General features: G+C 37.3%; 1 long non-coding RNA gene across 1 annotated transcript; it reads right to left on the bottom strand.

Moving 5' to 3' along the window:
- Positions 1-25,125: 25,125 nt before the first annotated feature.
- On the bottom strand, positions 25,126-33,938 carry LOC120248467. The gene is made up of 4 exons (XR_005532579.1): positions 33,859-33,938; positions 28,647-28,743; positions 26,050-26,151; positions 25,126-25,198 (listed from the first exon to the last, which is right to left on the bottom strand). It is a non-coding gene; the product is annotated as an uncharacterized LOC120248467 (long non-coding RNA).
- Positions 33,939-72,089: the final 38,151 nt, after the last annotated feature.

Here is a 72,089-nt window from a genome sequence, read left to right on the forward strand (position 1 = left end):
AACATTGACTCTCTGAGCATCTGTCCCCACAAAACAGATCATTCAGAGTCAATATTTAGAATATCTGCATATTCAAATTCATATTAAAGGAAATTCTAGACAAAGAAGAAACACAAAATATTACCAGATGACCCATCTAGAACTACAAACTTGACTCAAACTCAGTATCTTCTCCAAGCTTGCTCTTGCTCTTGTTTTCTCTACCGAAATGCTCCACCATCCACCCGCTTCCCCACCCCAGAGCTGGTAATATCCTTGGTTAGGTTCCTGCACTGGTCTCCCGCCCATTCCATATGACCACCACAAATTTGTCCACATAAGCAATCAAGTTAATTAACAAATCTGACTCTTTCATGACTGAAGCCCCTTATTCTGGTTGAAAAGATCCACCTCTTCCGCTTGTTACCAATCTCTTTATTCTCAGCTCTTGGACACTCCACACACACCCTACCCCATCTAACATTTATCATTACAGAACTACTTGTAGTTACACAAACTCACATTGTAGTGCCTGTGTTTCCATATACTCTTCCCTTAGCCATGAATGGCCATTCCCACTTTGCCTACTTAGAAAGCTTCTCTTTATCCGCAACACCTTCCTAAATGTTACTGCCCCTGTAAGCTCCTTCTACAAGACCACTCCACAGAGAATATTAACAGTCCTCTTTTTATAGTAGCCCTGCTTTTTGTGCATAGTTCTTTGATTGCATTTACCCTACCATATTAAAATCTTATGTTTCCTGTTCTCTACTAGATGGTGAGCTATTCAAGTGCTTCTCCTGAAGTAAAACAGTAATGAGTGACACGGGCTCTGAAAATCCTTGATTTCAAACAGTGGTACCACTTCTTAATGTATGACTTTGGGCACTCAGTGTCCTCAACTGTAAAATGAGGATTATGACAATACATACTTTAGAGAGCTACTGTGAGAATTAGGAAATCTGATTCCTATAAAGCACACTAAATGTTTAATGAACGTCATTTTTCAGATTGAAACGTCAGTGGCATTCATATTTAATCTTCACTGGACACATGGTAAAGACTTGGACATGATAGTTGAATTGGATCGTGTAATCTAAGGGAAAAAATAATGGTAGAGTTCTTTTCAATAGAAACACTCTGACAGTGGTTGATGCAAAATTTTGTAGGCCCTTTTTGCAGTAAGCATTCTTCTCAGAGCCCTAAAACCTAAATGTCTTCATTAACTCCTTCCAGTAATTCTACCCTATATCTTTTCAAATTTTGATTCTCAAACACACTCATCCATTTTAAGGTTTTAGGTCTGTACCAGCACTGTCATTTGTGTCCTGAACAGAACTTTCCCATGTAATTCAGAATGAGCTAACGAGCTTTCTTATCAGGAAACAACTTCCCAATCTCAGTTTCACTGCTCACCTTGGAAAGAAGACAATTTCACCAGTCCTTAACTTTACCTAATTTTTATATCATTACAACAGAGGAATGATACAAGACCTTCTGAAAAAATACATAATATATAAGTCAACACATATAGGGTTTATCTTTTTTGTGCACACTATAAACATATTAAACTTCAAACTTATATACAAAGATTTTTTTCAAGAGTTTTGAATATTAATACAATATTAATATATGAACTCATTCATTTGAGAAACTTAAAAAATATTCAATCTGCTATTTGTCTGCTTTCATAATAACTTCTTAAGAATTGACAACACATTGTAAAATTGAACCACAAATGGGTACATGGCCCATTAAAGTGGTCATGAAGGATTGTCTTTGTTCAATGCTCTTTCCAGTAGCATATGAGGGTTTAAAATTCAAAAGAAAAACAGCCCCAAATAAAACACATAATACAAGAAAACTAAGCTCAGCTTAAATATACTCAGAACACTGTGGAATTTGTAGAAGTGACTTACACCTTTACAAATTGTTGGAAGTTACACTATTAGAAACTGAATTTCATCAAACACCTTCCAAACAAATGCCTAGCAGATTCAGTCAATTTCACATGCCAGATTAGCCATTTATAGCCCGTTTATATTACTTATTTATGAAATTACTATGTGAAGTGTATATGTAGTCCAAATATATACATCTAAATATATATATGTCTAAATTTTAGACAATTTCACCAAATTATTTCCAAATGGTCATCATTTTTCAGCTTCTCAACATGTGGTAAATATGACTTTAACATCCATTTTTTCCCCCTTAGGTCAAAAGTAAATTATTAATTGTAAATCGTATCACATTTTAAACGTTCTAAAATTTGGTTCATGCCTCCTTTAAATACATATTTGTTGTCTTCATGTTTTCTTACATTGGGGTTGTTCAAATGATATAAGACTAAAAGTCTTAGAATCAAATGCTATTTATTTATTTATTTCATTTATACATAGAAAACTTATTAAAACTTTTAAAACTACAGACAAAAATGTGTTTCCAAAGAAGATTTTTATGATGCTGTGATTAAAAATTTGAGGCCAAATAATTCACCAAAGTTTCCACTTACTGGTGTAGAAGTTCTAAGTTTGTTTTTGTCAACCTATGTAGTTTTTAGTCAGGTTCAAGAACTCTTGAGTCTTACCTAGGCTGGCTTATCTTTTTGGCTTCTTTGCTTCCTGCCTTGCTAATTAATGGAAATACATACTCAGCCTGCAGCAAATACAGGAAGTTTATTCCCAATGAAAACCTAATGAAAAAGTTATGCCTCCACAAGGCGATAATTTGTTTAAATTTGAAAGTGCCAATTGGAAGCAGCATTGATTCTTTTGGGACCCCAGGGCTCTCTTAAGTACACTCTTCCTCCACTAAACCACAGTAAAGTTAAGTTGACTTCCAAAGAAATATAACTTGCTACCAACCCTCCCTTGAGAAAACTCCACTGAAGCCAAAAACTTCATTTCTCCTCCCCTAAGGCCTTGCTACCATTTTGTGGCAATCAGCTGCTGAGGTGAGAAGCTAGTTACTTGATTTATTTTCATTTTCGAAGCCTTGTCCCTCATATAAGCAAAGGGAACATATTTTTTAGCACGAATGGCTGTTGTATAGGCACATGGACTACGCATCATGCTGCTGAGGTTCACTGTAGTTAAGAAAATGTGCTTTCTCTGTTTCCAGACTTCTAAATAGTATAAAGTTAACTCCCTTCTCCAGCTGTTCAAGGCAGTTATATTCTCCAGCTGTTTACCATTTTCAACAATGACATACTTCTGCATGTCTGAAATATATGAAACTTTAAAACAGCCCTTTCATGTTCCTATCTAGAACAAACATCAAAACATTTCTTCTTCCTGCAAATACTAGAAAGTGAGAGGCTTATTGAAAAACTACGGTAGCTTGTATGCACATCATTTTCTCTATATCCTATCATGCTTACATTTACCATGAAGCCAGAGTAGGGTGGAGAGGGGTGGTCAAGTAAAAGATGTGCCTCTAAAGGCAGATGATCATTAGGTATCTTATAGAAGTCCAGCTTTCATAAAAAGCACTTTAAAACTAATTCCCTAAATCCAAGGTCTTCAAAATTTGTTGCTATCACACCCTCCAGAAGAATTTCGAAACACTATACCCACCCACACATTTTTAAGTTAAGATCTTAAAATTTTATTATGTTTATAAAAGATATGTAGTCTGGTACATGATAGTGTAAATCGGCTTGAAATATACTTCTACCAAAACCGTGGTCCGATATATTTTAGGTCTTCCAATTTATAGAAAATATCTGCCACAACCAGAACCCTAAATAGCAAAGCCAGTTCTCATTGTTAAAACAATCAGCAATTTTCTAAATGTTAATACATCCCTGGGATAGCTTGATCACATATAAATTTTAATTTTAAGTTAACAAGGGCGAGAGATGAAAAGAGACAGCAAGACAGTAAGACACTGTTTATCCAGGTACTATTAATGATTATGGGTCTTTTCAAGCATTTTCCACTTATATACACATTTTCTTTTAGTTTTAAAAGTGCTAACATTTACCTTTAAATCACTCCACAATTTCAAACTAAAAAACTAAAAATTCCCCATGGTTTAGAGAACTAGAAGACAATTAATTCCATGAAGGAAGAGAAATCAACTTTTTTTGTGTGTTTTATGAGAGTTGCATGTGAAAACGGGTAAATGACACTAATTCTACAAATGCGACATGAGAGTTGCACCTATAATTTTTATCATATTTCTAATCAATCTTCATGGTCATGGGAGATAAAACTATACAGAAAATAGAAATATGATTGCTATGTATTCCCCAAATCCTCATAATTCCAAGTCACTTTCAGAGAGATTGTTTGAAGGAAAGATAAGCCTTCAATCTTTTGAATGCCTCCTGCAAGTCTGTCATTGTTGTGGAGGAAAATAACACACACAGAAGAAAGTCAGCCTCTTCTGCTGAGCAATGCGCAATCTAGTTGGGGACTAGGATTTATACACAAAAACAGTTAGGAAGCTATTCCATGAACCCAAAAGAATTGTTATTGCTGTGAGGCATTTGAGTTAAAGACAGGAACGTTGGAATCTATAAGTTTGGGTTCAATTCTGGCTATAAATTACTTTACACTGAACTCAGCTTCCTTGTCAATTAAATGGAGACAATGAGGAAGGCAGGGATAGGCAAGCTATAGACAATAGGCCAGATCCTGTCCAGTGCCTATTTTTGTATATCCTGTGAGCTAAGATTAGTTTTTATGTTTGTAAAGAGTAAACCAGTTTTTTAAGTATATTTCATAATATTTGAAATTATATAAAATTTAAATTTCGGTTTCCAGAAATATAGTTTTATCAGAATGAAGCCACACCCATTTATTTACATATTATATATAGCTGGTTTTGTGTTAAAACAGCAAAGTTGAATAGTGACAACAGAGGCCATTTGGCCTGCAAAGCCTAGAATATTTACTGTCTTACCCTTTACAGAAAAAATTGCAGAGAATTAGAAGAAATAATAAAAATATAATGGTTAACATATAAGTTGGCATATAAGCACTCAGTAAATGGTAAATATCATGATTGTCTTGTCAGATATTATAATCTGAACCAAGTACACAACTTCAAAGGTAAACAAAGCTACAAAAGGCATGACTTTACCGATTAAGTAACTGGCCATTAAGGCTCCTAAAATAATCAAAATATTGGTATGGTCTAATCTATAACCATACAATTCATTTAGAGCTTGTCATGCATGCAGGATGGAGAACTGACCACCAGAAAGTAACTGTTGCTGTATTATCTATTCCATGACATTTGAGTCTGAGCCATGACAATATGACTCAATTTTTCAAGCTCTTTCCCACCTCAGGATTCTCACCCATGATATCCCATCTGCTAAGGACATTCTTCCCTCTGCTTATCCCAGAGCTCTTTCCTTTCCCACCCATCAAGTCTTCACTTAAATATCATTTCCTCAACTACCCCATTCTAGAATCCTCTGTTTCCTCCACAGTACATTTATAATTGTAGACTTCAGTGGCACCTCCTTATTATTATTCGTCTTCCCATTAGATCCTAAACTCCAAGAGAAAAGTGATACAATCTGTCTCTGTCGCCACTATATTCCCTGCTCCTAGAAGACTGGAAGCGGACAGTAAGTATCAGGTGAATCAATGCCTGTAACTCTGTAGGTAGCTCTTGGACAACTTGTCCTCAACCATAACCAGGTACAAGGAAGACACTCAAAAAAGAAAATAGCCTTTTCACTCTTCCTTTCAACCCAGAATTTACAAAATGCAATGGTCATTAAGTTGTTAGTGAGTTTTCAAAACCATCAGCAATGAAAATATTTTGAGTACCTACTATTCTAGGCACCAGGGGAAAAATTAACTTGCATGAGCTAAAGTGCTGACTCTCCAGCAGTTCACAGGATAGGTGCAAATTGCTAATCCCAAATTGCTAATCAGAGGCAAACTTTGAAAACAATAATGGAAACAAAGTGTTACAGGATTAAGAAGAGAGAAGAATGTTGCTTTTGGCTGGAGAGATGTGGAAAGTCTTCTTGGAGGAGATGAGATAAAATCTGGATCTTAAAGCATGGTAGAACTTCAAAAGGCAACTAGGAGCGGAGGGTTTCCAGCACCACTAGTACAAAACGTGTTCAGTACCATTTCAGTCAATTTAGGAAAACTGGTGGTTAAAAACATGGTTTCTAGAATCAGACAATTTGAGTGCAAATCCTAAGTCCACTTATTAGCTCTGTGTCATTGAGTAAATAATTGTCTCTCCGAGCCTCAGTTTCTTCATCAGCAAAATGAGAATACTGTTACCAACCTCAAATCATTCTTGTGAAGGTCAAATAAAATAAAACACAATGTTTATTTCATGGTAACAGATCAAGAAATCTTAGCTTTCTTATTTTGTTTTTATTTTCTTTCATTAGTACCCACAGGTGTAAGAAATAGTATGCTGCTTTCTTCTTTCTGCTTTCCTCATGCTATTCTGAACTAAGCTATTCCCTGGTAGCAAATTAAACATTTCTGAAACTGTATGAGCACTTGAAAGCTCTTGGGGTGCCATTGTGTACACAGAAGCAATACCTAATTGAATAGTAGCCTAATAGCCTCAGAAAGCTGCTGCAATTTAAAGAAAAAAATGTTGAGTTAAAAATAGGAACAGTTCAGGAAGTGGGAGAATGAGCTTCTGTAAATTGTCTTGACATTCCTCCTTAACACCCTTTTAAAAAGGGTGAAATCTAGCAAAAAATAAATAAATACACAAATCCAAACAACTCACCAATTCAACAAAATTGGAGTCAATTACTATGAAAAGAGGTTTGTATCCCTAGGAAAAAAAATCATTGATGAGGGCAAGGAAGACCTAAATTAAAGTAAATATGCCAAATCAATGAATTAATGTTTCCAAATGGTAAAAGGTGGATTCCATTTTTTCACATCTTTTTTTAAATTATTAACAGATTAGGTTTTTATCAAGAAAGTATACTGCTTTAGCCTCAGATTCTGGAACTACTACATTCTTGGAATAGGGCAGGAACTGTCTACATTAAAAAAAACACTTGGAAAAGTATCTACAAGGCGTAGATGAAGGATCAGATTTTACCATTAAATCCCAGAAATAGGAAGGATTTCCTTTGAGAAGTGAGGCAACATCTTTCTTTAATGGCTGCCAGCCAACATCACCTTCATATTTGGTTCAAGCTTTAATATTTATTCACCAAATGGTTTTCAGGTTATGTTTTTTTTCTTTTCCTGATGCACTAATCTGGCATGTTTGTGTGGTCCCATGCTGCCATTTCCTGTTGTTGGAGTACAGTGTCCAAACTGATCTTGTCTGGGTATGGACTGATCCTAGTACTCTGTCTGGTGCACATGCTCTCAGAAACCTCTCTTCCACTATCTCTTGTCTTTAGCAAGCTACCACCCACATAGTCCTCAGCTTTCTCTTCCTAGTGAGCACAGCTATTTTCTCCCTCTGGATAGTAACACTTTAAGAACGAATATTGTACCCACACAAAAAATTATAATTTCTGGAAGTTCTGCTCTTAAACCTTACACCCTGTGGCTTAATATAATAGAGGTGGTCAGGCCTGACAAACAAAGATAGTTCAGCTCCACCTCTAATTCTCTGATTCCCAGATCCTATTTTAGGCATCTTATACTTTAAGATTAGTCTCCCTTTTTTATTATTCATCCCTAGTCTGCTTTCCACAGCCCGGAGCAGAGGAAAAACATTTTAGAAGTTAAATTTTCTTTTTCTAAAGGTCAGTTATCCAGGTGTGAAAGCGGGCAAACTTTATTTCACCAGAAACTCATTTTTAATCTTTTTTCTGCACTGATAACAACACACTGTTTTATTCTTAAATTATAAAGAGTCAAGATAGTTTCCCATGAATTTCTCTATAATGCTATTATGTACAGGGATAAAAAGAAAGATGATGGCATGCATGTAAATAAATTGTACATTTATCAAACATTATTCCTATAATTGTAAACAATGAAGAGACTGAGTGCTCTGAACTTTTATAATTTACAATAGCATTTTAACTGCACCTCCTCCCCTCTTTCTATTTTAAACCAAGTATAGTTTATAAATACATTTGACACAAATTAGGGGAGGGTAGTTACTGAGCTCTTCCACCAAAACATACCAGGTATACGGGAGCAGACCCCTCAGTGCCATGATTATGCCAGGGGGCTCCATTCAAAATTGACTGGGCACCTGACCCAAGCCAAATCAATCAGACTTTCCTCAAAATCTTTCAATTTAGAACTAAGGGAAGAGAATCTGTCCTTCTCCGGAGGGATGTGGGATACCAGGCCTGGTAGCTTTGAGCAACCACGTTCCCAGCCATGTGGATATATGGTCTACTATGCAAGGAGACGCAAACACACAGTGAGAAGCAAAAACGTTTTATTTCCTCTGTTCTGGAGCCCACTGTCCCTATCTTTACTGTTTTTCATTAGAGGTCCCAATCCTGTTCCAGTAATTTCCCTTTTCTAAGTTAGTTCAAGTTATGTTTTTGCTATTTGAATCCAAGAGTGTTAATTAATGCAGTATTTTTAACACTTCAAAAAATCAACCCCTAAATAAATGCAGCATTGTGGATATGAATTGAAATTATATACACAAACCCAGAAAATTAAAAATGAAGGATTTCACAACTGTGCTCAAATGTCACATATATATTGTAGTTAATAAAAAACATGATATTTGAGATATTATTAGGCAATGAAATGTCATATTGAACTAGATGATATGTAAATGTTTAATTGTATTTTGAAATCATTTGTTACTAAAATAATAACAAATAGACTTTTAAAACATGTATAGTATGATCCTATTATTTACAAAACTATATATGATTGGGGCGCCTGGGTGGCTTAGTCGGTTGAGCGTCCGACTTTCGCTTAGGTCATGATCTAGCGGTTCGTGGGTTCGAGCCCCGTGTCGGGCTCTGGGCTGACTGCCAGCTCAGAGCCTGGAGCCTGTTTCGGTCTGTGACTCCCTCTCTCTCTGACCCTCCCCTGCTCATGCTGTCTCTCTCTCTCTCCTAGAAATAAATAAAACATAAAAAAAATTTTTTTTAAACTATATATGATTAACTATCAATTCTATTTACCAATCTTCATATATTCATACAGAATTGCCTGAATATTCACCTAATGTCAACAATAGTCTTTTTGTAAGGGCTGTATAATTATATGGTGTTTTATTTTATTCCTTCATCTTCTTATGAATTAAAATTCTTAAATCAATTGAAATGCCTTACTCCAAACATATCAAACATGGCTTCTTTGTGAATACATAAAAGCAAGCAAGAAAAATCAACCCAAAAGACCTTAGTGTTGCTTCAACAGAAATAAAAAGGTTTAAAAAAAAAGATTTGAAAATCATTATTTTTATTCTAAGACAAATCTCTGATTTACTTTATAGTATATAAAGCTTTGCTCAATGTATATATACTCATTATTCTCTTAATATGTCATTCTTACCCCTGGAATTTGGGATCATGCTCTCCCTTGACTCGCTCTCCACCTTTCTAACTTGTATCTACCTTTCAAGAATAAACAAAACGTATATCTTCCTTAGACTCTCTTCTGACCATCTCAATACTCAGGGATCTCACTTCGCCATAGAACCCATAGTCCTTATTTATATTCCTGCAATACAATTGGGTCCTGAGCATAGGATGTGGGATTCTGTTAATTAAGTTTCTATGAATTAATCCTAAATTCCAAACTAAATCATCTACACTTTGAGGTGTTCACAGATACAGAAAAAAGATTGGTGGTGTCCAGAGGCTAGAAGTGAGGGGGTTGGGGACAGGGAGGAGAAATGGGTGGAGGAGGTCAAAAGATAAAAAGGAAAATAAAGGCAAAGCCAAAACTCAGTTCTTCAACCCATTTGTAACACCGTCTCACTCCATGGTTTCCTCTCTTCCTCTCTCACCCTCCAGGGCTCTGGTATAGTTTCAGAGTGTTTTTAAATTAGAATTTTCAGTATTTCAGGTTCCTCGGTGTTTGGGGATTGAAATTTTCATTTGCTTTTAGCCAAATAGTTCCTTTCTTACTTATTTAATTAACTAAGACAGGATGTGTCCATTCAGACTTTCTATGTCAGTATTTCTTCATCTCTGTAGCCAAATGTTATCCAAATCCCTCCATGATAACCAGTAATGAAATAATGTCTCTCCTACACTGAGATTCCTGAATTGTTATCTCAAACATCTCCTTGGAAAAATATTTGAAAAAGAATCAGTTTTATGGCTCCAGCCAAGCATCTACCCAGTCAGGTCAAGAAGTAGTCATTTCTAAAGCTCACTAAAAGTCTCCTGATAAAAACATGGCACTGTCACAAATTGCAAATTGGCATGAATAAGAATCTGAAAAGATTGCCAAGGCTGGCAGTTTGCCTTCCAGGCCCAATCACTTAAGAGAGAAACACCGACTAATTGCAAATGCTCCAACATATGTGAAGCATACTTATCCTTTTATTTTTAAAATACAAAAGGAGCTTCTGGAAATAAAACAGTCCAGCCAAAGTGTATTCCATTGCCAGACTGAAGGTAAAAATGAAAACAGATTCATAAAACTGACTTAAGGTTTAAAGCTTCTTACATATGAAACACTTTCATGTAACAGTGGCAAGACTGGAGCATAATCTCCCAGTTCTTAAGACTCTCTCTGAAACCTGTGTCATCAATAACCCTTGTTTTCATTTACCCATGGAAAGCATCTTAAGTTTTACTGAAAGAACTGAGTTAATTATATGAAAGCCTCAGTTAAAGATCCCTAATGAAGGACTGCTTGTAGCAGATAACACAAAACCCCACACCACCAGGCAGAGCAAACATGCTTCGTCTGGACATCACAGGTAGGGATGGGCCCCCTGTCCACAGTTTGGATTTCTTATAGAAAGGTACCAATAAAACAGAAATGGCATGCATCTCTTTATAAAAACACATAAGAGGGGTGTTCGGGTGGCTCAGTCAGTTAAGCATCTGACTTTTTTTCTTTTTTTTCCCAATATATTTATTTATTTTGACAGAGAGACAGAGACAGAGAGAGACAGAGAAGAGACAGAGAAGAGAGAGAGAAGGGGAGGAGCAGAGAGAGAATCCCATGCTCCACATTGTAAGCATGGAGCCCAACTCAGGGGCTGGATCCCACAAACCATGAAATTATGACCTGAGCCAAAATCAAGAATTGGATGTTCAACCAACTGAGCTATCCAGGCATCCCAAGTGTGTGACTCCTAATTTGATCTCAGGTCATGATTTCACAGTCGTGAGATCAAGTCCCACACTGGGCTCTGCACTGAGCATGGAGCCTGCTTAAGATTCTCTCCTGCTCTCTCCTGGCTCTTCTTCACTTGCACCTCCCTCTCTCTCACTCTTTCTCTCTCTTTCAAAATAAAAATAAATAATTTTTTAATTAAAAATACTTGAAAACAAACAACACATAAGAAAGAGGCTTGTAGAAGTATAAGCAATCCAGATGAAGTATCTCATGTTACCATTTGTTGCAGAAATAGAATGTTTTTAGGAGAGCCCCATAAATTATTATTTCCCAACAAAAATGGATATATAAAAACATTGTGTAGACCTATTCTTCAGACTTTGAATACTACTGATATTTCTAATACAGAAAGGCAGTAAGAATAAAAAAATGGTAACATTTCTTGTGCTGTAGAATGTAGCCTTAAGTCATTTAAAAAAAAAAAAAAACAGAGAGAAACATTAGATTGTACTGGCAAATGTCTGTGAACCAATGTTACTGTACTTGTTGCTCTGGATCTCTCTGGAATTTACTCTCCTTCTCCCACATTCAATGTTTATTCCCTCTTCTAGAAAACAGAAGTACAACATCCTTCACCAGAGTAATGCAAACCCCGATTCCATCACTAAGTCCTGGGCTCTGCACAACTGAAATCTTTTACGGCCCAGCCTCTTCAACTATAAAATGGGGATAATAATAACAATAATGATTTCAAATATGTTTTGAATACTTACAATCTATTGGGCACTGACCAAAGCAAAGCCACATGGCTAGTAAATAGGAGGGCCAGGATTCAAACTCAGATGCTGATACCACTACACAGTACTTGGCAATATAATAGGTGCTGTCTAAATGCCAGGTCTCTGTACCCCTCTCTAAAGTCATAATGAATCTGGGTACTGGTAGACCCTGTAGAAGTCTATCCAGGTGTCCTCTTGAACAGATTCCTAAATATGACTTTCACATTCTTCATGGACTAGCCCTGCTTATATCTCCAGTGCCATTTCTCACCATCTCTAACCCCACTCTTAGTGATACTCTCTCCTGACACGGTGACCACCAAACTTCACCCCATTCACATGAACCTCTCCCAAAGCCTTAAATGCATCACAATCCCAACATCTCTGTTCTGGACCTTTCAATCTGCTGCTCTTTCTGCTTAGAATACTCTGTCTAGCTCCATTTCACCTGACTCACCATTATTTAATTTAAAAGTCATTTCTATGTGGAATCTTCTTGGCCCCCTCTCACCTTCCTCCCAAGTAAATTAAGTGTCACTGCTTTGTTCTCCAACTCCTGACAATTTCCTACTATGGCTCATAACACACTGTGCTGTAGTGGTATGTTTCCTATGCATGCTTCCCTCTACATTCTAGGCTCTTGGAGGACTTTGACATGTTGTTTGTTCTCCCCCAATGTTTGATACATACATGCCTTTAGTAAATATCTACTTATTAGATAGAAATAAAGGATGTGAGACAAGAAAAATGTAAAATATTTTTTCTTCTCTTCTTCCATTCTAACCCCTTTGTAGAGAAAACTTCAATAAATCTGGAGCATTCCGGAATTTTAGACCAGCAATTTCTATGATTGCACAGGTGGAAGGGAAATGTAATGAATTTTCATTTGGTTCTTGAGCTCAAGTACTTTTCCTGTTCAGGGGTTTGGCATTTCTCAGGGGTAAATATATATTCAGAAACCCCAGACCACTGGATATTGATGGTTAGGTGAAACAATTAAACAAACAAAAAACAACCTTCAAATATAAAGATAAATGTTAAGAAAATAAGAATAATTCCATATGCTAAGAACCCAAATACAAAATACTTCACTGATAGAAGGGCTGAAGCATGAAGGAAGAAGGTGCCCTAAATGGTCCAGAAGGAATTTAATTTCTTGAGAAGTCAAACAGGGCCCACCATCATGTACGGGTACTTTTCTCCCTCCCCACAGGAGAGGGGAAAAAATGGCCAGCACAAGTCAGTCTGCATGAATAGAGCAGATTTAGCTTGTATGTCAGGGAACTTCACTCAAATGCCAATCACCAGAATTCTAAGCTATCCAGAGGTTTGGCTGGATCATTGCCAGTCAGTTCTATGACTGATATCTTTTTCTTCAGACATCTCAACATTCAAAAATAAAAGGAAAATATGTTCAGCCGCTGCCTCTTCAGCAGCTTTGCAATTTTCCGATGATCGGCCCCTTTCCTCTCTCAGTCCCCTAATCTCCAAGCAAAGTAATAGCTTCTCCTTGCCTAGAGAAGGAATCTGTGGTTAATAATTCAAGAATCCTTGGTCTCCTAATCTGTATCTGCCACGAATAAACGTGCAGGTCAGTTAAATACAAGACCCCAGGTAAAACCCTGTTTTCTCTCCTTCTCTGTCCCTTCCATCTTTCAAGATATCATAGAGAGTGAAAATATAAGCTCTTAATAACAGCAGCCTGTGACTCTCTCCTCTAAATTTCATATTCAGTCAGTTCCATATTTCATCCACATCCATTCTCTAGCAGTGTCCTGGCACCCTTATGCACTTTCCTTCTGTTCTTTTATGTGGAATGTCAAAAGCCCAATCCTTATCCTATGCCCCACCTCCTCAGTGAAGCAGGGTACAAGCACTCAGCCTAATTTGTACTCCTTAACTAACAGGCACTATCCATTTTACACTTTTCAGTTCTTGGCCAAAGGAGTTGTAGTATAGCATAGACTCTTTACAACGGTCTCTGCTCACTGCTCCTGATGACAAATACATAAATTATGTTTTATATAAAGACTCCGTTACCACTCCCTGTAGGTAGTGAAGTAGGGGCATTCGAAGCTGATAAATAACCAATTCCATCCTAGGTGGCCCCTAGAAAACCTAAGGGGGTTGACAGGGCAGCTGTAACCAGACAAGCCTTCAGATTTTCTGATAGCCACCCAGTGATCTATCCTCTGCAACAAATACTAAAGATGCATCTCACAGTCAGGTGGAACAATCATGTGAATCAGATGAAACCAAGTGGATAAAATGAATTACATACCAGATCTTGAGTCATAAAACTTGAAATCCATAAGCATCAAGCCAACATCCAAGTCCCCAGCTCTACTACAGATGAGTTATAGTTTTAGGTAAGTCTCTCCTTGCCTGCACTGAGTCTTGTTTCCTTCCTCCCTTTTAAAGTAGGTATTTGGTGGGGGGGGGGGGGGCACCAGGGTGGCTCAGTTGTTTCGGGATCCAACTCGATTTCGGCTCAGGTCATGATTTCATGGTTTGTGGGTTTGAACCCCGCATTGGGCTCTGCACTGACAGCATGGAGCCCACTTGGAATTCTGTCTCTCCCTTTCTTGCTGCCCCTCCCTTGCGTGCATGCTCTTTTTCTCAAAAATAAATAAATATTAAAAAAATAAATTAGCTATTTGGTTACCTGCAGTTTATCTGTTAAGGAAATTGTAATAAAGAAATAGTAAATGCTATAAAAGAAGATACAAAAAGGTAGAAAGAAAACCCAAGTTCTAGTTCAGTTACATAAAACCTTACACTTCATTTCAAGTGACTCCCCTTAACTCTATAGGCACGTGGTACTACAGGGTCTAAGGTAATGAATAGCTGGTCCTGTCTAGTCCTTTTGCATCACCTACCACCATCTGTCCTTTCCCTTGTCCTACTCCATCCATACATGACTACTTTCAGTTTTTCCAACAGAGCACAGTATTCTGACTCAGGACTTAAGATACCTAAAATATTTAGCCTCACCTTCATCTACCATATTTTTCCCTTGGATAACTCCCTTTATCTTCTAAGACTCAAATAAATGATGGCATTTTCATAAAAGCTCTCCCTTACTTACCCTTACTATGTTGGCTTCCCTCTTTTTTTTAATGTTTTCATAGCAAATTATACTTAAACCTTGGCAGCAAGCACAACTCTTATAATCATTTAAGCATTTTTGCCCTCTTCAGTGAAAACAGAGAAACTCTGTCTGCCTTGAACTCTGGTATGACCCCAGTAACTAGCTCACAGGCTGGCATATAGTACGTGCTCAGTACAGATGTAATAACTAGTCCTCTTCTGAAATCCTCATTACTTTCAGAGAGCTACAGTTATTTATATACATTATGTGAAAGCACTTCATAAACTGCAAAAGTGAATTGCAAATTGCTATAAAAACCCAAGTCACTACTATTATTTATGTATGTTTTGAATTCCAAAAATCTCAAATTGTAACTAAATCTCTATGTGCTGAACCTATGGTTGAGCTTTTATTTATTATTATTATGGCTAAGAAGTAAACACTTCTCAGTGAGTACTATCATCCTCTGCTATACAAGGGAGTATGATATGATGGTAGCGACCAGTATCAGAGTATTTTGCAATATAACAAATTACCCCAAAACTTAGTGGCTTAAGACAAGAAATATTTATTATCTTTCACAGTTTTTGTGAGGAAAGAATTTGGGAGTGATTTGGCTGTGTGTTTCTAGCTCAGGGTCTCTCATGAGGTTGTGCTAAGGTGTTAAGGTAACTATTCAGATGACTAACAGGTTGATACTGAACAAATAACTCAGTCTCTCCCACATGGGCCTCTCCACAAGACTGCTTAAGGTCCCTAGAACATGGCAACTAGTTCCCCTCAGTGCAAGGCATCTGGAGGGTGGGGGAATGAAAGATTCAATGTCCTTTAAAACTACGAGTTGGAAATTGCACATCCTCATCTCTGTCATACTTGGTCTGACAAAGAGATAGGCCCTGGTTTTCTGTGGCATGACACTACACAGGGCATGATACCAAAAGACAAGGAATATTGGGAGTCATCAGTTCTGTCCAAAGTCACCAGCACAGTGCTTCATGCCCAGTATGTGCTCTAAAATCAAAGTTTAATAGGATCTATGGATGGAATCACAAATGAGTTAATGCAAGGTTGGGTCAAGGAATGGATGTCACTTAAGTTCTGATGCTAGTAATGGAAAAGTCAGAAGAAATACTGAAGCAATTAATGAGGCTACACACACATTCTCCCCAAATACCACAGCAAAGACTGTTGCTATTGATTTGGGGAAGAGGTGCAAAAGAGGGTTAGTGATGGTGGAAGAGGACATGTACCCCTGGCATAATTCTCAAGCTTCTGAACCTAGTCTTACTTCCTTTTAATCCTCCAGCAGAGCCGAGAACTAAATGTATAGATAAAATTGACTTTTCTTTTACATTAAAAAAATTGATAAGAGGCTTAGAAACTGCAAAAGTTGATTTTTTTCATTATTCTTGTTACGGAAATTCATAATTCAGCTACCCTCATGAATGTTATGCAAATGCATTAAACAATACAGGGGGGATTTGAGCTTTTAGAATTCTTGGTTAATACAAGCATTACTATAATTATCATTTCAAAGTTCTAAGAATAACATTATTTGCATTTTCTTTGACACTGTTTTTTGAAAGAATTTTTAAATAGATGAGTAAATATTTGTAAATTATGATCATGAAACAGTAAAGGCCATTCAGAGTAAGAAGGGAACCTGGCAGACCAGAATTGACTACTCTAATATTCAAGCTTATTAGTTCACTCTAGAAAGAGCTCTGATCCTATAGGGGTTCATGATCTAATGAACCCAAGAGTAAGATAGTATCTCAATATAGACCAACCTCCATGCATATAGAGAGCGTGTCAGACACCTGGTAGTTATCCTGAACACTTCCCTCTCTCTTACCTCCCTTACCAAATCCATCAATGTCTCCTAAACCCACACTATACTTTATTACCACCGCCCTAGGTCATTAACATGATACACACAAGTTTCAACGCACAAATCACCATAACTCTAATCTGCACTCGCCTTTACAACCTAACTGATCTCGTTAAAAACAAAGATCTATCATGTCTCTCTCCTTCTCAAAAGTCTTCTATGGCTTTTTACTCTTGAATATGCACTGCAGATAAAAATCATTAACATATCCTATGGAGTCATGTATGACCTGGTCCAGATATAACTCTCTGCTTCACCTGACAAGATTCCCTCTTCATGCTCTGTGTCCCAGACTCTTTCAGTTCTCGAGTATGCACTCTGAACACTTTATTCTGTAGTCTACCTTGTCTAGAATGTCTGTTATCATATCCTATCTTACAAGTCATTTCTTTTTTAAGTTTATTTATTTACTTTGAGAGAGAGAGAAAAAGAGAGAGAGAGAATCCCGAGCAAGCTCCAAGCTGTCAGTATGGAGCCCAAAGCGGTGCTCTAACTCACAAACCATGAGAGATCATAACCTGAGCCGAAACTAAGAGTCAGACACTTAACTGACTGAGCCACCCAGGCACCCCATAAGTCACTTCTTCTAGGAAGGTTTCCCTCAGTTGAAAGACCTCAGTGGAAATTAGTTCTTCTTATTATCCACTTTATAGCACTATATATCTCCTTGGTAGCTCTTACCACAACTGTAACTTTCATTCTTCATGGGACAAATTGAGTAGGGTTGATCTCTCATTTCCCTCATTATTCCTACCCCCACCCCATGGGCATAGACAGTAACTACTGTGTTCATTATTATGCTTCCAGGGTCCAACACTGGGCCCAATACAGAGCTAATGTTCACTGTGTACACATGGCTTGAAGAAATAAAGATTTCCAATACATACAAGGAACGTAGCTTACATTATGTAAGAAGTTGGTACACTTATTTAAGAAAAATAAAGTAAAAGCAGAAGTATAGTCTTTCTTGATGAGTTCTGTCAATATCAATGTCAAGGATAAGAACAGATAGAAGCTATTCTGGACAATCAGGAAAGGAGGCATTCCAACCCCCAATTTAGTTGGCAGTTTTTACAAGTTTTAAAATATAAGTTTGCTGATGGCAGTTATTTCTCATTTAGAAGGCCTTCAAATGCTTAGTAGGGGAAAGAGGGAAGGGGAGACTTAAGAGGAAGGAGAAAATACGATGTGGCAACATAATGCAGAATAGATTCACCAGTATCAATAAAACATTTTCCACTATCTACATATACACCATTGCTAGCTTAACTTCACCAAATAAAAGCCAACTTCCTTAAAAATAAAAGCTGGATGACTCCCTAATGCCTCAACTTGGGGTAGAATGAAAGACAAAAATATCCAATGCTTTTCAGAAATATAGAAAAGTACTAGAGAAAATTATATTAAATATATAAGACCAACCCGGAAAACGCAATGAAATGAAATTCATATTCATATTGAAAGTATGGATGCCCAGAATTTATGTTCTTTCTATAAAAAGTTGGCAGCAGACATTCAGGAATAGTGACACCATTGACTATAGGCAGAAGTAACTTCTTGTACTTTCATTCTTTTAAAAAGGATTTCTATGCTTTCTATCCATTTTAACAAATTCTAAACATGAACTCCAAATTTCTATTAGGACAGTTACATATAAAACAAAAGAATTTTAATGAGTTTTCCTCCCCAAAATACCCAGAGGTATAAATCCACATTAAGGATTAATGACCTGTCAGCTTGTACTTAAAGGAAAGAAGAGACATTTCAGCTGTAGAAATTTAAAAATAAAAAAGTCTGAAGTAAGAAAACTTATCATTTTTCCCTTTTGTGTCATAAAAAGAACTGACCTGATGTATTTGCTTTAAATTGGCCAAAAGAAAAATGTATTAAATGGCTGGCCTTTTAAGCAAAAATTCATTCTGGGCAAAATTTTATGACAAAATTAGAAAACCTGGTCAAAAATACTCTTTTAGTCACTTAAATGATATAGCATTAATGTCAGAGTCAAGAATAGAATAAAAGGGAGATGCTATTTACATTTTAGACTTAACAAAATGTCTCCAGCGACTGCTGTAACATGGAAGGAGTGCCTCACGCTCTTAACCAAGCATGTCTGGTGGTAGGTGCCATAAAATACTTGAATAGCTATTTCAAACCATCAATGCAATTTTATCCCTATTTTTTAAAGTCTTATCTATTTCAAGTAAAAGTTAATGCTCGGTTTTCTGATTCATTTACACTTGATGCACGGCCATGCCCAAGAAGCTCTCTTTGAGGTGCTATGAATCTCTTTTTTTCCCCCTTTGAATCGAGAAGTGATGTTATGACAGCAGGAGACAGAATCCAAAGGCTGAAAAGATCAAGTTGAATTTGATACTCAGAACCTTCAGTGTTTAAATAGATTCCAAATTTAGAAGCTTGCATTCTCCCAGCCCCAGTGTATATGACACAAGACACCAAGAAAACAACCCATGGAAAAATCACGTGATTGCCAGAGTTAGACAGTGTCTCATCTTCTTTTTTGCAGGCATGCACACATATAAAAAAAAGTCAAGAGATTCCATATTCTTCCTTCAGAAAGAAACAATCTCCATTGACCAGACTGAGCAACATTATTCTAAGTCAATACTTGATCCATGAAAGTATCTGTGTGATGGGAAAAAATAAAATCACCTAGTTATCCCTACAAAATGTAAAATAAATCTGGATATTTGAGTAACTTAATTCCTTAACATTTCATATAAATATTTAGTGCATAGAGAAACAAATACACTTAGGAAAAAAGTTCACTGCACCTGATTTTGAAAAGACACTATGTACCAGAATCAACTTTTTTTTTTTTTCCCCAGAATTTTTACTCTGCCAGTCCTGCTCTGAGCCAGGAATGGTTACAGGGCACATCATTAAACAAGAAGGTCCTAGAAACATCTTAAATCCTCAATAAATCTTTATAACACTCACAATTCTATATACCACTGGAGTACACATTAAAAGGTTTCCATGACATAGAGTTGACCTAGCACTTTCTACTTTCCAGGTGCTTTATGCAGTCACTGACAGAAGTGTGTAAAAATCAATTTATGTTCAATAAGGTAAATGTCAATGATATCTTTAAACATGATGAGCCAATGGCATAGTTTATTTCCAGACATTCAAATTTTGATAGCTGATGACCTCAAATATTATTTGGGCATGATCCAAAAGTTCAGAGACATTTAATAGCCTATAATTAACTGGAAGAAAGTTCTAAAGTCATGGCATTCTCCTACTCAGAAGACTTCTGTGGCTCACAACTGCCTGCAGAAGGAAGGCTCACTGCCATATGTGGGCATTTCAGATCTTCCATAATCTGGTTTTAAATGACATTTTTAGCCTCATTTCACCATCCATCACTCATGCCTTATGCTCCAAACAAACCGGACTATTCCTTGCTGCTGACTACATACTACACTTTCTACCTCTGTCCTCCAGTGCTCCCTTTTATCCTTTCTGTTGACTCTTTGAGTCTAAACTGGGACAATCTATTCAGAAGGCTGTTTGGTAGGATATGTGTCAAGACCATTAATGTTATTTTAGACCCTTAACCCAATAATTCTACTTTTAAGTCTTAGAAATAACCAGAGCTATAGATTTTTTAAATGACCAACACTGTATTTTATACAGTGTATTTTATTTTTATTAACAAAAAATAAGACTATGGAAAGTACCTAAAAATCCAAAGTTTGGGGATTATATTAAAAAATTATTACTCAGAGCACCTGGATGGCTCAGTAGTTCTGCTTCCTACTGTTGATTTTGGCTCAGGTCATGCTCTTATGGTTGTATGATTGAGCCCCGCATAGGCCTCTACACTGGGTGTGGGGTCTGCTTAAGATTTTCTCTCTCCCTCTCCCTCTGTCCCTCCCCCCACAAAAAATAAAAATAAATAAAATTAAAATTAAAACAAATTCTTATTAATATAATGGCTTATTGGTTAGCTGTTTAAACAATGTTAACAGGGAGTTTTTAATGATAAGAGAAATATTTAAGATATGTTAAGTGAAATATCAGGATAGAAATTGCATGTACATATGCAATTTTATGCAACAAATGTCAGAAAAGACTTAAAGGAAATATATAAAAATAATATTGGTATTTCTAATTCTTGAGATTTGGGGTAATTGTTTTCTGCTGCTTTCATAGGGTTTGCAAAACTTGTGAATATATTTCCTTTATATTTATTTTTTAAAAGGCTAGATTTTTTTTAAAAATCCTATATTTTAAGATGCTTATATGCCATTACCTCTGTGAAACCTTCTCAAATGACCCTTGATGGAAGTAATTCCTTATTTCTCTGTTGTTTCATAATACATTGCACTGCCAACTAGTTCTTAATCACATTTTCTTTCTGACATACTTGTTGAATTTTTAATTGAGAAAAAAGACATAACATAAAGCCAGGTCTTAAAATTTCAAAAAAACAGATACAACTGAAGAGGTTTATATATGTATATAAAGTGTATATATATATATATATATACACACATATATATATGTGTATACATATATATACACATATACCTGTAATACAGCTTTATTTTCAACATCGTCTTGGTAAGTAGAAGCACATCTGATTAACATCAGAGTCTCCTCTACAAATCAAGCATCAAGCCCACCCTCACAGCTCTACATCTGCAGTTTGTTTGAAAACTTAAGCCTTAATTATAGACTGTTCCCACTAAATGCTGTATTAACATTATGGAACAAGGTGCTAAGATGTATATAGGGGATAAAAAAAAAAAAAGCTAGTGATTTTATCATAAACACAGGAAGAAAAATCATGGCAGAGTGTTTCCAACAAGCCTGTTCTGCTTTTTCCCTCCAAACTAGATACATGGATGCTTGTATGAATTAATGTTATAAATTTCCACATCTTGAAAAATTCTCAGCTTAGCCTTTGAACATTAAAATTTGCTATATTTGCTATATAGACATAAGTCTATCTACATATACACATATGTATGTGTGTATACACATTCTTTGTCATAACTAGGACATCTGAGAGTTGTCAGATAAAATACACGATAACTATTTATATTTTAATTTTGATAAACTATGATTCCTTTTAAAGTACATGCATATGTATCTTCCATGCAATATTTGGTCTAATATTTTTATACTAAAAAACTGTTTGTGTTTATCTGAGATTCAAATTTAGCTAGGAATCCTGTATTTTTATTTGCTAAATCTGGCAACTCTGGGTGGGAGAGTGATTGCATATTTAGAGATTCTACAATCTGGCTAAATAACCTCTCAAACCTACCCCTGGGTAGCATTTCATTTAAACTCAGCATATAGCGAACTGAGATATCTGAATTCTCCACATCCTTCTAAACCAAGTTTAAGAAAGAAAATCCACTAATACTGATGCCAAGAAATCACCAGGAGTCCCTAACCTCTCCAAATTCCAGAGCCTCAATTCTTGCCAAGTCTATATGGTAGAATTCTGTACAAATTATCAAGCTCTGTTGTGTCTTACAGTTTTATTTTTACACATTTATACTTAACAGAGGAGCCAGGAATGTTTGACTTTACAAGCTCAAAATTTTTTTTCAGAGTACTTAATGCACACTAGAGAACCTATTCTAATGTGCCCTTCTTCTTTTATAGAAGAACAGTTGAGAGGATATGTCTAGCATTTGTCATCATTGGTTTCTTACTTGATGTTAGGATAACTACTTTCTTCAGATTTTCTTCTTAATAATATACTTTCATTTTCCTCAATCCATTTTTATGGGTCTTCTATGTCCCATAGGCTGCTTAAAATCACCATGCCATAAAATGAATTATTTTTCTCACCTTTGTTCCCCAACACTTCCCCTTTCTCTGCATTCCCAGTCATCCATCCAGAAATCTTAATAAGGAAACACAGATTTATTCTCAGTGCATCCTCTTCAACTACTCCCTCTTCGACTCCCATACCTTATCAGTCAAATCTTTTTAGTTTCACTTCTTAAATACATGTGTTAGTGGTCCATATTCTCTGCTTGACATCCCTACTGTCTCTGTCTTAGCCCAGGCTCCCCTGGGCTGTCTCTAGACCACGGTTTCTCAAATTTCAGTGTGCTCATGAATCACCTGCACATTTTGTTAAAATTCAGGGTCTGAGGATGGTGCCCAAGAATTCCCATTTCCAACAGAACCATGGAATACAGATACTGCTGGTCCAAGAAGCACACTTTGAATAGCAAAGCTCTAGGTTATTTTTATAGACTGCCAGCAAGTCTTCCTTCCATTCCAACAATCACCACATTACTGTCACTATTCTGGGTAAAATTTCCCTATGACCCCTTCTGCTACTGAATTACCAAGACACAGACCACCCAGGCTACCAATCATAACTTCCTGTGTAGCCCCTCTCCATCCTCCAGACTCATGCTCTAAACTCTAATCCCCACACCACTCCTTTCTGTTTCTGAAACTCTCCTTTCCTGTTTCCAGGCCCTTTGCCTAAAATGTCTGTAGTTATCTTTGCCTGAGTGGCTCCTTCTTCCTGGTGAAGTTCAAATGTCACACTTTCTCTGTGAAACCATCATGCCCTCAGCACCAACCCCTGGCACCTGATATAATTACACGCACCAAGGAGCACCTTGGTGTGTCAGTTAACCTTGAGCTCAGGTCATGGTCTCCCAGTTTGTGGATTTGAGACCTATGTCAGGCTCTGTGCTGACAGCTCAGAGCCTGGAGCCTGCTTCGGATTCTGTGCCCCCCTCTCTCTCCCCCTCCCCTTCTCTCATTCTGTCTCTCTCTTTCTCAAAAATAAATAAACATCAAAAAATTATAAGTAATTACATGCACCTCTCATAAGTGGGTGTCTTCACACATCACTTTGGACATGCACTGATGACAATAGACAGGATTTTTTCTGTACTAAGTACTATTGACTGTATTTTATGCGCTGTCCTCAAAACAATCCAGTAAGGCAAGTATATTTTACAGGCCATGAACAAAGCCACTAAAGGTAACTTTATTCAGTTTCACACAATTCATGCAGAGCCAAGTTTCAAGCCCAGTCTGATACAAGAGTCTGTTATCTTGACCACTGCACTTCGCTACCTCTGTGATTATATCTCACTTCAGTTATCAGGTTGAACCATATGAAGTTGCTGATATTTTACACTCTTTTACACCTACAAAACACCAGTCTCCTGTGATTCAACTTTTCCAATAAATTAAGAATTGTTCATAGGCAGATTTACATCTTTTTTCTTTTTTTTTTCTTTTTTCATAAAAACTCCCTAGATCTAGCACAGGTCTGGCATATACCTGACACTTAATTGGTCTTTGTTAAATGAAGCAAAGATGCCAACAGCCTTATTTACTGAGGAATGAATGAATGCTGGGCACCATATCAGGTGTTCACATACATTCTCATGTTTAAACCTCGTTACAACAATTTACTGCAGATACTACTATTTTCATAATACAGATGCTAACTCTATGCCCATGGACACACAAGCAGTAATACAACAAAGTAGTACCTAAAGTAAGCCTATCCTAAGAGACAAGTCTTCAGCCTTCAGAGTTGAGAATTTGAAGAGTATTTTTTTTTTAATTTTTTATAGTTTATTTATTTTTGAGACAGAGAGAGACAGAACATGAGTGGGGAAGGGGCAGAGAGAAAGGGAGACACAGAATCTGAAACAGGCTCCAGGCTCTGAGCCGCCAGCACAGAACCCAATGCGGGGCTCGAACCCACGAACTGTGAGATCATGACCTGAGCCCAAGTTGGAAGCTTAACCGACTAAGCCACCCAGGCACCCCTATTTTTCTTTTTTTTAAAGCTTATTTATTTATTTTGAGAGAAAGAGAGAGAGCGCAAGCAGGAAGCGGGCAGAGAGACAGGGAGAGAATCCCAAGCAGCCTCCACAGTGAGAGCAAGGAGCGTAATGTGGGGCTTGATCCCACAAAACATGAGATCATGACCTGAGCTGAAATCAAGAGTCAGATGCTTAACCAACTGAGCCACCCAGGTGCCCCAGAATATCTATTTTTCTTACCAAGTCAAACCTGAGTTCTGGTTTTAAAAATCTCACATATTCTGGAACAAAGACATAGCTCGCTTTGTTGGCTCTCTTGTAATTATTTTTATTTTCAAAAACTTGAAACATACACAAAAACAGAGATAAGAGCATAATAATCTTTCATGGATCCATCAGCCAGCTTCAAAAATTATCAGCAGTATGCCATTCTTCATTTCATCTACTTTCCCATCCTCTGTTTATCACTGTTATGAAATAAGTTCCAAATATTATATCATTTCACATGTAAATCCACCAGTATGTATCTAACAGATATCTTAAAATAGCCACAAGAAAATTATCACACTTAACAAAATTAATATCCCTTGTATAATCTAATACCCAATCTATACACAATTTTCTTTGATCTCAAAAAAATGTCTTCTTACAGTGAGGTATTTGAATTAGGATCCTAACAATGTCTACTCCTTACACTTGGTTCTCCCTCACATTTTTTTTCTTATGCTGTTTATTTGTTGAAGAACTAGTTGCTATGTCTTGGGGCTTAATTAAATTCAGGTAGAACTATTTTTGGCAAAAATCCTCATGGGGGTGTCCTACATATGTTCTATGGCACCAATAGGAAGCACATAATATCTGGCAGTCCCAAATTTTGTGACATTAACATTCATCAGTGGGTTCAAGAATTGTCAGCCTAATCCATTAATTATTCTATGTTCCCATAAATTTATTAAAATAGTTTTATAAGCCATTGGCATCCATTTTTAAGAACCAATATTTTAAGAGCTTTTAAAATGGTATTTTTCTAATTCTATCATTTCTTTTGCATTTTTAAATTGGAAGTCCTATTGATTATCAACCCCCTGTTGGGTTGCTCAGTAAATGGGTCAGGGTGTAAACACAAAAGTATTAAACATCACAATTTGCATTGGCTTGGAGGTAAAGTTCTCTATTCTTAGAACTTATTATCCATATCAAAACAAACAAAAAAGCCCTCCATTAAACTATATTTGACGTAGACCTCAAGTACCACCAGGGTTGAAGAACCACGTGGTTCTTCACAGAACATTCTGGCACCTATCCAATGAACATTTACCTTATTAAAACTAGGAGTTTGCTAAGGAAGTGAACTTTTTTAGGCCTCGGGATGAGGTATTTGATGACCTGCTGTCTGACCAAAAGAACAAAGTTTGGAGACCTATCAAAAATAGAATCATAGTTAAGTGGTTATAATACTGTGGAGAGTAACTTAACTATTTCCCCCATTACATTAGCATAGCCTACTCTACAAATACAGCATTTTTCTTTATGGGTCTACATGATAAACTGCTATGCTGGGAATTGTGTAAAAACTTATCATCTAAAACATTTGAACAGAGTATCAGATAACATCAGGGAGAAGAATGTAGCTAATGAAAGTACATTATTAGTTCCTATTTGCCTATTCATTGGCAAAGGAAATAGGCCCCCAAAAGAAACATAGAAGGAAAAATTTAAATGTTGAAAGCATTTGAGGAAATTAAAGCTCAGCATCTTGGTTCAGAGCCAGATATAGGTGTTAGAGGTCTCTACCATCCTCAGGATATTTCTAGTTAGTATCTACATACCTTGCTCTATTCTATTCACCTGTATTTAAAAGACTTCTTGATGAGTATAATTTTAAAGCCATGTGGTTTATCCATCCTTAGAAATAGCATGGGACATTAGGAAAAGCCTTGCCCTGAAATCCAACAGACATAGCTCCTAATTTCTGCACCCACACTAATTATCTGTTTTTGGACAAATCCTTTCATATAAACATGAAAGACTGAATTAGATGATGTTAGGTCACTCCCAGCTCAAACTGTCTATAACTCTTGTCAAGTTCTATACACAAAAAAAGTACACAATTGAAATTAGTCCAGTGAAATCATGCCCTGAGCAACACCCTAAGAGCATACGTTCTCCTGGAACTAAACTATACTTAGATCTATTATGGTGAACACCATCCACACAGCCTCACTACCAGAAAAGTAACAGACAGTACCACTTATGGTCATCTCAGAAAAATGTACAGGCTTCAACCTACTGGTATTGAATAAGAAGAGAACAACAGAGTTTTAAAAGATCTGGTATAAGTCACAATATTTCAATATGTTGTTTCATAATTTCACATTTTTCCTTTAAGAGGCATGCAAAACATAACAAATAAAAATGTCTGAGTTTAGAAGATAATAAAGTTTTTCCCTTCTTTATCTTTCAATGCATGTCTCACTCACAATGGTTCTGTAGAAATATTTTCAATACAAAAATGGCTTCTCAGGTAACTAGGTGTCAGACTTTGCAGAATCTGCACACAGCCTCCTCCATGAGGAAACATCCTCTCACAATCCCCAGGCCCAGTATTTACTCTAAGACCCCTGCCAGAGATGATCTGACCAAAAGTGGAACATAAACCAAAGGCAAGTAATTTAAGCTTAGGAATCAACCTATGAAAGAACCTGTTATTTAAGATAAAAATGGAAGAGGGCTTCTCAAGAAATAGCTTCTGGAAAACCCAAAAAACTTTTTTAAAACACTTTTTTAAGTGTATTTATTTATTTTGAGAGAGAGTGGAGGAGAGGCAGAAAAAGAGAGAGAGAGAGAGAGAGGGAGAGAGAGAGATAATCCCAAGAAGGCTCTACACTGTCACTGAGGACCTCAGTGCAGGACTTGAACTCACAAACTGTGAGATTGTGACCTGAACCCAAGTCTCAGCTTAACTGAGACTTAACTGACTAAGCCACCCAGGCGCCCCCCCACTCAAATACTTTTAACAGTTATTTGGGAGAACTGAAATCATATTAGAGTTGGAACCATAAGACATGGCACAAGCTGGAAGTCTGAGGGACCAGAGACAATCAGTTAAGAAAACCAGTCAGTAGAAAAGGTGTAATGGAGGTAAGAGAAAGTCAAAGTTTCCATCAGAAGTGTTGATGTGGGAGAGAAGTCACCAACTATTCAACAGGGAAGTCAGATTTCTCACAATGTTCCCACTGAAATTTGGGGCCACGTGAATCTTTGCTCTAGATATTCTTTTGCTTGAAATAATCTGAGTAAGTGATGGGTCTCTCTCCATTCAACTAATGATAAGCAACAGGTTTAGGAACAATTCACAATCATACAAAAGAGAGTATCATAGCATAGACACATACAGAAGCTTCCAGTGATTCCATATAGACAAGTACCTCACTTCTTAGGAGAAGAGAAGGGGTCCCCAAACTAAAGAGATTAAAGCTTCTTTGCTGGTGTCTATGGGAGACTCAGAAAACACAATGCTGTGTTCCCTTGAAAACCAAAGCAGATGAAGAAGGAAGCAATAACAATTGGATTCTGACGGTAGAGGCCTTATCTGCTACCTTCTTAGGAGTGGTCAAAAACAATAGAAATTTCAAGGGAAATGTCAAAATGTAAGGCACACAAGGAATTCCCCATCCCTAATCCAAAGAGAGGAGTTAGCCTACAGTGAAATCTGAGGGAGAAGACTGAACCAAAATAACGTGTTTTTTTTTTTTTAAATTTACTTATGACTCTGCAATCCACCAGGCTATGGCTTTAGAAATGGAAATCCACTGTGAAGTTATTTCTCCTAAAACTCTGGTAAAATGCAACAGTGGACGAAGAGATGGTATCAGTTTATTCCTTAAAATATGTGATGGGAACACCTAAACATACGAGTAATCCCAGAGCTCCTTAATTAGATTTAAGCAACCAATCTGGATTCCACATTTCAAGTTTTTCTATTGTCTCATACTCTCCTTGGTGATTTTGGCTTTAAAAAAAAAAACATATTTAAAGATCTCATGGTTAAAAGATGGGTGTAAGACAAACTCTTTCAACAGGTAATAACTAGACATTGTGGTGACCATTTCACAATGTATATAATTATCAAATCACTATGTTATACACCTGAAGCTAATACAATATTACATGTCAATTATTCTTCGATTAAAAAAAATACAAACCCTTACCTGGGAAATACTCCCAAAAGAGAAGAAATGAACAGTCTAATGACAGCAAAAGCACATTTTGGTTGTTTTAAAGGGAACCACCCATGATGACAGTGGGTTGGAATTATCCATCTTCACTCTCCAGGTCTCTCAGAATAATCATTAGAAAAAATATACCAGGTCGCATCTGCTTTGAGGTACCATTTTATAAACCAGAGGTAATCAGATTGTAAAGAGTCTCAACAAAAGTTTCCTATTTAATCTCTATTGCTTGTTACCTCTGGTCCAGAGTTGAAAGTAATTCTTGGAGTGCACTTCCAGAGTGGACCCTGACCAGCAAATAATAGAAGAAGATTCAGTAGAATGACTACCCGTGCCTCCCAGAACTGGTGACTGGAGTGTCAAGTAAATAGAAAACAAAACAATCCTATGCCTCCTGTTCCTTCATTTATTTTCAGCAAACACTTTCAAAATCTCCTTTCTAAGGAGTGTGGCCTGCATGTTTTTTCTAAGTGTGGGCAGCAATTGACTGGCTCTATTAATGAGATTACGAATGAAAATGGGCTACATGTCACCTGCTTTGAGTTCTGGACTAAAAGAGAAACTCCAGCCTTCATGAATTGTCAGTCAGCAAAGCATTCAGGGGATACTTATCCTCATCCCTCCTTCTTGATTTTCTCTTCCAGTCAGGAATTTGGAATAGGTGTTCAATCCAGCAGGGAAGCCACAGTATTTACTAACTGTGATGGCAGCTACAATCCCTCAATTTGAGATATGCCTTCAACTAGGTGATGCCAACTTTCCTTCCAGATGGCTGTTAAGCACCCACAACCAACGACCGACACAGCTTCTGGCAGCAGTTGGGAAGAGCTGTGAGCAATGTCACATCCCGAGGAGACAGCCAGAAAAATCACATTTTCAATACAGTTATTCTCAAGCACAAGAAGAGTTCTATTTTTATTAACAGGGCCATTTAAAATAGGCATGAAATTAATTTATTGCTACACTGGTTAAAAATATTTACTTTTTTAATTAGTTTTGCAGTTGGCATAAATCCGTTTTGCTGAAAGAGATCAGGATGGTGAGCAGGCAATGAACAAGGGAAGACTACATATCTCCATCACAGCAAGTGTTTGGCAAGGTTATTGGTACTCCTGCCCAAGAAGCGAGCAGTTAGGCACAAAGCATGTGCTAAATCTCTAATTTCTGTGCTCTGGATGCAATAGGAAGGCTATGGAGACTCTTAGTTCCATGCAATGAAACTGAGATGGATATTTCCCTTGTCCCTTGCACAAGTTCTAACTGGAAATGAGCATTTCTACCACTAAATAACTGAAGAAACATCACTCATTTGTTTTGTGGCCATTTGTTTTGCTCTTTTAATTTCAATGGGCCCATCAGTTTTTAACCGAGTTCTTTCTGAGTTGAGTTTGGGGAGGCCAGTTAAAGCAGGGTAAGCAGCATTCCTGAGGAATTTCTGTGTGCATCTCACTAGGAGAGCAGAGTGGCCTTGGACTGCAGATAAGCAGATAAAGGATTTGCTGGTGAAGTTTGTCTCAATCTGTAAGAGGGATGGATTTCCAAGAGGGCAACCCCTCTCTCCAATCAGAATCACTATGAGGTAGTTTTACCATGCCTGAAACTTTGCCCTTTATCAGCCCTTGTACTATATCCCAATGGTTTCCATGTGTTATTAGTTAGTTCAGAAAGTGCTTCTTACAGTCTCATTTTTGTCCCTTTTGCTTCCTTCTTCCACCAACAATGAAAATGGTAACATGAATATGTAAATGTAATACTTTCATGAGTTTAGTTTTCTGGTCTTCAGCTACTATATACCCATTCCACTGTCCATTCTAGCACTTACCTAGGTGCATAGGTACCCAACTTCTCACTCTCAAAGAGATCCATGAATTCAGACCAATAATTGAATATAACCTACATAAAATAAGGCTGATTCTTGTCTTGAGATATAGTTTCTTCCACTTTTACATGTTGCTTTTCTTCTTCCAACTAAACAGTGCTGCACACTAAGAAGGCAGCAAAACATTTCAAGGACCCAAAGTTTAGATCAGGAGCTGACAGTTTTCTTTGCAATGTGTCATTGAGAATTGGTTCCATTTTGACCTTCTGGGGCTTGACTAATCCTGTTTTAGATTCGGAAGTCAATGTTCTATCTTGCTTATAAAGTCAGAAGATTTAATTCAAATAAAAAGCAGAGATAGGTGTATGCTGGTTGGTTAGGATTCATAACGTGATTAAGTATCTACCAAAGCCATTTCTAAAACATGATGCTGGAACTGTGTTTATTTTCACTTTTAATAACATTCTTTCTGCATATACAGGTAATACATGTCATTTTTTAAAACTAGGAAATTCAGAAAAGTAAATAGAAAAACAGAAATCTTTCATATGCTCAGAGATAACTGAAGTTATATCTTTCCAGTCTTTTAAAATATGTTCACATACATATATATACATATTTTTATTTTTTAATGTTTATTTATTATTTTGAGAGAGACAGAGTATGAACAGGGGAGGGGCAGAGAGATAGGGAGAGAGAGAATCCTAAGCAGGCTCTGCACTGCCAGTAGAGAGCTGGACACAGGGCTCAAAGCCATATACCGTGAGATACTGACCTGAGTTGAAATCAAGAGCTGGACACTTAACCGACTGAGCCACCCAGGTGCCCCAATAAATACACTTTTAAACAAAATTGGGCTTATGCTTGACATATTTTTTTATATATCATGAGCACTCCCAATTATGTGAAATATCTTAATATTATTTCATTACTTTTATTTTAAAATTACTTTTAAAGTTTCTAGTTAACATTCTTCACGAGAGGGGTGCCTGGGTGGTTCAGTCCATTGAGCATCTGACTTATGTTCAGGAGTTCAAGCTCTGTGACCGGCTCTGTGCTGACAGCCCAGAGCCTGGAGTCTGCTTCACTCCCTCTCTTTCTCTCTGTCCCTCTCCCAATTTCTCTGTCTTTCTCTCAAAAACAAATAAAAACATTAAAAAATTAAAAGAAAAAACATTCTTCAGAAGACTAAAATACTAGTTGTTAATGGATATCTGTAAAAAAATCACATTCAAGCAACTGATGGCTTAAAGGAAAGAAAAACTCATCATTTCACTGTACCCAGGGCTGAATTCAAAGTTAGGGAGGCAATGGAAAGTGATTTCATTAATTCCTGTAAGGAAATTAACCAATCTTTAAAAACTATGAATGTATAGAGGTTCCCTTTTTTGGTTACATCCTTTTACCAAAATGCTTTTATTAATACTATTCATTTGCATAGCTCAATTCTACTGATTTTGAGGACCAATCTTTATCTGGGCAACTGTTTGAATATTTTCCTAGAAAGGCGCTTTCATCTCTTAGGAGGAAGCTAAAGAATAATGGTTAAGAAAATAATGTTGATCTTGAGAAAGTTATTTAAACTTTGTGCACTTCCAGTTCCTCATCTGTAAAATGGGGATAAAAATATTCTCTTCCTCATAAGGTGGTTGCAAGGATCAGTGGTCAATATATATCCAGCACTTAGAATGGTGCCTGGAACAGGATAGGTATTCAATAAATGCTATAATTCTCATTTAGTCACTTAGTCACCTATTGTTTTGTCTTTTTGTTTCTTGGCAAATATTTTTGTTTTCTCCTTTTTTGTAGTTTTACTGTTTAGGCTTAACTCTTCTTTTACGTAAATACTTCCATTTTTCCTTGCCTGTGCTCTGTTCTACATTTTCTTTCTCCTTCTTCCTGGTGGGAACCCATGGACCTTTACAAAACCTGATTATGCCCTCTAATAGTCTAAGGCTTTGGACTGTCAGCCTGAAGTTAGAGTAGTCTAGCAGAAAAGTCAGCCTCAAAAGATTTGGTCTGTGGATCCATATCTGTTAACAGCCTCTCTATCCCATGTGACTTGACCCATTTTATAATCTTTGCTCATTTGTTTTCACCCTTGGGCTGAATGTCCTGGGGCTCAAAGAGCCTGTCTCTCAGGTGGCAGTTGAGCCAAAAATAAAATCTACTACTACATTCCCTGGTATGCTATTCTAATTACTGAAAACAGCCCAGAGGAGTGAGGAGAAATTGAGAATCACACAGACTTCCCTCATCTCCGAGACTGAGTGTTATAAGCAGAGGTGAGGAAGCCCTACCACGTACCTAAGGGCAATTTCCCACACAGCTAGCTCAGCAGTTGTGAGTGGTTCTCCCTCACCAACCAAATCTCCTTGCTAGAATCATTTTTCTCTTTTAGAGCCTCAAAACACTAAAGCACAAGGAAGCATCGAGTTACAAGTATCAGAGCCCAGCTGAGTCCCTGTGTGCGCATCTGTGTATCCTACTGGGAGAGTATATAGGATTCCCGTAGTTATAATTGGTGCTGCTGCCCTTCAGCTTAGAATTGCATTACTTGAAAAGCAGAGGGGTTGCTGTTGTACTTATGATCATTAATATTTCAATCCAGAGGGGACTGTTTCCTAAACCCTAGGAGAGGTAACAGAGGTGAAACACAGCCAAAATGCCATAACCTGCAGCCAGATGTGTTGTGAATAACAATGTACAGAAGAAATAATAAAAATGGATAAAAAGAACAAGCTTCTAGTGTTAAAAACCTTAGCAAATTGAGGTTTTGTTTAAGTACGTGGGAACTAAATGCCAAAGAAAAGCCCCCTGACCTAAGCAGCTTGCTAAAAGTGGCTCTACATAATTCAACAACTCCGCCAGGAAAGTTACACACAAAAGGTTGAGAGGAGCTGATCTAATAGATCAACTAATGGCCTGAAAGGAGATTATAGAACCAGACATCTCATCCCAGACTCCTCTCTCTCTAGTGCTTTCCTTGACATTCCCTCAGGGCCCTATTGCCTTGGAAAAGGAATTTAACTTAACACAGTGCAGAAAGGATAATAAATACTTGCCAACCACCTACCATTGGAGGGTGCAACAGAAATGATACAGGTCCAAAAACCTGGTTGCTTCCAAGCTGAGAGCACCTCTGTGATCACACAGTGTACTCTCCCTTGCACTATTTCACATCAAATACAGTCAAACAGATCAGATCAACTTGTTTCTAGAATTAGAGTGTGTTCTTTAAAGAGTCAGTGTTCAGCTTCTCTGGTTTTCAAATGTCAACAGTCTTTGAGGTACCTACAGCCAAGGAGGAAAGCAGGTCTGTGACTATCTTTGGTTTCATAAAATGAGAGGGTTGGGTCTGTGAAATCAAACCATACAGCTTGTAATCTTTTCATAATGATAAGCTTCTACATGTGCCATTACTTTTTTTTTCTTTTTTTATAAGACCTGATTCTACCTGTTTAAGTAGATGTTGAGGTTCAGAAATGAGTTATATTAACCTTTCAGGTAGATTCCTGTTTGTAGCTGAGGCATCTAAGTGAAAGGAAAATAAGCCCGTGTCTGTTTCCTTAATAAATAATACATGCCTAGATTAAAGATGGCAAATCTATGGCTCTCCCATTACCATTGTTCCCTCTGTGAAAGGCAAAAAGGGAATCATCAATCTGGCAATTTTTTTTCCATCAGCTGGGTAATGATTTCAGAAAACCAGTGCTTCCAGCAACTATTACAAATGAATCAGAGTGGCCAAGAGAGTTGAGAACTGGCCCAGTATGTCATGACCATTTCAAATTCGTGACATCATGTATTCTGTATTCACTGAAATATTTGCATTCCTATGGCAGAAGTCTATGTCTCTGGATAGCTACCTTAAAGGAAGATTATAATTAACAGACCTAAAGTGATAGGGCCTCCACTTAGCTCTGCTCAGGTCCAGAGACCCAGTCCAAGCTCTCTAGCTTCACTGTAAAGCTCATACACTGTGAACTTAACTGCTGACAGGTTTAGGGAACTCGGATAAGAGGCAGACATGAATATGCTCAGCATAAGGCAATGATAATGTCTTAAGAAATTAGGAAGAAAATAGGAACCAAGAGCATTTATATTTTTATTAAATTTTAGGATCCAAATAATAAGTCTGTCTGGTTGTGAATTTTAATAAAAGTGCCTAAGAGAAAGCACGACTTGCTAATCTAAAGGAAACTGTGAATACAGATCTGTTAAGCCACAAAAGAAGTGATAGGAGAAAGAAAAATGCATGTTTTTTAATCAAATGAAGATTTTTTAATGTATGTATTGATTTTCTAAAACTATTAGAATGGGATCAATATTCCGTGGGTTTTTTTTTCTTTTTTCCTGTGGTTCATTATGCCTCCAATACAAAACAAACAAAAAAAACTAGCAAAACAGAGAGGGAACAAAAAGGATAGCAGGCATAGCTGAAACAATTAGAAGGAAAGCTAGAAACTGCAAGAAAACTAGGCAGTTCAGACAATCAATTCTAACTACAAAATAATTTGAGTTCTGCTGTAGGCTGGTGAAACTTAATACAAAAGTAACAAAGAGAAATGAAGAAGTTATTAAGTATCAGCAATAGTCACATAAAAGGAAGGGTTGTGTTCCCTGGTGATTTGGGCCCAGGACAAGTTTGGAGCCATCTTCCAAGCTTAGAAGGAGTGAACCTAGCTGTAAAACAAAAAGGCCCCAAGAATAAAGAAAGAGACCAAACTAGAAGCACTGTCGATAAATATTCTGAATAATTACCGAGTTTTATTGGTTCCCCTGCCCCCCAGACATTAAAAAGATAAAAAGACAAAATCAAAAGCGTATTTCGCCCTTAACCCTTTGTTAACCTACTCTCTCAAATCTCAGCTGCTCTAACTCTTCAAGTCTGGGAGGATGTCCAGGTAGTTATTTGAGAAAAGCACTCTGGAAGAATTACCTATTATACTTCCATGACAAGCAAGAGCTCCTACAGACACATGTTCATTTTTGTCCTTAAAAAATATATAAAATTCTGCCTTGTGAAAGCTGATAATTAAAAAAAACACCCAAAACCTCAGTAATTATAAAAACTTTAAATGAAAGTATTGCTCAAATATAAATTACAAATGAAAATCTCTCCCAGATTTGATTAACAAAACAGCAATTTAGGGAAGACTGGAGAAAAATTTTAATAACAGGTCTCTGTGGGTATATAAAGTACATGTACCTTTCTTTTAATGGCAACACTTGCAGGGTGGTGGTAGATACTGGTCTACACAGAAGAGATTAAGTGCATTCAAAGGTGGGAGTAACTTGGGAAGAACTGATCAGAAAGTGAAGAAGCAATTGCCTGGATTGATTTTCTGTATCCCTTTCACTTGGTACTAAAGCTGCAGGATGCTTCTGCACAAGGAGGAAAATATGGAGCCTGCATGCTACTGAATACCAAAACATGAGCTGAGCCATTTATGTAGCCACATGTAAGCGATTTGGTATATGGATTTCTTTGGGGATTTGTCCTGCCTTTAGAGGTTAGCAGCTACTTGAGAAGAAAATGTTTTTACTGCACCAATTCTGTGCAACACTCAAAATACCTTTAAAGGAAGTAACACCAGATGAAAATCTATCACTGCCAGGTATATTACACAACGCATATTATTTTGTCCTCCCAACTCTTAAAGGTCATTAGCCCCATTTTGCAACCCAGGCAACCAGACCCTGAGGGGAGGGGTCAGTAATTCACCCAAGATTACAAGGATTGCAAAAGAGTCACTAGGATCCTGACAAAGTCTGTCACAGGCCAGAAAACTGGTGTGCCCTCGGTGTCACATGCACGGCTTTTTCTGAAGGTTTTAAAGATGGGCATCTCAGTGGCTTAGTTGGTTAAGCATCCAACTCTTGATCTCAGACTCAGGTCATGATCTCATGGTTCGTGGTTGGTTCAAGTCCTGCAATGAACGGGCTCTGTGCTGATGGCAGACGCTGCTTGGAATTCTCTCTCCCTCTCTCTGCCCTTACCCAACTCAAGCTCACCTGATTTCTTTCTCTTTCTCTCTCTCCCTCTCTCTCTCTCTCTCAATAAATAAATAAACTTAAAAAAAGGAGGAAGTTAGCTGATCTTGAAAGATATTGGAAAGTAAGCCTTTTCTAGGAAAAAGGGGACTAATTACATTGCTTTTATTTATTCATTCACTCATTCATTTACATTTAAGAATTTACAAAGTATACCTTTTTAGAAATCTGATAAAAGCAAACACACATATACCCAATATTGTGTAATAATCACAGAGGTTTCAAGTGCCCCAGAAGCACATGGACCCAAACCCAGGTTCTTTACTCCTGAACTAATGACTACTGGCATTTCTTATGTATCTGTGCTACATTACAACTTCTCACTGTATATAGTGACTGAATAGGAAACAGAGAATATGAGTTCTAGGGTTAGACTCCTTGGATTAATATCCTGCCTTTGCCATTTGATAGTTGTAACCCTGAGCAAACTATATTACCTCTTTATATCTCAGTTTCTTCATCTGTAAAATGGGCACAATAACAAGTGTCCAACTCATATACTATGAGAATCAAATGAGCAACCATGTATAATAAGTCTTTCAGCTCAGTGCCCAACAGAGAGTAGGAAATAAATGTTAACTATCATCATTAATTATTTTTTAATTTTTTAAAAATATTTATTCATCTTTGAGAAAGAGAGAGAGAGACAGACAGAGTGTGAGCAGTTAAAGGGCAGAGAAAGAGAGAGAGGGAGACACTGAATCTGAAGCAGACCCCAGGCTCTGAACTGTCAGCACAGAGCCCAATGCGGGGCTAAGACCCACAAACCATGAGATCATGACCTGAGCCAAAGTAGAATGCTTAACCGACTGAGCCACCCAGGCGTCTCTAACCATCATCATTAATTTTGAAAAGAGTTTGGTATCAAAGAGTTTCCTCCTTTTAAACTATGTGACTTTGTGTAGTTTTATTAGTAAAGCAACATGTGGTAGACTGTATGTTCCCAATATGGTCAAAATACTGGCTCCCATCACATGTGGTTTTCTATAATGTGACCATGCCACTCCCCCATAAAGAGGCAGAATTTGTTTCTGACAACGTGAGACTGTAATAGTTCTAGATGTAGACCTTAACTGGCCTATTAGCTTTTACTTCCTGCCTTCTAGATCACTCTCTGACTTAGCTACCATGCTGTGAGGAAGCACAAGTAACCTCACAGCAGTACCCATATGGCAGGAAACCACGGCCCCCAGCCAGCACTCACAGCTGAACTCCCAGCCAACAACCAGGGCCAACTTGCAAACCTGATAAGTGAGCAATCTAGGAAGCAGATCCTCCAGACTCCAGAGCCCAACTAACTCCACATGGACCAGAGTTAAACAGTTCCTTTGTATCAAGTTGCTATGTATGGGGATAGTTTGATATGCAGCAGTAGATACCCAGAACACAGCACTTTATATAATCACTCTTTTTTGCACTCTCTTGGTGCTCACCTTCTCTAAGTATGTTCATCATAAAGATACTTCTTATTTTAGGATCTATCGCTGTTACATATGCTTAGTGCCTGCTCTTCACTAATCACTGGATTGTCCTAGATGGAGGGAGAAGGAAATAATACATTGCATAAGTAAACATGTTCATGCTCCCAGGCAGCCACAATATAGTTGGGGGAAATGGCTATCCATATGCAGAAGTAGCCAAAACACATGGTTACTAAATATCTAATGCCAGTAAAGAGTTTACAAATTCTAGAAGCCTAAATCAGGTCCATTTGTTCCAAATACAGATAAAAGGCTAAGCAGGGAATACACAGTCAGGACCCGGGTAGTTATGTAATGCCTCCCAAGCGTTAGACTTAAGCCAGATTTTAAGTGTTAGAGTTCAAGGAGAGAAAAAACATAGGGTAAATATAGAAATAGCAAGCAGAGAATATATTCTGTAAGTTAGAAATGACTATGTGAAGGTTCAAAACTAATAATGAACAAGTCATAGACAAGACCTGTGAAGGAGACTGCTTAAATTCTAGCAGAGGGTCCTTGCCAAGAAGAACAAAGGAATGAGGTTGGGGAGATCGGGACAAGGGGTCAACAAATCTCTACTCCAAGCTTTTACAGCCTGGCGTGCTTTGGCCTTGGGAAAGTTTTCTTTCCTCCTTTCAGACAGGAGCCTTCTCTCTAGCCCTCAAAGACAAGCAGGCGGAACCGTGACTTAGGGTGCTTCTGTCAAATAATGCCTGGGCTCTTTACAAACTGACTTGCTGTGTTTTACTCAGCAGTCTGTGTCATCTCTTTTGTGGAATCAGGATTGCTCAAAATCTAGTCGTATCTTCTGCCTGGTGTCTTCTGTCAGAGGTGTCTAAGAGGATTCCTTACACATCCATCAAAGAGACACACTTCAAAATGGGAACTAAAAGTGTAGTGACCATATCAGTAAAAGCTGCTCTTAGTTGATTCACAAATGCAGCTGCCAATCGAGTGCTGGGCAGAAAATAACTCCCACTGGACTTCAATCTATCAGGCGTGTGTCAGTTTTCCCCATCCAGTGGACTACATTCACTCCTGACCATTCAAACCACAGGTTCAACCACCAGCATGTCTGGGTTGGGTGCTATCTTTTCATTCAGTGCCTTTTATTGAGGACCCACCCTTTATAAGAAATTAAGACAAACTGTAGGGCCTGACCACACTGCCACCCAAGGGCTGTCCCTCCCTACTGCCAAATTTGGCAAAAAATAGCATCTAGATATGCCCTGATTCAAAAGGGACTTGAAGCCCATGTAAAATCAGGAAATCATGGCAATTTCTCACCAATGTAAGATCCCCTCTGGAATCCTAATGGAATCAAGGATTAAATTTTTAAACTGCAATTAGAAAAGCTATTTGTCTCTTTTTTTAAATCCTTAAAATCCTCTTTCACATATTGTTACCAACCTTATTGTTCTAGTGACCAGACTCTACCATTTCAAGCAGAGAGCCTTCCTACGGAACAAGAGGATTTAAAATTGAAAAAGCTAAAGAATATAGGAAATAGATCACCCACATTGTTTATTTTTTTAATGTCAAAACAGATATCCTCAGAGCCTCTTTTCTTCCCAAATACTACTTGGCTTTTTCTGAAAATGGGAAAGGAGGTGAAACTATGAGGAAAATGTATATAACATGCACTAATAAAAGAGGAGCACTTTTATTTTAAGCATATCTAGGTATCATAATACAGGGTGCTGAGGACTGCTGTTCACTTGCTTACTCACATACATCTAAACATGTGAATAACGCATAAGCACAACACCCTTAGCTTCAAATGCAAAGAGCACTGATGGGATCATCCTAATGGAAGACAGCTGACCTCACACGATATGGTCCATATCCTTTCTCCACTGAGGAGTGCATTGTGTCCAGGTTTGGAGCACATCTGCCTCATTAGAATGAAGGTCTGCCCCTGGCTATTACTGTATTTTTAGACAACATCAGTATTATCCCAATGCCAGGAGGCTAAAACCTAAACAATGACAGAAAGCAAACACTGACATATCTTTTTTTTACCCTTTTGTTTTGTTTTTGTCTTCTTTCTTCATTTTATAAGCTCCCTGGGTCCCACATCCTGTGGAGACAAAGATTTTAGCTCTAAATAGGCTTTGCTCCCACCCTAACCACCTTGTGTATCCCTTAAGACTTTGTGTATTAAAATCACACCCTGGTTATTAATAGGATCTCCTATTATCAAAACTAAATTCCACAGTTAAAAGAATTTCTTCTAAGAAATGTGTTTGGAAATAAATATAGTTGAAAAGTTGTCTCAGTGCCATAGGATATCCTAATACTGATCAGAGAGCTAGGTGATGATATGGAATTAGTGATATATCTCAGCTGGGGAGGACCAACAGACTTCATAGTCCTTATTAAACAGAACAAATGATTAAGATGACCATTACTCAGGACGATGGATTCCCTTCTTTGAACATGTTAGTTTGATGGATCATGGTGATTCATTAAACCCACAGAGACAGACTAGCTAGAAGACTGAAGGACAAAGAAAATATCAAGTGGATAGATCAGCCTGGTGCTGGGCTGGTACATATATGCTAAATTAGCAACCTGAGGAAGTTTGCTGAGCTCCCCTCCGTCCCTTTAAAACCAGTCTTGGGTTAGGACAGGAAAGTGGTTGTAGTCCCAATAAGCCAAATAATCATGAAACTGGAACAGGCTTCAAGCCAAGACTAATAATATTTAATAATAATATTTAATATAAGAAGCCAAATAATATTTAATCTAAGAAGCATTTATTTAACAATAACCATGTATGAGGTAATTCCTGTTCCAGCATTCAAATATAGAAAATTATTAGACTGTTTCTGTCTTTCTAATACACATAAGCAAAAAAAAAAAAAAAAGCCTACTATCTCTCTTAGAAAAAAAAACAAACACTACATAAAAAGCTACCAAATTCCTAATCCTTTGGGATGTCATCTTTTTAAATACCAGAAAGGAGATAACTTGTCTGCTGGAATCCATTTTCCATTCAGTGTATTAAAGCGGAGAAATAGATTTATTCATCCAGTTCTACCCTTTCCTTTTTCAACCAAACAGAGCCTGCACAATTTCCAAAGGCAGTCTCACTAAAACTATCATCTAGTCATGTTTGACAGAAAGAAATCACTTGAGGGGGATTTGGTACACATGTTCCCCCCCACTTTCATTTTGCAATTGCATTTAATTTTTGTTAAAATGGCTGCCAGAGCTCTTAAATGGACTGGTAGGTGATTACTTTTCAACATACTTCACGCTTGACCATATACCTATGTGTTTAGAAGGAAAAGCATATATATTTTTTCTCCTTCAATCTGATTTGCTTAAAAGGTATTACAGATGATCTGAAATGTAATCTCCTGGGCAAAAAGTAAACACATGCAGGTTTCAATTAAGCGTAGTTAGATGGTGACATTAAAGGAATTGTGGAAATAAATACAATGCAGTAATCACACAAAAATGAAAAACAAAACAAATTGATTTTTTTTCTATGTGTTTACATCCAGTAGAAAAACTTGACAGTACAGAGTATATTTTTAAATCGTCGGACTGATTGCCCATTGCAGGGAGAAAACAGTTTAAGAAATCATAACTCTACACTGCACAAGGTTAGTGCTATTTAAAATGCAAAAGCAGGGAGATGGTACCCATATTACCTGGTATTTTCACCACTTATGCACCCAAGAGCAGACATGTTTATCTTTCACCTTGACATCTGATTGCTGTGCTAATGCCATTTAAAACTAGATGGAAGAAAATTATATTCTCCTAAGGAGTTGACTGACTCTTTAAAGAAAAGAAAAAACTAAATAAAGATAGCCATTTTGATTCAAAGTGCTACATAGAAACCGGTGGGCATAAATCGCATCAGGCCTCTCTAATTTTTGCCTGCTATTGGTTATTGCTGGGATAATTGCATAGGAACAGTATTTGTGTAATTGTCAGGAGTAATACTCCTGGACCAAGGACCAAGGCCTCCTGCAGATTTCTACAGATCATTACTCTCCTTACAGTTTGTGCTCTTTTTTTGTTTTTTATTTTATTTTTTGTTTGTTTGTTTCAAAGATCACTGGAGTTAAGCCAAATGGAATTATTATTCCTGGACTTGGAAAGATTCACATGAATTTCTGAAAATTAGAAATAAATTTTGCAGTTAGCTAAAATTATGCCCTTTGTTTAACAAAAAGAGACACGAGAGGGTTAAGGGGGAAAATGTTCAAACAAAAGGCACATCTTAAAAGCTGTGGATCCATTTGTACAAATGAAGAGCTAATTTGGTAAATAGGGTCAAAGAAGCCATCAGGCTGTTTAATCCATAGGGGCTGGATATAGGGAAAAGACATTTGACAATGTGCAACTGTTTCCTTGCTCACTTCTTTTTCTTCCAAGTTGTTATAACACATTATAGGAATGCAGAAGCAATGAATTATACACTTATAGTCATAAATAAGGCTCAGAAATATATCTGTGTATACAGGATGCTTTTCCCTTTTTTCAAAATTATATAATTCTGCCCTATTTATAACTTAGCAACTTTTATAAAATATTATAAATATGTTATTTGATCTGACTATATCTTTCCATATTTCTTCTAAAAACAGTCTTAGTAAACATTAATAAAGGGAAAATTTTTTAGCTCCTCTGAAATTGACTGGTATTTTAATATGTTTTGCTTTCAACAAGTTTGTTCAGATGATCCAACATTTTGATCATAGCATACAGTAGCAAACATTTAACAATTTAGATCCTAGACAAAGGATTAAGTAGACAATTCATTTGCAAAAGAGTAAACACAGATGACAATCATTTAAGAAATTGCAATTGTATAGGATATGATGCACTGTCAGCACAAAGCCTAATGAGGGACTTGATCTTACGAACCATGATATCGTGACCTGAGCCAATATCAAGAGTCATATGCTTAACCGACTAAGCCACCCATATGCCCCTTAACTTAGACATTTTTAGTGATAATGCCCCAGCGTTTAAATGTAGAAAATTATGACAATGAGGATTTGGTGAAACAGACTTCCTTTTATACAGCTGATAGAACAAAAAATCAGTAAGAAATTTCTATAAGACAATTTTTAAATACATATTAAAGATTTTATTTTAAGCTTCATTTTAAACTTTAGTGTGAAAATTTATGTCTATCTTAAGGATGACTATACTAAAACTAATAAAAAGTTCAAAGATTCATGTATAAAAATACTATTCAAAATAACAAACATCTAAAAATAACCTAATAGAATAGAAGCATTTCGAATAAGTTATGTTATAATGTGTAATGTGTTATCCACTCATTCACTGGTGTTTTCAAATCTAAAGTTTAAAAATATTCAATGATCTGGAGAAACATTCACACAAAGTGAAATATACATTCAAGGTACATGTAGTTAATTCCTAAGTTGTTATAACTATAAATAACCACAGGAAAAATGTTAAGTTTCTAAATATTGGAATATAAGTGACTTTTATTATCCAATCTATGTTGACATTTTACCTTGTTTTGCATATAATATTATCTACTCGAGAGCCATTGTTTTTGACATAACTCAATACCATACTTTCAAAACCAAGGAAATACAGAAGCATTATTTTTGCCAGTAAGCATAGGGAGGAGTTAGAAGGATCACCCATGTGTATTTGCCTCTGCAAAACTTTACATGTGCAAAATATGGCTTACATCTATAAAATGGATGCTTGGAACTCAAGAGTTGAATAGGAAGATACTTTTGGAATGCCATTTTAAAATATGTCATTAGTTTTGTTTTAAGTTGAGGTTGCCAGTGAAGTTATTATGATAAGCCAGATCCCTGCAATGTTCTTTTCGCCCCCGAGCATTTCATGTTCTGTCACTTCCCTCTGGAATCACTAATTGTCTCCTCATTGTTTCTATCCCCTACAGCCATTGATGGCTGTCACTGGAAAGACATATTCTCTAGTGACTTTAGCCAAAAAAAAAAAACCAAAAAACCAAAAAAACAAACAAAAAAAACAGTCAGCAGCTTGTACCTAACCCTGCTCTCACTAACATCTCTAGATCACCTCAGGCAAGTTTTATAACCACCTATTAGCTGGTTCTCCTCCTTCAAAATTGGGTTGCATTTGATATCATATTCCTACTGGGAAACAAAATATATATAAATACACCAGATACAAACTTGCATTCTAAGTTCCAATTCTCACTGTTCAATGCTGAGTGTTTCTTTCCACCTTAAGGAAACCAATATAATTTAGGAGAAATTTGAGAAATAATAGTAGTTGAATGGTTACAACCACAAACCCAAACTGGACTTTCTGGATGTGAATCCAGCTCAGTCACTCACTAGCTATATGATCTTGAGTAAACTGCGTAGTCTGTCTTCTATTTCCTCCTGTGTAAAACATATTCAATATGTTAATACATATAAAGCACTTAAACCTGTTTCTGCTATAGAGCAAAGGTTAGCAATTATTATTACAAAGCATGTGTCTTGTTTTCTTGCCAAGGTTATAAATACGTTTACAAAATTCGTGGTTAAAAAAAAGTATAGATTACACTATAATCTGTTCATAAACAGATTGTCTATTTATAAACACTTCCATCTTTGATTGAGGCAAAAAATAAATGAATAAAATAAAAAATAAAAAACACTTAATCTGTTGGGTTAGTCTCAGAGGTAACTTACTCAAAACAAGATAACATACAACTTAATCTGTTGGGTTAGTATTTGATATCCATATACTTACTCAGCAAAGAGTCTGGATAAATAAGGATTCTCACGTAGTTTTGCCTGTGTTTATATCTGTCTGTGATGTGCAACTACAGTCCAATAAGAACAGATTTAAAGTAATTACATTTCATTTGAGGTCATGTCAGCCACGAGTTAGCTCAGTATGATTGAATAGAGAAATGCATTGCTTTTTGCACTTAATGAGGCCACATTTGATCAGGGACTCTGGTGGGATCTGGAATCGTAACAGTAATGAAATCCAAAGTTTGGGCTCTTGGTTCATTAGGCAACAAGACTTTCATCCAAAGATAAAGAGACTAACTTGTTAGATTTTTTTCATTTATTTTTTAAGATGCTAGAAAATAAGTGAACTTTTATCTTTCAATTACCAAACAGAGAAGTCTCACAACAACTTTGACTTCAAAATAAGTTTTACAAGTGCGATGTATAGTGATCCAAGGCAACTCCTATCATAAAATTTTATGAATCTTAACTATAATTTAACTACTCCTTTTTACTGATGAAAGAAATGAGGCCCACAAATATAATGTGCTCGCCAACGTCAAGAGGTAGGTAGTGTCAAAGACAAGAGCAAGTGTAATGACAGAAATTGTTAGTATTTATTGAGCATTTCAAATCATGTATTAGTTCATACAATCCTCAAAACAATCCCATGTAACAGATGATGATAATGTAATGGTATAATAGGATATAGTGACTGGCCAAAGGGCACACAGTAAGCAGCAAACTATAACTGAGAACCCAGGAACTCTGATTCCAGAAACCAAACTCTAAATCCCTGTAACAATACTGACTCCAGTGAACTGGAGAAAGTCCTTCTTATGGCAAAGGCAGCATCAGAGCATTATTATATAGTCTGACTAGAAAACCATCAGAAAATATTAATCTCTCTCTCTCTCTCTCTCTCTCTCTCTCTCTCTCTCTCTCTCTCCATCCCCCAGCATTTATACAACCACTTAATAGCCTTCTTAGGAACTTGTAAGTTAACTAAATCAGAGAATTTTGATATCTGGAAAAAAAATCTGATAGGCATTACATTCTTCTAGATTCTTTCTCACAAAGAATGGACCTTATGGAGGTGAAATTTTTCTTGGAGAAAGACTATCACTGCAGAGCTTGCTCCCCAAAACCAGGGCAATGCTTAACATGTTACCCAAGCAACACTAGACTATACCACAAACACTGATCATGGAGGCACAGCCAAGTCCATGGATAGGAAACTTGCTTTTTAATATGAATGTCACTTTATTAAGTTATGTGAGTTCAAAAATGTTGCTAAATTGCTCATCTGAACTGCTAGGAGAATAAAATATATACCTTTCTATTCACTCATCCATTTATTATGCATCTATTTTGTATAACTGCAGGATGTCTATCACTAAGCTAGGTATAGGTAGAAGTGAGTTTACTGCGAAGCTAATGTAGCTTGAGCTTTAGGAATGTCATTTGCCTGGGCCTCCCCTAGGGAAGGGCTGGAAGAAGGGGACAATAATGTACTTTCAAAATCATCTATTTTGCAAACTTTTGCAAAAGAAAATATATTAACTACAATCAATTAAGGTCACCTTCTCTTTCCCCTCAGATTTCCCCTCTCACTTCCTTTTCTTGTGTGCCATGGCTTTGGAGTGACTATAAGGATGTTGGCATCCACCTAAGAAAAAACTGAGCTGTGAATAGTTACATTTAGTTGGACATTAATGGGATAGATTTATGTAGTACACAGTCATTTCCATGTAGACTAACCATATCTCAGTTTAGGAGAGTCCAGGAATACTCCCACTTCTTGATATCCCCACTCATCTAAAGGGACCCCATAGAAGTCCATTTCACACTATGAAAATGCGCTGCAACTTCTGGCACCAGAAACGCCTGAGGAAAGAGACACAAGATTTGAAATGTATACAGCCAAATGTCATTATTATTACTATTCTTATCCAAATAGAAGTGTCCCCTAGAGAATCCAATCCTTTTAAGTTCCCATTAGCTGGCATTAGTTGACAGTTCACCAAAACCTAAATAAACTAATAGCAGGGAGAGGAAAGAAGATGAGGGGTCACTGGAAAATGGATGATCAGAAAAGTAGGCAAGCCAAAGACAAAATGTTTGCCCTGACTGAGTTCTGGATGCTGCTCAGTTAGTGATGTGAGAACTTTTAATGAGTGTCAGAATCACCTGGAATTTTTGTTAGGAAATATGTATTTCCAAACTCTACTCCAGACCTATGAAAACAGAATATCTGGTTGTGAGGTCAGGGAAAATACAAGTTGCATTTAAATTAAAACATTCTGTTGATTCTAAGGTTGACAGCCCATAGATCACACTTTGATTCTATGGTGAGAAATTTCTAAAAAAGCTAATCAAATTAATTTAGCTGGAATATCCACAGCTATATGACCAGAACCCTGACAACTACCAGTGAAGAATATCCCCATCTGGTTTCAATAATGATCTGACAGAACCTCCTTTTCTCCATGTTTGCAATTTTCTTTCCCAGACTCAATTGCCCTTTGGCGTGAATAGGAGGAACATACATTAATGTACTCAATTTTGTAAAGGAAGAAAAAACAACTCCAGGAATGTTTGTGTATTCTTTCAAAGGTTAATGTGTAGATCTTTTTGGCACTTACACATCTAAATTATTATCCCAAAGTGCACAGCCATAATATATATATAAAAGAAATTTCTGCTTTACACACTGATCCAAAAACAAGCTTACATGTTGTGCATAATCATTGATATTTTAATTAGCTTGCATCAAAAGATCTCTGACCTTTTGTTCCAATCTTTAGGGTGAAATCAAAAGTGCAACAGCTGTTCTCCCTACACACAGTGAGCATTTAGTCTACACACAAAAAGGTGACTTTTTTTTGTTCATCAACATAATTAAGCCCAGATATTGACTGCCTGTGTCAGACTTTGGCCAAGAGCTAACTTGTATGAGAGCTTGACGTAATCGTATTAAGGGCTGACAGTAGTTAGTTGTCATGGACTGAATAAGAAAAATGATACCAATAATGTAGGTATGTATTCTCTACTGCATGCTAATAAGCTAATTGGAGTCTAAGCAGTTGATATTTATAATTTCTACATTTTAATTACAAAAATCATCAATATTATAATTGCTGAGTATTACTTCCTTTAAATATTAAACAACTAATTGACCTAATTGAGCAGAATACTGCTAAGAGTATTTTTTTGACCCATAGAAGAACAAAATCATCTGGAGGTTAGTATTTTGCTTTATTTTAATTAAAACTATTGTGTAACTATTGTGTATGAAGTATCCGTGTGTACATGTCCTCTAAGTAAAATCCTGTGTCCAACTGTCTAAAAGAGGACAGTTTTTTCCTGATGAAGTATACATTATCACTTGGAACATTTCTCTAATGCTATTTTTCTTCTTTCTGCTGAAAAATATTTTATTCTGAGCAATATAAATAATTGGAACTTGTGGAGTAGATGTACAGTACAAGCATGTACAAGATCATCTAGCTTAACGCTAGCATGAACTGATAAATAAAAATTCACCCTAGGGGTGCTTGGATGACTCAGTCAGTTAAGCATTCAACTTCGACTCAGGTCATGATCTCACAGTCCGTGGGATCGAGCCCCACACTGAGCTCTGCGCTGACAGATCAGAGCCTGGAGTGCTTCAGATTCTGCGTCTCCCTCTCTTTTTCTGCCCCTCATCTACTCACTGTCTTGTCTCTCTCTCCGTCTCTGTCTCTGTCTCTCTCTCCCTCCCTCTCTCTCTCTCTCTCTCTCTCTCTGTATATATATATATTTCTCTCAAAAATAAATATTGAAATAAAACAATTTTTATTTAATTTTTTTATTATTTATTTTTGAGAGAGATATAGAGACAGCATGAGCAGGGGAGAGTCAGAGAGAGAGGGAGATACAGAATCCGAAGACAGGCTCCGGGCTCTGAGCTAGCTGTTAGCATAGAGCCTGACACAGGGCTTGAACCCACAAACGGTGAGATCATGAATTGAGCTGAAGTCAGAGGCTTAACCGACTGAGCCACCCAGTCTCCCCTAAAAGCTTTTTTAAATGCGCCCCAATGTACCATGTACCAAACAGAGCTGGGACTGGAACTCAACTCACCACTCCCCCCATGCTGCTCTGTTTTGCAAGCTACTGTTTGGGATAAAATTCTCCTTATATTTCTCTTCCTTTCTTTTGGACCCTGATTTAAACTGAAGAGATGTTTCTCTAGCAGCTGTTTGATAATATGTTGCTCATCCGTTAAACATCAGCTCATATTTCCTATCCTGGGAGAGCAGAAAAATGCTGTTTTCTTTAGCACAACAGTGAAGATGAGGAGATATCTTTTAAGAAATTATTCTGTTAAGGTCAAGCTTGACTAAAGTGCTCAAATAAGCTTCCCTAAGCTTCTACATTAAAAAAAAAAAAAAGTGGGGGAGGGACAAGACACATTGCATGTGTCAGGTATATGTATGCACATTTTCCAAAGGGTGTAACTACATAATTTTTCTTGACTTTTGAAAAATCCACAAGATAAACACTTCATGTCTAGAATATATACATATTGGTTTACAGATGATGAAAATCACTCTTTAAACTATAACATAATGTTCCAGTTAAAGAAATAACAGGTACTGTAGCACTGAGGAATAAAATAAAAATGGAGCATAATAAAAATTCATATAAATAAAAAAGCTATAAAAATCCATCTAAATCACACTATCATATGCCTTATACATTCTACTTTATAATACTGTACTGCACTCTGACCTTCACCATCCTTTTGTTTAGAACATATATATATGGTGTCTTCAGACAGTGATTGCTTCAAATGCAAAGCATCTTGCCATGCACAAATAAGTCTGTTGAATGGGGTCTCAAAAGACCCTTTGAGTGTTTCCTAGAATTTAAGAAACCAAGATTTCAAGAATTTATGTCCTTGTCTATATAAAGAGGAGGTTCTCAACTGGGAGTGATTTTATTTCCCAGGGGACATCTGGCAATGTCTATAGACATTTCTTATTGGCACAAGTAAAGTGTACTATTAGCAACCAGTGCTTACTGGCCAGGAATCCTGCTACAATTTCTACAATTCACAGAATGAAGAATTATCTGACCCCAAATTATCTATAACAAATAAGCTAATGGAACAGCTACTATGAGTTCTCTGGAATGACATGAAATTTTTTCACTTAATTTAGTGAAAAATGTGTGTTTCAGTCTTCTCACTGATGCCACTACCTCGAGTCACTGGGCAAAATTCTTACTAAGAGACAACCTGGGCAGCAACAAAAACACTAGGCTTGGGAGCCTGGAGAGTTGGCTTCTATAGCTGTAGCTCTCTCACTAATTAACTGTGTGAACTTGGGTAAGTGTTGGGTAAGTCTCTAGACCTCTCATGCCCTGAACTGCTTCATCAAAAAATGAGAGAACCAAGCTAAGTTAATTCTAGAAAGACTTTCTAGATCTAAAATTCTATCATTCAAATGAGAAGTCAAATTACAAGTTTAGAAAAAAAAATGAAGATAAATGGTTATGCAATCAGTGAAGAAAATAACTAAAAAGCACATATAATAAGTCTTTCTTGATCAGCAAGACAAATGTTCCAAGACCCCTCAGTGAGTGGCTGAAACCACAGATAGTACCAAACTCTATATATTCTGTGTTTTTTTTTTTCAGGTAAAGTTTCATTTATAATTTAGGCACAGTAAGAGATAATAATAAAATAGAAAAATTATAATATACTGTAATAAAAGTTATGTGAATATGGTCTTTCTCTCAACATACTATACTCACCCTTCTTTTTCTTATGATGATGTGAGATGATGAAATGCCTTACGGAAGTGAGGTGAATGACACAGGCATTATGACAAAGCTTTAGGCTACCATTGACTTTCCGATGATATGTGAGAAGGAGGATCATCTGCTAAAATGGCTATTGGCCTCAGGTAAAACCATGGAAAGTGAAACTGGGAATAAAGGCACCTACTGTACATTAAATATGTAACTGCACTGTTTCAATATATTGGTGAGCATTTATTGGGCATCCATTATATACTTAGCATTCTACTTGCTGACACGAAAATATAAAAGAATTGGACACCGTGCATCCCTGAGTGAAACAGATTGAGTTATTGAAATTCAATAGAGTTGTGGGTTTTTTTCAAAGTGTAATATGCAGACTATCACATCAAGACATCCTGGGATCTCTAGTAAAATACAAATTCCTGATCTCCTAGTCTTAATGTATTGGGATTTCTGACGATTTGGTCCAAATCTGCATTTTTGCAATCACTTCCAAGTGATTATTATGCCTACTATAGCTTAAAATCCACTGAATTAAAAATTAATGAATAAGAGAGTCTGTGTTATACTTCCTTAGTCTTGATTATTTATAAAATTCTATAGGAGTTCAGGGAAAGGAACATTCCTGGCAGGTCAGAACGGTTGAAGGAAAGCCCATAGTGGGTAAGCTGGGAGCTTAAATAGATGGGGTTTGAACAGCAAGATGGGAAAAGCCTGGAAAGTTATTCACGTAGAGTTTCAACATGAGCAAAGACACAGATGTGGGAGTAGATGAGATATAATTACAAGTCAAGGAAAAGTCCCTTAATAGCTGTTTTGGTGTTGAGTAGAAATAAAAAGTGAATTAGCTGTATACATGTATGGCAGAACCAATTTGAAAATGTCTATTCCTCTGCCAAAGGGTAAGAATCATGAAAAAAAAAATATTTCAAAGATGTTTAAATCCTATTTAAATGCTGTCTGCCTGAAATGTGTTTCACCAAATTTTAGGCTACATATGCCATTCATTTTTTTTTCTTTTCCTTTTTCTTTTTCCTTAAGTAGTTTATTGTCAAGTTGGTTTACATATAACACCCAGTGCTCATCCCATGAGGGACCAACCCTCATGGGCCCTCCTCCATGCCCATCCCCTTTCCTCACTCCCCCCACCCCAGCCCTCAGTCTGATGCTGAGCACATATGCCATTCAAAAGTAAAATAAAATAAAATTACCCCATGCATTAAAACTTCTGGATTTCAAAGTCTCTTAATTCATTTCATTTCTCAAGAACACATGGTTGATAGTCTTATTTCCCTCTAGTACACATTATTTTTCCAGTATAAACTCATATACAAAATGATGCTCCTATACTGGATATTTTTATACAATCTAACATGATTTTTCCTCTTGAGGAATAGGAACTGAGAGTTTTTTCCCCCCAAGCCCAATGATATTTTCACTTGACTTGTTGTGTAATATAAATAATTTCATTTGTTAATTTGTTATATGGAATACTTCATTGACTTCTAATTTATTTCCACTGTGGTCAAAGGATATACTCTGTGTGACTTGAATTCCTTTAAATTTATTGAGACTGTTTTGGCCCAGAGTATGATGCACAGTGTCTTCAAACTTGTTTCACAAATTTTGTCCGTTTTGGCTTATTTTGAGTAGAAGTATAAATTCAGCCCCTATTACTTCATTTTTACTGGATGTAGAAGTCCCAGTTCAAGTAGATTATTTTAAATATAGTATGATGCCTAAAAATTACTTGATTCAATTTCACTAATATTGTTTCTAAGCCTTATATGGAAGTAGCAGTTCTATTGTAAATATGAAAATAATAGGTTAAATTTATAATGCAGTTCTCAATGAGTTCTTAATAGAATCAACCCAGGAAATATTTTGAAATACCACTCTTCATGGTGCCTGGGTGGCTCAGCTGGTTAAGTGTCTGACTTGGGCTCAGGTCATGATCTCATGGTTCATGGGTTCAAGCCCCACATCGGGCTCTGTGCTGAGAGCTAGCTCAGAGCCTGGAGCCTGCTTCGGATTCTGTGTCTCCCTCTCTCTCTGACCCTTCCCTGCTCATGCTCTCTCTCTCAGAAATAAATAAAACATTAAAAAAATTTTTTTAAATGAAATACCACTCTTCTCTAATGCTGGTAAGAATCATCATCACCATCCCCATGGCACTGGAGATGTACTTTGAATATTAAATTAATTTCACATGATTCCATGATTATATTGCAACACCATTCACCTCCTTCACCAAATCTGCTAATAATTATAAAATTAATGTGTGACAGGATTTTATATTTTCCAGAGTATATAAAGCAAAATGATTCTATCAAAAAAATCATCTCTTTGACTAAATAAACCATTATGTAAAATAAAATATAAACGGTTTACTGGCTTACATAAATTCATATGAAGAAATGCCATGTAATTTAAGTCACTAATGAAAATTATCACTATCACTAATATTACCTAATACTAACTATCACTAATATTTTCTTTTGTTACTACAGATCTATCAAATACCAAAAAAAATTTTCATACTCAAACACACTGGATAATCTAAGAGTTTTCATTTCTTTCCTGCAGACCTCCCTCCAATGGCCCCTCATCTTCCATTCAATTCATACCAGGCCTGATGCACTGCTATCATCCTCTAACATCCAAACCCAACTGCTCTGACAAGATTTCCTAAGATGACCTTTGAATTAATATCTTTGTCTGCACAGCTGGCAGTTTTGAGACCTTCCTTCGAGAATACATGTAATTTTGGGGTGTCTGGTTAGCTCAGTTGGTTAAGTGTCCAACTTCGGCTCAGGACATGATCTCACAGTTCACGAGTTCGAGTCCTGCATCAGGCTCTCTGCTATTAGCATGGAACATGCTGTTAGAATGGAGCCCGTTTTGGATCTTCTGTCCCCTTCTCTCTCTCTGCCCCTCCCCTGCTTGTGCAGGTGCTCGCTCTCCCTCTCTCTCAAAAGTAAATAAACATTTTTTTAAAAAAAAGAATCCATGAAATTTAGTGATTCATTATATATATATATAAAATGCCCACTGCTCACTCCAAGTGCCGTCCTTTATGCCCATCACCCATTCTACTCCTGAAACTAATATGACATTATATGTTAATTACCTTGGATTTAAATAAATAAATAAAAATAAATTTTAAAAACAAACATTAAAAAAGAAAAAGGGAAACATCATACATAATTAAATACTGCACAGGAAATGATAAGATAATATCTTTGGCATATATTTCTGATGATTAGCTTAGTATTCCACAAATACCTGAAAAAAATCCTCTTAATAAATATAAAGTGAACAACAAAAACAACAACAACAAAAGAATACATGTAATAGCTTCTGTGTAGGCAATGTGGAGATCTTCTGCCACTTAGCAAGTTTTGGGGGGAGGGGACGGTGAGGGCAGATATTTAGGATACGTACTGTTTGTTGACCTTACCCATGCTATGAACACTCCCAAGTACTTGACATACATTACATCCTTCATCCTTACTATATCTCTTTAAGCATGGTGCCCATTATTATTATCCCTATTTTACAGATGAAGAGACTGAGACTCAGAAACATTCAGTAACTTATCCAGTGTCACACAGATAAAGAGTACCAGAACCTAGTGTTAGATCCATGTTTTATCTCATCGCTAACATATGCTCATAACCATGTTAGTGCATTGTCTCCACAGTGTTTGAAACATATTCAGCTCTGGTTTCTGAGGGAGAAAACAGGAAGAGCCTAGAAGAGAAATGGAAGGTGTGTCCCTCTTAAGGAAACATTTTAGCTCCAGCTTGCCACTTGCTAGTCAGATATCCTTGGGAAAGTCAAATGACATATAACAGTAATCATTTCGAGAACTAGCATTTATTGAACATTTATACCTAACAAGTCCCTTTGAATGTTTTATCTAATTTTAGTCCCACAAGAATCTTTTTATTTAGGAGTTCTTCCTTATCATTACTGTTGTTATAGTTACCATTATGATCATTTCTGTCTAATTTTGTAAGTGGGAAAGCATCTCGGGGTTCCACTTCCCTCACCTTTCACATAAGTGAATTGAATTATCTCTAAATTGTCTTTTTTTAATGTTTATTTATTTATTTTTGAGAGAGAGACAGAGAGAGACAGAGAATCTCAATCAGGCTCCTAGCTGACAGCGCCGAGTCAGATGAGGGGCTTGAACTCACAAACTATGATATCATGACCTGAGCCGAAATCAAGAGTTAGACATTTAACTGACTGAGCCATCCAAGTGCCCTTAAATTGTCTCTAAAAATACATTCCTTTAAAACAGTTATAAAGTAAAATCTACAAGTACATTTGGATTTGGATATCTCAGGGCAAAAAAATACCACTCAGAATTTTCAAACTGGAAGAAACTTCAGAGATCACCTTAAATTGCTTCATTTTTCAAGTGAAGAAACTGAGACTCAGAAAAATATGAATTAGGGGCGCCTGGGTGGCTTAGTCGGTTAAGCGTCCGACTTTCACTTGGGTCATGATCTCGCGGTTCGTGGGTTCGAGCCCCGCGTCAGGCTCTGTGCTGACTGCCAGCTCAGAGCCTGGAGCCTGTTTCAGTCTGTGACTCCCTCTCTCTCTGACCCTCCCCTGCTCATGCTGTCTCTATCTCTCTCCTAGAAATAAATAAAAAACATTAAAAAAAAAAAAAAAGAAAAATATGAATTAGACCCTCCATAGTCACACAGCTAGTGGAGACTCCTACCCAAATGTAGTGAGTTTCAGTTTAGTGCTTTTTCTTAAACTGAAAAAAAGCAGGGAAATGGCACACAGAATGAATAGAAACAAGGAAAAACAGGCAAGACCAGGAGATAAAGAAAGAAAGTCGCTATCACCATCTAGTCATTCACTCAGCTATTTAAGAGGCCCTAGAAATACAAGGGGTACAAAAATGAGCACAAAAGCATTCTACCCTATCTTTGGAAGGAGCTCTCAAAAAAAAAAAAAAAAAAAAAAAAAAAAAAAGCACCAGGTTAAGAAATTATTTTAAAACATAATAAACGTAATGATTTGCAAATTTAGTCCAAAAACGACAGTTGGATATATCAATCATTTGGCATTTGGCACCTCGAATTGAAAATGCCCATAATGGGACTTTGAATTTCACTCACTCACCATCTAAGGTTTATCATTTCATTGAATGGAACCTTCATTGAGCTAGTTAATTGTAACAAAACTCAGCAGGCAAATTTAGTTCCCTTATACTCTGTATCCAACCCATAAAATAAATCCTCTTGATCTTATTTTTACAATACATATCAAATATGCCCACTTCTCTCCTCCATTTCTACAATTCTAGGATACACCATCTTAGTCTCATCTTGACTGTTAATATAGTTTCCTAAATAGTTTCTCTTCTTCCACTCTGGCCCCCTACATTTTCTACCTAGCAAACAAAATGACTTTAGAAACAGGTGAACCAGAAGATGTAACTTCCTTTCTTAAACCTACCAATGGTCATAATAGCTTCCTTTCTGCTGTTTACAACTGAGCTTATTATGTACTTTTTCAAATTAATCCAAGAAGGTACAACTAGCAACCCCAATCAGCTGCAACCTACTAGCAAAAAAAGCCATTGGTGATTTCAGTTACCAGAATATGTTACATGATACAGTTCTCTAAAGAAACAGAAAATGGCAGAAAAGTTCACTGCTTACTAGATCTTCCCAATGCAAGAATGGAAATATTCTAAAACCATTTTCTTATCACCCATGAATTCACTTACTGGCACCTATCTTTGTTCTCCTTAATATGTGATTAGTATTGAACTTTAAATGCTCTACATCATTATATAGGTTTACACATATAAGTCCAATCCCCCAAACAGAAGATAAATTCTTATCTTAAATCTCCACATTTACAGAGATAAAAGGAAGAAAACATTAAGGTGAACCAAGAAGCTTGATTTTAGCATTCTGGTAACTCAATCAAGTGGGACAGACTGACATTAAACACAAGTGAGATTACCATTATGAAAGTGGAAGTATGGAGCATTTAGGAGAGAATTGAAAAGACAATGCTTGTCTGAGTAAGTGATCAACTGAGTTGAGACCTGAAGAATGAATAGAAGTTACCAGAATCGCCTGAGTCGGATTGAGAGCAAAGGAGAAGCTTCCAGTAGAGCTAGACAAAAGATGAACATAACTCTGCCATCACATATTGCCTTAATGTTTTCATAGTCACTACTTTTGAAAAACTCAACCTTTTTACATAACCATAGATTGACTAAAATATATTTTTTTAAATTTTACCTTGTAAAGAAAAAAAAAGGCCTTGCCTGACCACCCTATCTGAAAGAACACCCCAGTAGCCCAGTAGCCATCTCTTTCTTACCTTTGTTTATTTTTTTAAGTTTGTATTTAAATTTCGGTTAGTTAACATACAGTGAAATGTTCATTTCAGGTGTACAATATAGTGATTCAGCACTTCCATTCATCACCCAGTGCTTATCATAAGTACACTCCTTAATCCCCATCACATATTTGACCCACTCTCCCACCCACCTCCCCTCTAGTAACCATCAGTTTGTTCTTTACAGTTAAGAGTCTGTTTCTTGGTTTGGCACTTCATTTTTTTTTTTCCTTTGCTCATTTGTTTTGTTTAAGTTCCACATATTAATGAAATCATATGGTATTCGTCCTTCTCTAATTTATTTCGCTTGGCATAATACTCTCTGACTCCATCCATGTCATTGCAAACGGCAAGATTTCATTATTTTTTATGGCTGAGTAATATTCTATTATATACACAGATGTGGTGTGTGTGATCTATACAAGTCTTAACTTCAGCTGGGCATAAGTGATGTCAAAGCATAGTAGTCCATTACCCAAACTTTCTGAAACACTGCACTTCACATTCATTGGTCTGGACATGTCTACTAAATGTTATACAGACAAAGCAAACTAGGTGCTGGGCTTTTTGGTGTTTTGTTTTGTTTTGTTTTGTTTTTATCTTACTGTTTGTTTGCTTTTACTTTTCACACAGATATTTTTGTGCCATCATAACAAATCTTCAAGACAGACAAAAATTAGTGTATAAGCCCCAGTTTGGTAGGTATAATGGCCTATGTTATAGTTTTGACCCTACCAGTAACTTCAAGCCAATGATTTAACCATGCCTTAGTTTCTTCATCAATCTGGAGTGAAAATGCCTACCTGATACAGAGCCATAAAAGGAACAGAGTGATAGAACAGATCTAAAAACATGTCAAATATCTGACAGTATTATAATTTATAAATGTGAGATATCATTATTGTAAGGTATCACTTCTTTGGCTTTACACAAATAATAAGATTTTCCTCTCCACATTCTCAAGAGCTAACAATAACATTTCTCCCCATTTTAGAAACTCTGCTTTTATATAAAATACCATGAAATACCTTACTTCTACAGCCTCCTTTCCCATTAGCTGGCAAGCAACTCTTTTTATAAGTTGCTTAATGCATCAGTGTGTCTGGGAGATTATTACTATTGTAGAGGATTGTTCCATATGGTCTACAATTTCTTTATACCTGGAGGTTTTCAACATAGTAGTAAACGGATTGCACTGTGGCATCAAAAAAAATTGTAGTCACTTTATTAGAAAACTGAATGTTTTCAATGGTTCTTTTTTGGCCCTGAAAAGTACTAGGGCCTTTTTCATTACATTTCCTTTTGCAACATGGTATTTTCATAATTATTCTCTTTGACGTGCCAGTACCTCTTCAGAATCCAGTGTGACCTCTAACTATGTCAAGTGGTAACTAAACAAATACATGAAAAGTAGAGAAATTCTATCTATAAAGTGATAGCTTGATCTATAAAATAACACCCATATTGATTTTTGTGTTTCCAATGACTTGACTGATGTTGTCTTTCATAAAGTTAATAAGTTTTGGCATGGAAATATAACATGTTGTTAACATTTGGTGAAAATTAGAAATGAATTTTCTTGCCTGTTTGTTTATTCTTGGGCTTAGTCCTCTGGTTACCCTAGGTTAATTTTCAAGGTCAGTGAACTGAGGCATACTTCTAACAGAGCTCACAGAGTTTTAAAATATTCCCTCTCTCACCAGCTCCTCCTTCCTCCCGTTGGCACCAAAATATTGATCAGCTTTTCTCTCAATGTCCTATGGAGGTGACCAGGATGCATGCCTAGGAGTGAGCAGCAGCCTGGAGAAATAGAAGACTAACGCTGTGAGGTCCCACTTGCAATTAATTTGCTTTTTATTTGAAGAAAGCATTTTTTTCTTTCTGAGTACAAAAGTATTATACGTTTATTGCACTACAAAACTCAGAAAAGGCAAAAGAAGTAAAGAAGGGAAAGTAAAGAAATTACCCATAACCCCACTAGCCATAACTAGCCATCAACGATACTAAATTTTCAATTTGGTTTTTAAATACTTCCTTACTGATTCCTCTTGAGGATGCATACTATCCTAGACCAAAACAAATTCTTCTCATTTCTCACCTACTGGTGTGTGTGTGTGTGTGTGTGTGTGTGTGTGTGTGTGTGTGCGTATGTGTGTATTGGAATAGCAGATTATTTGCACTTCTTAAATTTGATGAGGTAGGTTCTTATTTTAGCATGTATATGTCTGTGTTGAGTTCCCCTTCAATGATAAATGTATTGGTACCAGAACATGTAGAAGGACAACAGATGAGCTAGGAAGACACCTTCAGTGTGGAGAAGATGTAAAGCCATAAGAAGAAAGCTAGGTGGGCTCCACATGGAAATAAGTACTAACAGCAGGTAAAGTTTGTGCAGTCTGATATCACACAAATCTGGATTCTTGTCTTTGCTCCACCACTTCACTGCTGTGTGGTCTAAAACAGGGTACGTAATCTCTATGTGCCTCAGTTTCCTCAAGTGTATAAAACAGGCATATTTGCAGTATCTACTTTATCTACCTGAGAGTTAAAAGAGTAAATACATGTAAAGCACGTGCAACCGTGTCCCTCAGACAGAAAGCACTCAGTAAGTCTTAGCTACTGATAGTAGTGATAGTACAATATTTATCAGACTGAGCTAAATGTTTTACACACATTGCCTCATTTACTCTTATACTATCCTCTAAAGTAGGATTAGATGAGAATGTATCCAGAATACTTTATCATCCGTAAGCTTGAATTACAAATGAGAAAACTGAGGTTTAGTAAAAGATTCATTATCTTGCCCAAGGCCATAGGATTTGTGAATGATGGAGCCTCCCTTCTTACTCAGGGCTTGTGGCTGCAAATGACACTATTTTTCAAAGTATGGCATTGGGACCACCATCAGTATAATCAAAATCTTTGTAATGGGGCTCAAGAATCTGCAAGTTTAACAAGTTCCCCAGGTGGGTTTTAGGCCCCAGATCATGGCTCTTTGATCCATAATGATCTACATAGGAAAGTCCCTTTCTGTCATATGTAGAGTGGGCTAACTTTGAAATCTCAATGCAAGCTCAAAGACCCTTAAATTTTATTCAGGGTCCTACACAAAGCAGGCCCTCAAAAAATTCTAAAGGATAATCCTATAGCAGGTGAGAATATGCTCCAAGAGACCAACAGGATACAATATAGGAGCAGAGCTGAAGCAAACACTTGCTTCTTTTCCCGCCTAAAGGTTATCTGTTTGCATGTGATTGATTTTTATCTTAAACTTGATGGACTGATACACAGATTTAATTATATCATGTGTTGTCCCATCAATACTGCTCTGAAGCTATTTTACATTCAGCCCGGGTGCCAGATTGAATTAAATGGTTTTTTTAAAGCCTATAAAGCAGGAAAATATCTTTCCCTAGTTGGTATTTTTTACATATCAGTTACTAAGAGTCTGTAAGCTAAAGTGAGTAGTAAAGTTCATTTGTTAGTGAGGAAGCCAATTTGACTTTTATGGCTATTAATTTTTTATGGGGCACAGAGCAGAATTACTAGTGTTTCTCCTAACTTAGATACCTCTGTACCTGTCGGGATTGAGAGCACTTCTATTTGGGAAGCAATTATCCTGACCATCCCTAAGTGGACAAACAACCATAGACAAACAGCTTCCAGGTCCTGGTCATAAGATCCATCTCCCTTCAATGATACCTAATAGGAGCCATCGGAAAAATCATTGCTATTGTTTTCAAACTAGGTGTAATATTGGTTTTACGACTGAGTGAAAAGGGCTTGATCACTTAAGAAAAATAATTACCACAGCTGAGGCATTCCCAAAAGATATTAATTAAACATCTTTCCTGTGTACCTACTCTGTGTTAAGTGCTGTTGTACAAACCCAGTTTACACTCATGAGAAAAGGCAAAAACAGACAAAGGACCCATTTTCATGGATCTTACATTCAGTACGAGCAGTCAGATAATGAAAGTAGACTTGTGAAGGTGATAGTATATGCTGAAATTGAAAATAGGGCAAGATAAAGGGTAGAGAATAATTGGAAGAGTTCTATTTTAGATAGGGTGGTCAGGGAAGGTATCTCTGAGATAACACTAGCAATTATAACATCCACCTGACTTAGGTAAGAAGAGATACCTGAGCTAAGAAGAGACATTTAAAGTTTAAGGATTTCTCTAGAATGTTGCTGTATATGTGAAAACCGTTGCTTCAACAAATAGAGTGTAACATTCCTATGTGTCACTGCACACATTGACTTATTTTCAAATTCACAACAACTTTTTTTCTCACTTGTTCTTTCAATAACTATTTTTTGACTGTTTCAAATTTTCCAGGTATTGTTCCAGGGCTGGAAAAAATAATAGCTCATAGTAATGGAGCATCTACTAAGGGCAAAGCACTTCATATAGCTTTATAGGCTGTTAGGGCAGGTATTATTAACTCCACATCACTGATAAGAGATGAGACCCAGATGGTTACAGAATGTCCAAGTCCACAACTCTTTTAGTGCCAGAGCTAAGGCTATAATCAGGTTTCCTGATCCTTATTCTAGTTTTCTCAAACTGTAACATATAAAACTTTAAATTAAATTCCTTGTCTTATTTTGAGGCAAACGAGATCATGTATGTCCCAGAATAAATACACTTCATTGTTAAATGAATTTCAAAAAGTTATGTACCTTGACCCCTACCTTCAGACAAATAAAGTAATATTAGTCTCATTTATAGATGAAGCTTTCATCAGTAAAGTTCAATCAGCCTGGGAAACAGGCTAATAAATTTATAGTATAAATAAGATATCTGAATACATGATCCTTCTTTTTTTAATGTTTACTTATTTTGAGAAAGACAGAGAAATAGAGAGAGAGAGCATGTATACAACAAGTCGGGGAGAGTCAGAAAAAAAGTGGGGGAGAGAGAGAATCCCAGGCAGGCTCTGCTTTGTCAGCACAGAGTCTGACATGGGGTTTAGTCTCATGAATCATGAGATCATGACCTGAGTGAAAACCAAGAGTCGGACACTTAACCGACCAAGCCACCCAGGCACCCCAGTAAATGATCTTTTCAATCAAAAGTCATCACCAGAGGAAAGTGGGCAAGGAGATAATTGGCATTCCTTCCTCTCAACTCACCATGAGGCCATTTCCCCTATTGACTCACCTCCTCCTTCATGCCCCTTCAGACCCAACTCTGACTCTATCCATGCCAGTGTCCTCTGTGGCCTGTAGAAACCCTGCAACAGCTTTCTCTTCTGCCTGTGCCCCCAGAGTAATCCTCCTGGAATATATGTTGCTATTAGGATGTAACTTGTTCAACTTTTACACATTGAGACCAAAGATTTTACAAATCCACCCTCTCTTAGCAGTCAAAGTCTTAGAATCTTAAGGAAGAAAAGAACCTTAGAGATCATCCTAGACCAACCTTTGTCTTTCACAAATGGGACCCAGAAAGGATACATGACTCATAGCTAATTGGTTCCAGAACTAAAGTAGGATGCAGATATCCTGCTTTGAGTGAAATATTCTTTATATTCCACCACATTGCTTTTGAGGTCTTAATATTGGAAAAGGAAAAAAAAAAAATCTCTGATATTAGCATTTGAGGTTTGCCACCGGTTGATAGAAAAGATTTTAGGGGAAGTTTGACTGTTTGACACCTCTCAACTCACATCCTTTAGCCAGCCAGCTACTCTGCCCATCTATGAGTTAAGTTCACTTCCAACGTGCTTCTCATGATATTTAGTTTTCTCTATATCCTACTGAATGATGGGCCCACAGGAAATATTCTGGACTTCTTCCATTAGTTGTAGGGTGACTCAAAGAATGAGCTAAAAGAAATCAGGATAGCTTTACTCTATACAATCATATACATTTCATAAATAACCAGTGATTCTTTCAAAGTGCTCTAATGTCACCAACTTACTTTTGACATGATTAGCATAATTAACATCATCTTCATTTTAAATGTGACAAAACTGTAACACAAAGAAGGGAAAACTGCATAACTACCTGATGGAAGAGAGAGAATAGAAACTAAATTCAAACCACTCCCAGCTTGATATGAATTATTCTGAAACATTTTTCTGATACAAAGGAAAAAGGAAGTAATAATAAAAATTGCAGACATTTACTGACTACTGCTTATATGCCAGGATATTCCCTAGCTCATTCAACCTCCCGCCATTCCTGTAACCTAGAAAGTATTATTATTTTCATTATGCATATTTGAAAACTCAAGCTTAGCAGAATTAAATAATCTGGCCAAGGTAATAAACTTAATAAATAGCAAAAACAAAAGCTTAACACAGTCCTTCTGATCTCTCAGTCCCCACTTTTCCAGTATGCTGTACTAGTAGTGAAACCCTTTCTTAACAGCATAAAGAATGTGTCTTGGCCCATCATAACTCCTAACTATTCTACTTATTTCCAGTGTTCTGGAACACTGGAATATACAAACAACTATAAAAATGCTAAACATCCTAGCCATGTTTCCCTTTCCCTTTTCATATACACTGTGCCCACACCTTCAGTCCTGTTATGCCTCCTGCCTTAAACCCCTTTTCCCCCACTGGGGAAGGCAGGCAGAATTTTGGCCCCCCTGGTGCCACACCATGAATATGCTAACTTAAGTGGCCAAGGGACTCTACATATGTAATTAAGGTTTCTAATTAATGACCTTAAAATAAGGAGACATGGATTGTGAGCCTGAGATGATTACATGAGCCCTCAAAAGCAGAGATTTCTCTCAGCTAATGGTATAAGAGGAAATCAAATGTGGCAGAAAGGAAAGTCAGAGGTTTGAAGCATGAGAAGTTTTCAATGTGCCACTGTTGACTTGATGATTAAAGGGGCATGTGCCAAGGAAACAGAGACCAGTACTACAGCTGCACAGAGCTAAACTCTGCTAATAACCAATGAACTTGGAAAAGGACCCTGAATCTCAGACAAGAACTGCAGCCCCAGCTGATAACTTGATTGTTAGCATGATGAGACCCTAACCAAAGAATCTCGAAGGCCCTGCTGAACTTCTGACTTGTAGTTGGGTGTCATTCTAAACTGGTAAATTTGTTACGACAGTAAAAGAAAAATAATTTTCTCTTTTTGTCTTGTAAGCTTTTGTTCTTCGCTCAAGGTCCACTCTGGATAAGTCAAACAGATATCTCAACTTTAAGATAAACAAAATATTAAACAAGTAGATACAATTTTCTGACTTCTCTCCTTTCAGCCACTAACCCACTCATTCTACCCTTCAACAAAGTAAAAATTTCATGCTTCTCAATTGTAAACTGGAACTGATCCCTGAAAGAAAATGAGGGGGAAGAGATCACTGCAGAAAAGGACATATTTTTCAAATGCAAATGAGGCATCATTCCAGACAAAGAGTCCTAAAACAAAGACAATTCAATATGGTCCATGCCTTACACTTCATCTGTGCAGATTTCATGTTAAAACGAATGGTGTGTCTGTGAGTGTTGTTTACTTGTGGGATGCAATCTGTTGGAAAAACAAAAGCGTTTCTGCAATCCAAAGCCATGCCTAAATCCCACCACATTCTCCTGAAATATGTCCAGCCTGCAGCCCCAGGCTGCGTGGGCGCTCCCGCCCACTCCTGCTCCCTGCTGAGCGGGCACCAGAGCGGCAGCCCAGGCACTGTGGGGAAGGGCACAATCTGTGCTGCTGGTAGTGGGCATCACCACAGTCCTCCACGTTCGCCCTTCAGGGGAGGAAGGGCCCTTTGCAGTAGAAGCTTTTGTTTCTTTCCCTCCTCTCGCCTCTGTTTTCTATAAATGAAACTGCCCCTTCCCACTACAGCTCCTATCTCATTCAAAGCACCAGTTACTGTGCTTTTGGAGCTGGGTCAAAGAGCCACCCTTGTGAGTTCTGTCAGCTACAAAGTGAAGACTGAAGCAAAGAAAATAGTCCAAAGAGGGAAGCCTCTTCCCTAAGAAACTCTTTTCACCAAGCAGTCAGTTAGAAATAGTTAGTTAGCATGTCACAGATCATTAACAGTGGATCAAAATCCATCTGGTCAATTCCCACATCCCATGCTCCTTCTTTTCCCTAACTCTCCCAATGAAAAGTAAGTCAAGTTGTGGATATCTCTTTGCCATGTTTAATCACTGTAGCTGGGCCTCTTAAGGAGAGATAAGTATCTGCCAAACAATTTCAGGTTGGAACCTGGATGAATAAGCTATTTGGAGGACATGTCAAAGATTCGGCTAACCCAACAAATTCATTTCCCCCTTTGCCAGATTCTGGATCCATGAAAGTATGCCATTGGGGGCTCACAGAAAAGCTTCATCCAAAAGTGTCCACCTGTACTAATTCATGCCAAACTTATAAATGATTAAGTCCTGCTCTCAACTAATGACATAAGTCCTCCCCTTCTGATTGTGTGGGCTGGACTGGTCTTCTCTGTCAGTTTGCCAAAGGCATACCTGCTGTCATTTTCTTTTAATGAGGGACTTGTTATTTTTATCTAAAAGGAAAAGATGTGGAAGCAGGGATAACCAGCCACATGCACTGAAGATAAAATCCTGAAGGCAACACAGAGACCATCTGAGCTTCACTGAGCCTCCTCCTCCCTATCTACTGCCCAGTCATCTTGCATGGATTAGGCTTTTGACACCTGGTGCTCTGCACATGAGGTGACAGGTCGATATATGACCCCAGCCTGAATTTCTGCATAATAAGGAGCTGCCACTCAAAATGGTCTCACTTTCTCCTACCCAATGGCCATATTCTTACAGCTATTAGAGAGAAGAGAGGGTTATCAGGTCTGGTTTAACTGAATTTCGGGTAGCAGGAAAATCCTATGCACTTCCTTTTGGAAATTCTAGGGGGAAATAACTGTAGGAAACTTCCTGATGATATATTATTGTCATAGTGGTCCTGGCCGGCAGAAGAACAGAAATCCAAGACTGTGATATCCTATATCACCCAAGCACAATGATATATTTGCCTGTGCCTTGCCTCTGTCAAGACACTTCTGCATTTTCTCTCTAAAGCAAAGGCAGTGCTCTGTTTCTCAGAGAGCCCCATACTTGGGCAAAAAGTAGAGGAACAAACTAACAAGCCACTTTGTGATTTTTTAAAGGGCAATTGATAAGTCTGTTTAAGTAAGGAGGAGAAGGACAGAGTACGTGAATCTCTGAAGCAGACCTTCAGACTGACCACTATAGGCAAGTCCTGCCTGGAGTGCTCCTTTTAAGGGCTTTGCATCCCAGGGGGAAAACAGTCAGGACTCCAGAGGTTACTGTAATTCTCAGTAATTGCTAGGGTCACTATATCCACACTCTAAGGACTCACAAGCATGGAAATAGCTTTCCTAAATCTTTAATATACCAGGAATATTGGTGTTTCCTCTCACATCCTCAAAACTGAGACAGAGCTTAGAGGACTGAAAATACATTGTTAGTGGGGAAGGAGAAGAAATCAGGTCCAGGACCATGTAAGTAAGAGATGAGAGGTAGGGGACAAAAAGGAAAGGTGATGAGGCTCCAAAACTAGATTTAAGAACAGTAATCTCAGTTTAACTCAGCTATTCATTTATTTACTCATTTATGAAACAAATATTTTTGCCTGCCTACTCTATGTCTGGTTTCCCAGAGATGCAAGGTACAAGTTAGAATACCGAACTAAAAGAAAAAAAAATATTTAGTTTGATGTTCCCCAAATGTATTTAATCCTTAGAATCCTACTTTTTTTTTTCTTTCTAAGAACACTTAGACCATATTAGAGAATTAGTATTCCCTCGAGTAGCTTTGGAAATATTAGTAGAGAGCAAATTGTACTTAATTCTCATTTAAGGGCTATTGAAGAAACATATTTATCAAATCCTTCAGTAATTTTCATACAAACTGAAAATTAAAAAATAAACTACTCTAAGAATTTTCATATAGGGCCACCTGGATTTGGAGGTTCCCTAGCTTCAAGGTACAGATACGACAGAAGTCAAATTACCAACATCTCTCCCAAATAGAGAATTCTGAGTGTGCCTGTCATAATGTAATACATGTGAGAGGCAGCAATAAGCTTCCTGCCTTAACTCTTAAAGATGTAGGCTTAATGGACACCAAATCAGGCCCAGGGTAGCCACAGCAAGTCCTGAAATAGCAGCTCCCAGCATTGCTAGTTAGGTTCATTCATGCAATGATCTTTTGAGGGCATGTTATCTTCAAATATGAAACATATCATCTTTTATAACTCTCACAGTTACTCCTGCATTATTCCCGTTTTACAAATGAGGAAAGCCAATCGTGAAGAGCTATCTTGATTCGTACAACGTAAATAAGGTAACAGAGCTGAGACTGGAATCCAGCTCCATCTGCCTCCAGAGCCAAGGTTCTATATCACATCATAACACTCTCTGAAGGGAAACCCCACAAATGGCCAGCTGACTGTAGAGAAGCCAGGCTTTTGAGTTCAAAGCCTAGGATAATCACACTCACTGTCAGAGGGACTGGGTGCATAAGGGGTCTGGACATGCAGGTAGGAAGCAGCAGTGGATCTAGCTTTGGCCATTTACAGGAGGTAGAGACTGAGGATACCAGTCTGTAATTGAGCTGGCAATTCAGCCATTAAATAGGAAAATCAGTTTTCTGGAGCCCAGGAGGAAATTAACCTAAATGACAAAGGAATAAAGTTAACAATCACAAAATGTGGACTTGAATTTTAAGACCATCACCAGCATCTTCTGTGCTTTTTAAAGAATGGTGCCAGAGCTGAGACAAATTCAGGCACATATCTCTCAAAGAATTATCCACTCTATAAAATCAACAATGCATACTCAATAAAATAATACTAACTGCATAAAATAGATTGGATCCATTTTCTATGAGACTTTTAGCAATGTTGTGACATAACTAGTCATTACATTCAATTGTATGAAAACTGATTTACAGGCCCAAACTCTGAGCAATAAAATATGCTGGCACTGCCAACACTGTGTGCACACCTCTAGAAAAGAAGCCCAGCAGACTGAAGGGATGGAGCTAGACTCAAGCTAGTACCACTGATTTCACAAGAATGGCCTCCTATTGCCCAGAGGTCCTTATTGTGTCCGTTAGGTTATAACTTTTCTTGTTCTCTTTCAAGTAATAAAGGCTGATATTCTCTACTCTGAATATGAGTAATGCATTGCAGCCCTAATTTTGAAACACGGCCTCTTAATTAAGAACAATGATGAGCTTTGTGCATACAAACTAATAGCTTTTAATATTTAATGATAAGAACTTTTGTTTTCTTTCTCTTCCCCCACCCAAGGCAATAGTGCCAGAGTCCTACTCTGAGGCTCTCCCATGCAGCCGTGGAAGCCTTGGCTCACAATACTGCACTACTGCCTTCTCAGAACATCTTTCCTCATTCCCCTGTCCTCCTCCCATCCAAGTCTTCCATATATTTAAAACCACTTCCATGTACATTGACCTCATCCCTCCTTGTGCTAAGGAAACTTACTGGCCTTACATCTCATTTGGCCAATATTCTTATTTGCCCTTATCTTCTATTCCCATTTAATTCCTGTAATTCATTAAGCAGAATAGGCCAGACTACGGTGTGCTATCTAAATAAGAAACCCCATATCTAAATTGTGTAATCTTTCAAAAGTTTATTTTCCACTCATATAACGCCCAATGAGGATTATTTAGGATCTCTTCACCATTTAGGGGCTCAGAGGTCCAAGCTCCCTCCATCTTGAGATGCTGTCATCTCAACACCTGACCCTCAAAGATACCATGGCAAAGGAAGAGAAAGCCTGGAGGTACCTTTTCCAGTTCTTCAGTGTTCCAACCCAGAAGAGAACACATCACAGCCACTAATACATAACTGGCTAGAACTAGTCACATAGCCCACCTACCAACAAAGAAGCTGGGAGGTGTAGTATTTCTGTATGTTCTAAAAGAACAAGAGATCTAGATATGGACAGGTCCTAATATTCTCTGACACAGTGAATTTATGTCATGTCTCTCAAACAGACTGGGACATCAGTGATGCTAATGACAGGTACACTGCACTTTGCACTTTGGTGGTCTGTTGGTGGGCTGGCTCGTCTGAGCTCTCTGGGGTCCTTAAGTGCACAGCACTCATACATGGTTGGGATTCTGCCAGAGTTCCTAGAACTGTGCCTCATACATAACAATTGCCTTAGAAAGTATTTATTGATGGATTCAATCTGAACACTGACAGGGAAAACATTATACCTGATCAAGTTATGTCTCTTCTATAGCTCTAGGCCGTTTTCTAACTGCGGGGGGGGGGGGGGGGGGGGGGGGGGGGGGAAGCTTATAAGACAAATGAATGTGGCAGGGATGTCAGAATTTCTTGTGGCTGTCTCAATTGACTACATGTGAATGACACAACTCTGAAACGTCTCCCTTCACTGCTTTGTACTCTAGGACAGAATGAAATCAACAATGATGGACAAGACCCTACTGAGGAGAAAATGAAGTGACAAAACCTGGCAAGAAATATGTTTATGATACAACACAACACAACAGCACATTTCTCTGAACTGCCTTAGATAGGAAGGCTCAGAGTTGAGACACTGTTATCCCCATTAACAGATGGAGAAAATGATACCTGAAAAGGTTAAGTTTCTTGGTCATAGTCAAACAGCCACCCAAGAAAGGCCAGGGAGAGTACCTGCAAGGTTGCAGGCTTGGAGTCTTTCCTATTAAATTAGATGATGTTCATTCGTCACTGACAGCTTTGGGGGAAAATGGATCAATAAGCACTTCCCTTTGGGTCACTTTCCTACTGTGTCGGATTTATATCTGCAAATGTTTAAAGAGTTCCCATTTACCTGGGGTTTTATGACTTTGTTATAATTGCCAGAGCTGAGAGAAAGCTGCCTTCCGTCTGGCTTCTCCTCCTGCAGGGAGCAGTCCAAAAACCATGTCATCTCAATCATAGAACAAAAATGCTTTGAAGGAAAACAAATGCAGCTTTTTTTCCCCTTAAAAAGAAATTCTTGAATTGCCTGGAAAAGTCAGACAGTGACTTGCAAAAAAACCTTTCTTTTAAGTTGTCTAGCTACTGGCAGGAGAGGATGGATCACTGCCAATGGATTTTCTGAGTACCTCATCCAGGTCAGCATGAAAGATTGGAAGATTATTCCAGAGTCTCATGACACCATGGTCAAGTAGTTTTTTCAGTACAGGTTTCTCAATTTTAAATTTGGTGTCTACACTCTCGTCCTTTTTAAATAATAGGGAATCTATACTATGCTTACCTTTATATAAATAATTATTGCTGAGTGTTACTGTGAACAAAGTGGCGAAGTAACACTAGCACATTTATCTATAGCTACTTGATAAGGAAGCATTGAGTTTTTTAGATAGTTTCTCACAAGCTTTTCCATTTCAATATATATATTCACATTAACAAATAGAGAAAATCAATATGCTCTCATTTGCCTTTTTCTTGATTTTTCTATGGCAACATCCTTCAGCCCATACCTGACTTCCAAGTGAAGTACACAAATATGAACAGTAAAAAGATAGGAGGGGAGGGGCGCCTGGGTGGCTTAGTCGGTTAAGCGTCCGACTTTCGCTCAGGTCATGATCTCGCAGTTCGTGGGTTCGAGCCCCGCGTCGGGCTCTGCGCTGACTGCCAGCTCAGAGCCTGGAGCCTGTTTCAGTCTGTGACTCCCTCTCTCTCTGACCCTCTCCTGCTCACGCTGTCTCTCTCTCTCTCTCCTAGAAATAAATAAAACATTAAAAGAAATTTTTAAAAAAAAGGAGGGGAAAAAGAAAAGAAAGCAGAAGAAAAGAGATGGTGTTTTGCAATTTATCAAGACAGAAGTATTGACAGTTCAATTTCATAGCAAAAAAAGCAGTGAGTGTGCTTGTTCCGTATTATAACTTTCTTTGTATAGTCTTTTTTTCTCTCCTTGAAATCCCCTAGTTCAAATGCGTTTTCAGTTTAAACGTGCTCACTGCTAAAAACAAAATAGCATTTACAGTGTTGGGGAAAGGTTGCTACTAAATCAAGCAATATGGTGAGGCCATTCTGAATTTGAGCAAGTAATTTATAAAATAGGTAATACTTAATATTTTGGAATTATCTGTATATGCAACAGTGCAGTTTTCATTTTTATCTATGTTATTTGCTTCACCATTTTAAAGTGTGTTTTTTGAATGTATTTAACATACCTCGTATAACTTCAATGACATAATTTATTTTGAAATGCTTGCCCTTCTACAGTATCCAAAAAGTAAGCCTCTATCTATCCTTGGCAAAATAATAAATACTTCAGAACACATAAATAATACTACTGAGGGTGAACCATACTACTGAGGAGCCTGGACCTTCAGAGCAAAGGAGAAAGTGATGGGAAGAAGAGATAAACAAATTAAAGATCCCTTCTCCATGCAGGCCTTCTGCTACCTGCCACACATAAAAACATAGATCTCATTGTATTGTCACAAAATCCTATGAAATTGGTACTGTATCCATTTGGAAACAAAAATTATAGTCAGGAGGTAGGAGTACCCACGCGGGGGAAATCCAGAGAATTTAAGAACGTGCCCTGTATTCTTCCCAATAAAACACAGGTTTAAGCACAAACTTGCAGGGTTCCAAATTCCATGAATTAGAAGGAGTCACATGGAGCTAGAAAATAAATGTATATTTTACAAATTATTCTCTGTTTTCACTATCAATAGCCTTTCTTCTTTTTTTGATAACTGTTATGATTTGGGACAGATACATACGAAAACACCTTGGGAAAAGTAAGACAGCGTAGCAACTGTGCCATTGATGATGAGGACATTTCTGATGCTACTCATAATTGGAACCACACTCCTTCACCATGCCAACATGTAGTACACATCCAGAACCCAGCTCAGTACTAGGGACAGTGCAA

The sequence above is a fragment of the Hyaena hyaena genome, unplaced genomic scaffold (genome assembly GCF_003009895.1).
Source record: "Hyaena hyaena isolate Hyena2069 unplaced genomic scaffold, ASM300989v1 scaffold_590, whole genome shotgun sequence".
Lineage (NCBI taxonomy): Eukaryota > Metazoa > Chordata > Mammalia > Carnivora > Hyaenidae > Hyaena > Hyaena hyaena.